Source organism: Papio anubis, chromosome X (assembly GCF_008728515.1).
Source record: "Papio anubis isolate 15944 chromosome X, Panubis1.0, whole genome shotgun sequence".
Lineage (NCBI taxonomy): Eukaryota > Metazoa > Chordata > Mammalia > Primates > Cercopithecidae > Papio > Papio anubis.
The window spans coordinates 133941821-134013909 of NC_044996.1; the positions used below are offsets into that span (position 1 = coordinate 133941821).

The 72089-nt window shown below is 40.2% G+C and overlaps 1 protein-coding gene across 4 annotated transcripts; it reads right to left on the minus strand.

Moving 5' to 3' along the window:
• Positions 1–280: 280 nt before the first annotated feature.
• MSL3 (MSL complex subunit 3) lies at positions 281–17322 on the minus strand. Of its 4 annotated transcripts, none has more exons than XM_021932861.2 (13): positions 17168–17322; positions 15659–15741; positions 15103–15198; positions 14669–14769; positions 14027–14106; positions 13356–13478; positions 12613–12773; positions 11677–11835; positions 10295–10557; positions 7332–7441; positions 3758–3857; positions 3316–3400; positions 281–1047 (listed from the first exon to the last, which is right to left on the minus strand). In XM_021932861.2, exons 1-13 carry the CDS (start codon positions 17267–17269, stop codon positions 948–950), a joined length of 1563 nt encoding a protein of 520 aa, XP_021788553.2. In that variant the 5' UTR covers positions 17270–17322; the 3' UTR covers positions 281–947. The 4 variants fall into 4 exon arrangements, with proteins under 4 accessions (XP_021788553.2, XP_031516397.1, XP_031516398.1 ...); XM_031660537.1 differs by lacking the exon at positions 17168–17322 and adding an exon at positions 16759–16919; XM_031660538.1 differs by lacking the exons at positions 15659–15741; positions 17168–17322 and adding an exon at positions 15292–15507.
• Positions 17323–72089: the final 54767 nt, after the last annotated feature.

Genomic DNA, 72089 nt, shown 5'->3' on the forward strand with positions numbered 1-72089 from the left:
GACTGCAGAGACTGTCAGTTGGTAATGAGGGAGGAGGAGGATAAACTGGGGTTGGCCCCAGATGAGCCCACAATGCAGCAACAAGACAGCACAGAACTGCAGAAACTTCTAGGAACCACTGTCTGGTCCTGCTGCCAGGTGAGGCAAAACCAAAGAGGGATTTAACAAAAAAGGCACAAAGGAAAAACAAAATGAAACCTAAAGTTATGAGTCAAAAGGTTACCCCACTGTTATCCTGCATTAAAGAGGACAAGGCCAGAGTGAAAACTCTCTCTCCTGGTTCTTTCAAACAAGACAGGCTTTATTTAGATCACCAAAAATAACATTTTACAGAAAGGGAACCATAACATTACACAACAAAGTATAGCCCTAAAATCTCAAACAAGAAAGGCAATGCTTTCTTTAGATCACCAAAAATAATGTTTCACAGAGAGGGAACCGTTAGAAGCAAATGTATAGCTGCAAATTTTCTTTTGCCATCAATATCGATTCCCTCTAAAATACTTCGAGACTACTTTGTGGTTTCCAAGTACAAACTAAACCTTGTTGGACAGAGTTGCTCAGCTTCATCAAAAAAATAAAACCAATTTGCACAAAATAAAAAATAAAACATAAAGAGACAACGTGGTTCTTGCTAACTAACTGCAATGTCTACTGAAATGGCCTAACCTATTCCACGAACCTTTCACTGTGAACATAGTTGCTTTTTCCTTGCCATCACAGATGGCCTGCACAGTAACAAGTGTCGTGTCAGAGCACTTTCAGGCACCCAGGGAATCATTCCTAACAGAATAACTGCAGTATGTGGGCAACTAAAACAACAGAGCCCCAAGGTGGGCACTGTGTTTGTGCTGTGGGTAAAGACCCACCACCTTGTTAAGTTGTTCACCTGGAATCCAGAGCGCCAAACTAGACAGAGCAGTTGCTCTTACAGAACCATCAACATTTTAATAAATTGCCCGGGGGTTCTTGGTGCTGTAATGTGCCTCACAGGCAGCGACGTAAGCCGACTCTGGGAAGAAGTCATCATGGTATTCTGCTAAAAACCTGAAAAGAAAAAATAGCCCCAATGAGCACCATACTAACTAAGGACTAAATATCATCAAGCAAAATATTGACTTTCAACCTACTAACATTTCAACTGTTTTTTTGGTATTAGGAAGAAAAAAAATGACTATAATTTTGATCTCTCTATATTGATTATTTTCACTGCACTTATCCAGCTTCTATGTGAATTACTACTTATCTGAATGCCTTCACCATCATCAAGTGTACAAATGGAAACAGAACCTACACTCCACTAGGTGGCAGTCTGGTTATATAAACACTTCTGTGGCGGGGGGAAGCCCGTGAATGTTTCTACATTTTTCTGTTGTTCAAACAAACTATTAAAAACAACAGATTATAGGCTGGGCACGGTGGCTCACACCTGTAATCCCAGCACTTTGGGAGGCCGAGGCAGGCAGTCACGAGGTCAGGAGATCAAGAACATGCTAGCTAACACAGTGAAACTCCATCTTTACTAAAAACACAAAAAAATTAGCCAGGCGTGGTGGTGGGTGCCTATAGTCCCAGCTACTTGGGAGGCTGACGCAGGAGAATCGCGTGAATCTGGGAGTCGGAGCTTGCAGTGAGCCACGATCGTGCCACTGCACTCCAGCTTGGGCGACAGAGTGAGACTCTGTCTCAAAAAAAAAAAAGAAGCAAATAAAATAAAAAATAAAAAACGATTATAAACAATAAATCTCACTTGAGAAATGTACATCATTTATATGAGCAAAGCCACACAAAAATTGAACAGAACAACTAGTAATGGCATTTGGTGTCCTAATTTGCCATGCCAAAAGATGTTACAGTTCTAGCTGACAGTAGCAAGACATAGAAAAGACTCATATGTATCAAGACGGATGTTAAAAAATGTGCTGGTCATTCAAGAGTCTGCAATACACAGATGATATCTTGACTCAAAATTCAACTGATTTTGCCATGGAGGGCTAAGACATTCTCATATGTGCATTATTCACTAATAAGCACATTAGCCTTATGCTTGCTTCCCAGTGACTCCCACCTGCCCAAATTCCTAAAAATGTACAAACCTTCTTTAGTATAAATTGAGTCAAAACTCACTGGATAGCTAACTCATTTTCTTCTATGAGTGTACTCTTTTTATGATCATTGAGTCCATTGATTCTGGTTGTTATCTTCGAATACATTTTTAAAACCTCTTACTAGGTTTATTAATAAATCCTCCTAAGTTACTTCCTAAAATTCTAATTTCTATTTTGTATTAGGTATGCATCAAAATAAGCAGGATTTCCTATGCTATCCTGCAGCTGACTCTTCATATTTTCTTGGCACTATTTGATTTCAGTTTATAAAATTTTATGCCAAACAGAGTTGTGGGTTTTGTTGAGGAAGAGGCTGGGAGGGAAGAGGGTATTTTGGAAACTTGTTTCCAAGAAAATGTTGTAAAGTCTAATTTCACTCATGGACATTTTATTCAAAATGCCTACATGAAAGGATCTCTTAAAACCACAAGACAATTTCCCTGGCTGGGATGCTGTCCACTCTGTGGTAAATCCTACTTTGATGAGTCAGGGTGGGGCCTGGATACAAGGAAGAGATGCTCCTTAAAGAGAAGGAAGAAACAAAGTCAGGTAGCCAGGATGAGCTGGGTGAGGCAGGGGAATGACTAGCCTTGAAGGCCAAGGAGAGGAAGTGGTCCACAGGCATCATCTGGAAGGGAGAGGACACAGCAGAGCCTCAGGTCAAATGATCCTATTAGATAAAAAAAATGACTGGCTTTGTCAGCTGCAGGAAACAATACCTTTGTCTGAATTCATACATGACAACACAGACGAGGGGTCTTTTCTCTTAATTCTAAACACCAAAATCCAACCTATACATGCTACTATTTACGTTAGTTTATGTACATGCAACAAAGGAAAGTCCAATGCTTGAGGTACTGTTGAATAAAAAAATGTAAAACTAAATTATCATCAATCTCAATCACTTCTACTTTAGAAAATTTATTTTCTATGTATAAGGTTTTTTAATTAAATCCTTCTAGTGAGACAAAAAGCTTCACCTCTGTACAATGAATGCCCCTAACTCAGAAACCAGAGAAATTATGGAAAAAAGAAATACCAAAAAAACCCACTCCTAATTCCCATTACGGTTAGAACCAACCATACTTAGGTAATACTTCTACTATTTAAAATACCACAGAGCTGACTTCCCTATGTGCTAAAGAGAAGTTCAGAGAAGCCACATATATGGCAACAGATGTAAGTTTTGACAAAGTAATAAAAATACCTCAAAAAGAGATCAAAGTGCTTCAATAAAGCCTTCAGATTCTTCTCAGAAAAGGACATCTTTCCAAGGATTTCCGGAAGTTTCACTGCATTAAAAATAAAGGTAAAACCATTCACAATTAGTAGAATCTGACAATGCATAGGATTCACTCAGGGAAGGTCTGGGCCCCTCCTTATCTCTATTGGAACTGAAATTAACATCCACATTATCCAACAAAACCCCAAACTCTTACTGAACAAAGACAGTGTAGCAGTACAAATATTACAAACATAATTTTTATGAAATTTAAGATTCATTCAGTGCCTTTTGATAGGTTACCTTTGATTTTTCTTAGATCTCCAAATTTCTTAGACAATTATAGCCCAAACCACAAGGTGTATAGAAAGCTAACAAGAGAATGCAAAATGAAAAATGGAAAGAAAGCAGGAATCAGGATTCTTACCAAACAATCGCAACAAATGTTGTGCCCCATAAATGTAAGAGGGTGGAGGCGGCTGGTCACCTGGCGGGTAATTGTCAGGCACAAGTTTCCAGGAAAGGACCTGGAAAAAGCACGAATTGAATTGTTTTTGTCACTCTTAATGGAGACACTTCCAACCACCTAACAATTATGATAGTAAATTGTACGTAGAGAGGAAAAAATAAGCCGTTGTATCAAAATAAACACAAGCTTACAAAAAACAAAGATGAAAGGCAAAAACACTTAAAATAGATTTAAAAAGTCTTTAATTTCTTAACTTGCAACAGTTATTCCCTATAAATAACTCTGTTTGGGTTCTTTAGCCCCTTTATTGAAAATCCTGCCGCATGGCCAGGTGCGATGGCTCACACCTGTAATCCCAGCACTTTGGGAGGCCAAGATGGGTGGATCACCTGAGGTCAGGAGTTTGAGACCAGCCTAGCCAATACATTGAAACCCCATCTCTACTAAAAATACAAAAAATTAGCCAGGTGTGGTGGTGGACACCTGTAATCCCAGCTACTTGGGAGGCTGAGGCAGGAGAATCATTGGAACTGGGGAGTCAGAGGTTACAGTGAGCCAAGGTTGTGCCACTGCACTCCAGCCTGGGTGACAAAAGTGAAACTCTGCCCCTCCTTCCCTCCCCCCACCCAGAAAAAAGAAAATCCTGTTGCACTAGAGACAGAATGAAGCATTAAAAAGTAATCCATAGATGTTCTGAATAGTATTACTGTTGTTTCAAGATTCCTTAATTTCTGGCTGTTAGATTCATTATGGAAATGAATTTGAATTTTTTAATCCTTGAATCAACTGAAATAGACTTCAAACCTGATAATTGATTTGTCTTCATTCTGAATTTCTGAACTGTGGGTGGACTTGGGGCTTTTGTTAAAGGGAGAGTTGCATTTCAAAAATCTCTGATGAATTTCCGTAAAAGTAGTTCAGTAAATTATAGAACCAGAGCCTACTCTACGCAGCTGCTACTTTGGCTTTTGGGACGTCATATTCAATATGAAAACAGTCAGACTGCAGAAAGCCCTCCAGCAGACAAAGCAGAAAGGTGCCCCCACAAACTCAGAAATGCTCATATAGTCAGTTTAACAACATGAAACTGCCAGAAGCTAATAAGCACCAAGGTGGCCCTGAAGGATCCAGGACAAAGGCCTAGCTTCACTTCGGCCCCTGCCTAGCCAGGCCTAGATTCTCGCTTAGGTCTCCACCAGCAGCGCCCACTTCTGCACTGTGGAGCACTGAGGGAAGGGATCGTTCCAGCAACTTTACAACATCTCCAGCATCTGCCCAGTGCACACAGCTGAAGCTTTGGAACCATTCTGAAAGTGACTCAAAGGAAACATACAGGACTTTGCAATCTCAGAGGCATGAACAGCACTTGGCATGTACAAAAGCAGGTCATCTGGCTCTACCTCACTCACTCAATTCTGTGTTTCAAGGCAGTTTATAACCTTCTATTTATGAAGACACATTTTCCAGGGGGAAAACAGTAGGCTTCTAGTCGGGGGAATTCCCAATGGGGTATGTATGGGAACCATCGATGGGTCTTTACTGGCATGCGCTGGCCCAGACCAGCCCCTAGTACTGTGGAGCAGTGACTAGTACTGAGAGAAAGAGCCCTGGTCAAAAAATACAGTGGCAGAGGTACGTAAGAAGGTGGGAATCCACGAAGGTCTCATGAGTCCTTGTGAGAGTCGCCTGAACCCCAACCATTTCCCAGAAAGCACTTTTAAACTGTAAGTTGCAGCTGTACCTATAACCACTAGATGGCGCATTCACACTGCAGACCAGTGTGGGAACGGCCCTTGACAACTCAGATGCCCCTTAAATTCACGATTTCCCTTCAATAATAAAATTCGCAGTGCATTCTTATCTGAAAAACGGGCGTGTCAGAGACTGCTTGAACTAGGGATTTCCTAACCTACCCTCAACAATCATCATAACACAAATTAGGCTTTCTAGATTCTCTATGGGGTCAGCCAACTGTAGCCCCTGGGCAAGTCCAGCCCAATGCTCGTATGTTCAAAATGGTTGGGGAAAAAAAATCATAATAATATTTTGTGATATGTGAAAATCATATGACATTAAATTCTCAGTGTCCATGAATGAATTGAGGGGGCAGCACACAGAGCCATACCCCTTTGTTTAAGGCAGAGCCACGTCCCTTTGTTTATGGCTTTGCTGCTGGAACAGCAGAGTTGAGCAGTCTCTGGAGAGACCTTAGGGTTCACACTACTGAAGATAGTTATCATCTGGAAGAAAGTTTTGTGACCTCTCTTCCCATCATCAAGTGCTGTTTGCCTAGGTTGGGCACAGTGGCTCATGCCTGTAATCCCAGCACTCTGGGAGGCAGAGGTGGGAGGATCACTTGAGCTCAGGAGTTGGTGACCAGCCTGGGCAACATGGCAAAACCTAGTCTGTACAAAAAATGCAAAAATTAGCCAGGCCATAGTGTCTTGAGCCTGTAGTTCCAGCTACTCGGGAGGCTGAGGCAGGAGGATCGCTTGAGCCCAGGAGGTGGAGGCTACAGTGAGCTAACATCCTGCCACTGCACTGCAGCCTGGGTGACAGCATGAGAGTGAGACCCTGTGTCAAAAAAAAATGTTCTTTGCCTAGCAAAGCCATTTTCCCCTGTGCAACTCCTACTCACTTAAAAAAAAAAAAAAAAGAAAAAAAAAAAGAAATCTCACCTCCTAGGAGACTTTCACAGAATTTGCTGATAGACTGAGATGTCTTTAGAATCCCTGACAAACTCACCACCTACAGATCACCTAATGGGCCTTAAAAATAGTTTTAAAATGAAAAGTTTTCCCATCTCTCAAGTGGAAATCTGGTGGCAAGACTGATCTCGAGAATTCAAAGTAATTGGGTTCAAGAGTCTGGCACAGTGGTGGCCTAGAGCACATCCCTGAAGGGACAGCTATTGGTATTACTGTTAATGATGGAGGGGAATCAAGTATTTAAAGTTGGAGTCAGAAAACTACAGCCTGCTGGTCACAGCCTGCCCAACTACTGCCTGCTTCTATATTGCCCACAAGCTAAGAGTGGATGTTGTATTTTTAAATGATTGAAAAACAAACAAAATTTTCAAACACATGAAAATTAAATGCTAGTCAAATTTCAGTGTCCATAAATCAAGTTTTATTGGAATATAGCACACTCATTTTATTTACATACTATCTGTGGCAACTTTTGGAGTTAAGTAACCTTGACAGACACCATATGGCCCACAAATAGCCTAAAGTATTTACCCTCTGGCCCTCTGTGGAAAAGGTGTATTGACATCTGTTCTATAAAGTAAAAATACTGGCATTTCAATAATTGCACTTATTTAAAAGATAATTGTCAGTGTAGGGCTGAAATCCTAACAATTTTCTCGCTTTAGAAACCAAAACCCACAGTGTTAAGCATAATCTTACGTACAATTTTGTTAATGTTTACAGTAATAGCAACATGATGCTTCAAGAACCTTGACTTCCACCTATAGAATCAAAGTAATCACAAATGAAGGAACCATTGGGAACAAACATCAAACATTCTTTACCTCATTTATTTCATTAGTTCTTCTCCCTTCAAAGCCAGCAAACACAGCACTCCCTTCCTTGCTAGGAGTCAGAGGAATAGGTGAAGATGATCTGCTATGCACAGGTGTTTCTTCCAAAGAAAAACATGAAATTATTCACACAGCAACTGAATTAAAGACTGCCTCAAGACTGTTAAAAACTGCAGAACATAAATCTAAACTTGGTTCTCAGAACGTACCAACCTTTAACAATAAGACTTTCCTTTTATAACACCACCTGAATTTTATTTGGTTAAAAAAATAAGGAATAAAGCACTGACACATGCTACAATGTGGATGAACCTTAAAAGACTAGACTTAGTGAATGGAGCCAATCACAAAGGGCCATATACTATGTTTCCATTTATATGAAATACCCAGGGTAGGCAAATCCAGAGAGACAGAAAGCAGCTTAGTGGTTGCCAGGAGCTTGCAGAAGGCTAAGTGGGGAGTGATTGCTACTGGGTATGGGGTTTCTTTTTGGGGGTGCTAAAAATGTTCTGGAATTGACTGTGCAGATGATCGCACAATTCTGTGAATACACTAAAAACTATTCGATTGAACTGTATATGTGAATGTGTCAATAAAGCTGCTAAGTGCCACTGAATTATTCACTTTATAATGGTTAATTTTACATGTGAATTTCACATCAATAAATACAAATAAAAAAATAAAAAATACAAAGAGAAACAGAAAAAGATAGCACTTTATTTTGTAGCACTTTTAAAAACACTGTCTTTTTAAAAATTTTCCCAGCTGACCCTTTTCAATCTTCAAGCAACCAATCCTTATTACCCACTTACATACAGATGATTCCATTTATATGAAATGCCCCAAACTGGCAAATCTATAGAGACAAATAGATTAATGGTTGTCAGGGGACATAGGGAGAGGCAAATGAGTAACTGCTAGTCGATGTGGGGTTTCTTTTTTGGAGTGGTGAAAATGTCTGAAACTGATTTCAGTGATGGTTGCCCAACTCTTTAGTTTTGCCCAACTGAAATTATTTTGTTAGTTATCTATCAGACAGTGTGGTCTCTTTGTGTCGCCCAGGCTCGACTGCAGTGGCCCAATAAGAGCTCACTGCAGTCTTGGACTCTGGGCCTCAAGCGATCCTCCAGTTTCAGCCTCAGCCATAGCCACAGCTGCAGCCTCCCAAGTAGCTGGGACTATAGGTGCACATCGTCACACCTGGCTATTTTTTTCTTTAAGAGATGGGGTTTCACTATATTGCCCAGGCTGATCTTGAACTCCTGGCCTCAAGTGATCCTCCTGCCCCAGTCTCACAGGCATGAGCCACTGTGTCTGGAGACACTAAAAACTTTAAATGTGTGAATTTTAAGGTATGTGGATTATATCTCAATCAAGCTGTTTTTAAAAAGCACGTAACTTTGTTTTAGCACTTGATTATTCAAAGGGCTTCTCTTAAAGGTATGTCTTCTTCAACTCTGCCTTTCTGAGCTTTCTCAATCTTCAAAGAATCAGCAAATACTTTCACGCACCTGGAACTATGCCCCAAAACTGAGCTGTGATGGGCTGACACAATCAACAAGTCAGTCCCTTCTCTCAGGACCTTATGATATGGCAGGGACAGGATGTACACAAGGAAACGGGCACCTGAACACAGAATGGCACTGTGATGACAGTTTTGGGAGTTCCAACAGGATGATGCTTAGAAGGACCCCTGAAGGAGTCAGCACAGCAGGAGGGGCTGAGGGAAGAACAGGGCACAGGTCATACACAAGATATGCCTACTGGGGCATGGGGATTCGACTCCAAATAGTTTTACACTGACCTTAGCTTTGGAGGTGTTTTTGATATTTATGAGGGGTGTCTTAGATTTCACAGCCTGCGAGCAGCTGAGCTCTGTGAAAGGAAGGCAACTAGGCTTCCATCTCTGCAGTTGGGTGCTTGGCACCTGCTGGTGTAGCTCTGTTTCCACCTCCACACAGTGTACCGGTGGACAGGCATGCAAGCTGCCTCCCCTACTGCTGACTTCCTAACTCACTGAGCCCGCTAGGCACCAGGTGGCATCGTCGGCCCTGCTGCCATCAACTTTCCATTTCACACGTTGTTGGCAGTCAAGGGTGGAAGCATAAAAGCACAGAGCACCCTGTATTTGATTTGTGAATGAGATCTTCAATGTAAAGTGAATATTCCTAGTAAGAGCGCTTCATTAGCACAGGCTAAACAACCAGATTTTAATTAATTTGGGAAAAAAATGCCTGGTTAGTGTATAATAGCTAATGTTAGTTTCCACAGTAATTGTATCTGATTCATGACACCTGTTTTCGCAGTTTTTGACAGTTTAAAATGATTAATTAGCAGTGGCTTACTTCTAAGTTTTATACTACAGCAAATCAACCTGTGTGTATTTTGGAAAAAAAAGAAAGTTAACTCTTGTCTAATTTATTTTGCCCATTGAAACATTCCAGCTGAAAATCAAGGTGAGCAGATCTGATGGAGTTTGAGTTGGGCTGAGAGGAGGTAAGAAGAGATTATGGAAATCTGAGCATTCTTACTTTGATATTTTAGGACAGACCTTTCCAAATTAACTTTAGAATGGAGAGACTACAGAGATAGAGTACAAAGAAAACAAAAAGCTAAACAACCCATTAGAATTGCTCATTTTGAATGCTTCGTTAGGCCTAGCTACACAATATATAGAATTCTGGTAACTCAATTTGCTCACAATCGGTAGAGTGATGGCAAAAAAAGGCTGAGGAAACAGCCCAGTCCTGCCTCCACCACAGCTGCACTGCAATCTGCGCCAGGTGCTTCAACTGTCTACAGCTCCAGGAAGCAGGCAGCATTAACAGCACTTTGGACATGGGAATCACACGCACTGTACATAAACACGTAACTTCAGCACCATGCCTGGCACTGACTAGGCACAAGGTACACGCTGGCTCTCCCCGGCCTGGAGCACCCGAGAATGAACCTACTCTTTTCCAGGTGCAGGAAGAGCTTGGGCATGCTGGCGGACGTGTCCTGCTGCCGGCGCTTGGGCTGAGGTGAAGCGCTGCTCTCGGAAAGCCTGTCACTGTTGGCACTGTGGCGCGTGGACCGCCTCAGAGACTGCAATGCTTCTGGCTCAGCTTTGCGCCTTTTAGGGGTGGCTGGTTCACCAGTGGTCGGCTGACTCTCTGTGGACTGTGGCGTGGATGGATTCAACAAAGGTGGGCTGGGAGAGAGTTCCTCCTGGCTCCTAGGGAAGATGGAGAATGTCACACACAGCTGGCTCAAAGGGCCTTTCCAGAACATGGAGTGCTTCTGAAGACACGAAATGCTCTCTCTACTCCAGGAGGGTTGTAAATATGTACATAAGTCACTTGGACCCTCTCCATAACTCTGCAAGGCACCCCCAGTGAGTCCTGCAGGCCTCTCACCTGGAGTGAAACTGACATGGGGAAAGGGAAAGGAGAGAGACACTATCAAAGGAAGGATGGCTGAGAGGAGATGGTGGCCAGGCGGAAAGAGAAGCTGGGGAGCCAATAGCCATGAAGCAGAGGGAGAAAGGGAGGGCAGGGCAAGGTGGCCAAGGCAAAGGGCAGCACGCTGCAAGTGGGAGGTTATCAGTTCACCTGCAGGCAGTTTTGCAGCACAGCAGTAGATGAAGGCAGACGATAAGTGGTTAACAGAGGAGACAGATGAATGGAAATCATGAGAACAGACCACTCTCTCAGGAAGAGAGGCAAGAGGGAGCGAGCACAATACCTTACAGAGATTAAGGGAAAGACTTTAGGTTGCAGGATCCCCCTCCCTGCCCCCTCAAAAAAGAACAGAGCATGCTTGGTAACTGAGGGAGGAGAAGTGGTGACATCGCAGAGCAAGAAGAGAAGTAACTTTTATTGAAGGCCAAAGTTTGCAGGCCCTGTGTGAACATTCCCATTTAATATTACTAGCTAGGCTTGCCTTCAGTCCATCCCACACCTGCAAAAGGAGGAGGCTCCTAAGGAACCTCTGCCACTAACACAAACAGCCAGTGAGGGGGCTCAATTCAAACTTGCCCCTTCCACTCTCCTCAGCCTGTGCTCTCTTCACCCCACCCCCTATCATCTTCCCCCAAAATGGGGTAGCTGCTCATCATCCCACCTAAGTTCTTTATGCTGGGGTCTTCACTTGGTAAAATCTGCCAGAGCCATATGAAAGTGAAATGATGACTTAGCTTACCCACGAAAAAAGAAAACCTCCAGGACACACATTTTCATTTCCTTCCCTCCTCCAAACATGTTGGTCCACACTATCAGATTGAACTCTTCAAAATAAGGATCTTATTATTGTACTGCTGACATGTGAGGGTGAAAGTGCAGGCTATATAACTTACCTGTTAGTGCTTGTGGCACTTTCCTTAATGGGAAGAAAAAACTTAGACGAAGTCACCTTTTTATACTGAGCTTGCTCATATGGATAGAGTAAAACCAACGGGAGAGTGTAATCAAAGGTTATTCTTAATCCATCCACCATCTCCTTACAAAGGTCAACACTGGCAGGATTAAAAAGAAGAGATTACAGACACAATTAAGTAAGAGGTACTTTCCAAAATTTCACAATGAAGTTGCCGATTTTTAATAGGGCAGTTTGAAATCTAATCATTATATATTACACCTACGTATACACAAAATGAAATGGATTTGTAGCTGTCAAGATTACATAGGAAAACATAAGTGCAGAAAGTACAGCAGTCACTTTACCTTACCCCACTAAACACAAATAAATACGTTCAAGGCCACAGAGGTGTCCAGCAGCCTGTGCTGCAAAAGTGGACAGGTGGACACACCCCTATCACTGCAAAATGAAACAGCCTGACCCTAGTGAACCCCTAACCCTTGCTTTAACTCCAACACTCCACCTTTCTGCCTCTTGTCCAGCTGGGTCATGCATGCCAGGCAGGATACAAGGAAGCTTTCTCTGACTGGAATGAAAATCTGTTTGTAAACAAGCTTTGAGAAATCCTTACTGTCCATTCTGGTGCTTCTCAAGGAAAGTTCTTGCCCTAAACAGTATCACCGAAAAAACTGTCTCTGTGCTGAGGCAGTGCACTTTCAATGCATCCATGTCAGATGTGTAAATAGTTATTGAAGTACTGAAGATTTCACAAAAGTGACAAGGTTTTAATATTAGATGATTCAATGAATTATCAATTATTAAACATTAAACGAATTCAAAATAACTGAGTAGAGACAAGTGTCACCTATTCTAAATGGAAGCCACCTCTCTAATACAGAGAGAACCACAAAATACCAAACATGCCAGTACTCACTTCTTTTCTGCTGGGATATAATGCACGTTCATGTTGGCATGTGGCATAACGTGATGGTGACGAGGTCTCTCATTGGCTGAAAAGGCTGCATTGATAGCAAAATGCTTCACATAGGATTCCAAAATCGTTATGATGTTGGTCTGGCATGGAAGTTTCACTAACTGTTAACAAAAACATAGACATCTGATGTATGCATCCTAATGTAACAAACCACATATTCCAAGAAACACTGGTCATGTCTGTACCATTTTTTAACTCAAAAATAAAGCAAAGCCAATTCTGTTTGAATAGAACTTCTTAAATATGTTTGCAATCTCTTTGATCTTTTTTCCTCTACTGATCATAACCTTATGTTGATTACAATATTACTTTTTTGAATAGATGTAAGCAGTGATTCTTAAGCTTAGTGATCTGTTAGAACAACCTGGGGGATTCCTTCAAGTATACCTGCAGTTGGGCTCCACCACAGATCAATTAATTCTTAACTTCTGGGCTGAAGCACAAGCAGCAGGATTCTGGAAAGCTCCCAACACAACCCTAATGGGCAGCCAGGGCTGTGTGAGTTATAATTTAATCAGCTGCACAGCACCACTGGCAGAGAACTTTAAAACCTGACTCAGACAAAGCTGAAAAATATAAATTTCATTCCTCCAAAATTCGTTATTGCTTACGTCTATGACTGCAAAATATGGCAAAATGAAAACGCCAAACAAATCAATGTTTTATGCATTCTCCCTACATACCCGTTTCCTCCTGTTAATGTAGTAACAATCATCCTCCAGCTGCTTCTTCAGAACTTCAGGGATTTCTATATTTATTGTTCTTTCTTCCATTTCCCTTTTTGTTTGAAGCTCTGGTTCTTCTTTCTGCAATATCAAAATTCCATTTTTAACTATTTAAAACAGTAGGAGAGTCAATATCCAAGGAAGGCCTGCTATGAAACAAACCCAGCTAATCCTCAACAATCATAGTATGCCAGGTGTTCTAATTAAAAGTATGTTAACGGCCAAAAGTTAACTTGTTTGGCGGCACTAAACACAATGCAAATATGTATTTCATTTCTTTCCCATTTAAGTTTACCAGTTGGATTTATACTAACTTTGGAGGCAGGCAGAAGACATCACAGTCTGTAGACTCCATTAAAAGAAATTTATCATTATAAAACAAATTATTTGACTGGAAAGAAAGATAACTATAATTTGTGGAAACATTTTAGGGGCATAAAGAGCCACTGAGAGACTCATACGGTGACTATAAGGGTTGTTTTTCTTTAAATGTCAGATAAAAATTTACATTATTGGTTTAAAAGATGTATCTTTAGAAAACAATTCACAACTGGAGTATTTCACTGTGAACTTTTACCACTAAAATATACAACAAAGAGAAAGTTTTTACAATAAAAACTTTATACCACCTCAGTCTTTTCTTCAATATCACTTTCTTCACTTATTTCTTCATCCTTGTCTTCACTACAGTCAGAGGAACTGCTTAATGCTAGGTGAAACAAAAGCACCTGGTGAACTTGCATTATATACTTCACCAACCCTTATGTCTACAGATCTTCACCTGTAGTGCAGGTGCTACTGGAAATAACAAACTGCAATTCCATGTATTTTTAAATGCCAAACACAAATGCTGTATCTTTCACAATAGAAATTTATTTTGACAACCAATTTCAACAGATGCAAAAATCACACAAGCTAATGATCGGAAAGTGTTTTCTCAGTTAGGATCCTACAGTTTCCTGTTGCAGTCATAAATGAGACTAAGGTCTGGGAGGTGCCAAAAAGAGAACAGATCCCATGAGAACACACCCGTGAGGGGTTTGTACAAAGATGCTGGCTGAGAGGGCAGCAGTCACAAGCATGACTCTGCTAAGGTGCTATTACTGACTTATCGACTTATATTGACTGCTACTTTAATTGTCAAAAATAAATGGAGCAAATATTATACATAATGAGCTTGAAGTGTTTCCCTGTCTAGAATTTCAATGAATCCTTCTCTCAGTCTAGGTGGAAGTTCTTTCAGCCAAAGAAAATGAAGTGAAGCTACTCACAGTTTTCATCATTTTCATCTTTTTCTTCAGTGGGGAGGCCTTTTAAGACAGAGTCAACACCAGGCAACCTGCAGCGCTTCTTCTTTCTTCCTGTGCTCCTCCTGAAAAAGAGTAGCAAACAACTGAAATAAATTTTGACATTGAACTCTTGAGTCCTGAGATCAAAACAAGATATAATAAACAATGAAATACATTTGAAAAATCATTAAACTTCAGAACATAAATGGTAATTTCCATTTCAGAAGATTATACAATAACCAATCTGAAAACACTAAGGTTATTTAGAATACCATAGGAACACTCTTCCTCTTACACATTTTAAATATGTAAAATTACTTAATAAATATTTGTCATTTTATTACTATCATAAAAGTCTAAAACACTAAGAGAAAACACAATGGATAACATTTATATCTTGATTTGTGTATTCTTACAGGCGAGCTACAGCTTTTCTTGCCAATTTACGCTGTAATCTACGATTTTCATCGGTATCACGAAGCACATGATCTTCGGCTGCCCATCTATCCCAGCTAATTGAACAAAAAAGGAAAATTCAGTACTTTAGTTTGATATAAAACAAAGGCTAACAGTACCTCAAAGCAATAGAAATGCCCCAGAATTACATTTTAGAAAACGATTTAAATATTTTAAAATCACAAAGAGGAGGCAAATAAACTGAAAAAGTAATTCATTCAGACAGAGAAACAACTAGGGTTTCCAGAATCACCCAGACAGAATTAAAATACAATCGACTTAAAAGTAACTATTCCTCAGAATAGGCAAGTTCTGGTAACAAAGTAAAAACAGGAAATGAATCAAACTTCTCTACAAGTTTTTCTAAAACTTAAAGAAGTTTGCAGTGTTACAAAGTAAAAACAGGAAATGAAACAAAGTTCTCTACAAGTGTTTCTAAAACTTAAAAAGAAGTCTGCAATGTTCCTGTGCTGCAAAGACAATCAATTTTCAGTCTGGTTTAACAAGTTCACTCACCTTCTGTTCCAACCATTAAAATGGATCAGATATTCTGGGATCTTTCTGCCTTTTTCGTCTTTCCCAACAATAACATCAACAATCTGAAACCAAGAAATATTGCCCACAAATGATAGGACATACAGAAAATTAGAAGTTACATCAGGAAAACTAATTCATAGACCCCTTTTTAAAGAAAAGAAAGCATTCTCTCCTCTTTTAGACCGAGAGCTGGGTTGAAATATTTTTCCTTTCAATTATCATTTTTCCCCCGAGTGGACGCCTTCAAAATAGGAAACATCCGTCCAACCACCCCGTGATTGGTCTCTGAGTGTGAGACAGTGTGAGGCTTCTGAAGCCATTGGCCGGCCGATTTGTCACTAAGGAAAGAGTCCAGGCTAGATGAAAGTTGCAGCCCTGAGACCTCTGGGAGTTGTAGTTTCCTGGGCTCCCCTATATCCAGTGCCAGGACGGCTGGCTGGAGACTCTGGAATCCCTCCCTGTTGTGTCCCTAGAGGGAAAAACTAAGACTAATGATGGGGCGTGTCGCCCCGTGAGGAGGCTCGGGGTCAAGGAGAAAGAGGGACAGCAGACGAGGTTAGAAGACAGGAGCAGCAGGGGAGGGAACTGAAGGCAGAATATGCTCATCCCTCTGGGATGTCCTTTAGCATCCCTAATTAACAGAGCTGTCCAGACATCGCCAAAGACACACGTGGGACTGCCCTTGTCTCTGCCGCCTAAGGCTTCGCCCAGGAGGCCCTAGGAAGCCAAGTCTCTTAAATGAAAGCACCTGGGTGCTTTCCTTGGGGAACTGGGAGACCTGCTGCCAACTCCTGCCCGCCACCCAATTCTGAGGAGCTGCAAGATGTGGCTCAGCTCTCGGAGACAGGTGGACCCGCCCAGGGCGCGATTCCCATCAACTATGGTCAGACCCACGTAAATCCTTCAGAGTTTGAAAACGTAAAAGCTGCAAGGCCCTGGGGTACGAAAACACTGGGCCAACCTTGCCCTCGGGGTGGGGTTCACGGCCTACAGGAAGGATGGGGCCTAAACTGGACTAGGGTCCCAGGGACACAACGTCGCAAGTCAGCGGCCAGCGCCGTGGAACTATGAATTAGAACCTGGATCGGACGGCCAGGGCCGTCCCACAGGAGCCCACCCGGCACTGGGCCGCAGAGGAGGAGAGATTTAACGCGAAGACAGAAACCGTATTCGAGAGGCCTCCTCCCTCAGCGGCCACCGTTGCAGTCCGGGGCGCAAACGGTAGCCCCGGTAACGCGACAAAGCACGGGCGAGGCTCCCAACCGCGCGTGCGCCTCCCGGCCTGACGGAAGGAAGTGGAAGCATCCCAGACCCCGCCCCGACACCCAGGCGCAGCGCCCTGTGAGCGCCCCCTGCCGGCTGCACCGCTCCTCGCAGGCCGAGGAGCCCGGCCGGTCCCTCAGCTCCGCGCGGCCGTCCGCCCCCGCCCCCGCCTTCGGTCCCGGGTCCCCCAGCCCGCGCCTCCTCCCTGTCCCTCCGCAGCGGCACCTTGGCATCGTACAGCACTCGCGCCTTGGTGGGGTCAGGCTCGAAGCACAGCACTTTCTCCCCTGAGTGGAATTTAAATTTCATGCCCTCGCTCGCGCTCATTTGCTCATCGTGGCGGAGGGCGAGGCTCCGGGGCGGGCGGAGCGCGCGCTGTGGGGGAGGGCGGGCGGGGGCGGGGAGGCGGTGCGCCGCGGCCGGGGGGGGCCGGGAATGGCGGAGGCTGCGGCCGCCCCGCCCTCGGCCCCTCCTCCGCCCGCCCCGAGCCGCTGCGGGGACCTCGGAGGCGCCTGGCGCGCGCGCTCCCGCCCGGGCGCGTCCCCGCACGTCCCCGCCGGGGCTTCGGGAGGGGTGCCGGCGGGGAGCGCGACCCCCTGGCCAAGGTCTACCGGCAGGACGTCTCCCGTCGCCCCCATGGGAGAGGGTTCCCGCGGCCTCCAGGCTGCGCCCACGTGCGCGCAGGGTCGTCCGTCGCCCCGAGCGCCCGCTCTCCGGCCCGGGCGTGGGAGGCGCCTAGGAAGAGAGCCGATCTGGAGTAGGCACCCGGCGGCCGGGAGGCTGGAGAAGGCGTCTGCCCCCAAGAGCTCCCTGGCCGTGCGCGCCGCGTCAACCCCCTTGGCAGAGCCGCGCGCCGATGAGTGTGGCCACGCTAGGAGAACGCAGCACTGGAGCTGGCCCCAGGCGGGCAGTGGCCTCGGGCGAGGGCAGAAGGGCACTCCGGGCAGTGAATAGAACACTTGCTTATCCCTTCAGAGGACAAGCCGGTGGCAGGCTTGGAGCCCCCAGTGACGGGGTGAGCAGTGGGCAGTGAGGCAGAGGGGTCCTTAAAGGGTAGTTGACATCTTCAGTGTCAGCTTCTAGCGTGACCTCACAGCCCCCAGCATCCCCGGAATGCCCCCCACGGTCTATCTGCTCCAATAGACTAAAAATTCCCTAAATGGAAGGCGCCCTTGAGGCCGCTATCAATATGGTACCTGTACAGAGTGGGTGTTAAGTAAATACTTGATGAACGAATGACAAGTGATGGGAGACTTGAAGGACAAACTTCCAGGGACAGAAAGGACGGTGCTGGGTTTTTTCTTTTGAGTTTTGGAAAGCTTTGGGCAGTGGTACTGGATTAGGACCGGGCTGGAGACCAGCTTCCAGGCTAATCTCTGCGGACCTGGTGAACTTCCACTACTCTGTTCTAGCCTCCAGAAAGTTGCATTTGCTTCCCTTCCGCACACTTCCTTCACCAGGTTCCTGGTATACATCCTTCACATTTCAGCATGGGTATTGCCAGCAGAAAAGCCCTCAGGCTTCCCAAGATGAATCATAAAGCCCTGAGGTGTTCCCTCCCAGGACTCTGCTTACCCCTTTCTTGCGTGTACCACTGTACTGTAGAATGGATTGTTCATTTGCAAAATGCCCTTATTAAGACGGTAAGCTCTTTGAAGCTGGGGATAGGGGTCTTATCCAAGTCATGGCGTATTCGTGGCCCATAATCAATATGAAATGAATGAACAGATTCATTTAGGAAATAGAACCCACAAAACTCGGTGGCCGGTTGGAGAGGAAGGAAGGCCAATTGGAAGGAGAGGGAAGGAGGAATCTTGGGAGACTTCCAGGTTTTCTGGCCCAAGGAATTGGGTGAGTAATAGCTGCATCCGCCAGAATAAGGGCAATACAGAGGAGTTAAAGGTTGGGGCAAGATGGTCAAATGGCCTTTGGGGTAATACAGTGCAGAAACTAGAACTGGAACCATGATTCCTCTCCAGGTTGTGGTTTATCAGAGATGAGAACAGTAGATGGTGGTGGTCCCCACAAATGGCAGGGGCAGCTTGGAAGCACATATAATTGCACGTTCTGTGTAAACCATAACTGAAGTATTCACCTTTTTATTTTTCCTGCCCGTGATTGGAGAGTTCTGCTCCAGGCTTTACCCTTTCAGGATTAGGATTTTAGATGCTTTCCTTTGTTTCTCCCCATTTCCACCCTTTCTTATGTCATTGAGGAATTCCTCTTTCCCTGTCCCTCTAAAAAGTCCAAGAATGCAAAAGCCTTTAGGAACCTAAAAGTTACAAAGCCTGCCAATGGCAGCACCCCTTACAGCCCTCCTCCAGATTAGGATCCATTAGAGAGGGCTACACCCTTAATGCAGGAGCATCATTTTTTCTCTCGGGTGTAAAGGTTAAGAACATGGCCGGCTCTGCAAACCACTCTCCAGGACCCAGTCCCATGCTTGTCACTTTCTAGCTTGTGACCATGGACAAGTGGTTAGTCTCTTTGTAATGCACTTTGTTCATGTTTAAAATGAAGGAAATAGTAGCTTCTACATCGTAGGGTTTTTTTAGGAGTCAATGAGTCAATTCAGTGTACGTGGCTTTGCGTAGTGCTTGACATATAAGTGCTGGGTAAATATTTGCTCTTAACATCAGGCATTTCTTATCTGTTTCTCCGTGTCCCCCATTCATTCATTCATTCATTCATTCAACAAATATTTATTGGACCTCCTGTGTGCTGGTTGCTAGACACACAAAGTAGAATACATACATTACCCCCGTCCTCCCAGAGGGCACATTTCAGGAGGGCAGAGCAGCAAGCAATCAAGTTCAGGCCTTATGTGCATACCCTAATAAAGCTGGTGTGGAATAGAGGAGACACAAGAGCTTACTTCTCTCTAGGAGGAGGGAGAGTGTCTGGAAAAGCCTCAGAGAGGAAAGCAGTCTTGAATTGCAGCTTAGGTGTTTTCCTCATTTTCCAGTTTTTGAGGTTTGGACAGTAGTTTTGTCTGTATTCGGGCATGATTAGAGTGGTCTTGTTTTTATTGGAATTAAGATAACCATTAAATCTTATAACAAATCTTTTTGATTTCTCATTATAGGTCACCTAGGGGTCACTGACCTACAGGAATTCCTTCTCTTAGCAAGGTGAGTGCAGTGCCGGATCCAGTTAGTTGCGTCCCACCCCCCGACCCCCCACCGCTGGCAGAGGCCCAATTTTGTTCAAGTGTTTGCCATCCCACATTGTCAGAGCAGACCTTCCACCAGGGCTCAGGCTGGAGTGAAACTTGATCGGGTTAATACAGTAGGACTCACTTCTGGGTATACATTTGGAACAGCTGGGGAACTTTGAAAACTTTTAAAAATACTGTTGCCAGGAGTTGGAATTTTGTTTCCAAAGTTCCCAGGTGATTCCACTGTGCAGGCGGGGCTGAGAACTACTGATCTGAACCAATCCGGGAATCCCCTTCCTCTTACAGTGATTGGTTTAAGTATGGTCATGTGATACACTCCTGGCCAATGAGAAATTCTCATAGCGAGTTAAAATGGGGAACTGTGAGTGCTTCTGGAAAATATTTTCCACCTGCCTCCCTCCAAAAGAAATACATTTGGCATAAAGTCTCCTTTTCCTCACTGCGTTTTATCGTCTGCGTCAGAATGCGGGGTTAGGGAAGATGTCAGTGCTGTAGCCACCTTGGCATCACGGAGCTGGCCATCATCACCGAGGCTCTGAGAATGAGAGCCCAAGGCTAGCACTCCCTCACCTCGGTCACTGGGGAGCTGTTGAGCCCCTGACGCACTGAATTAACTAATCCTGCTGCCTAACGCCAGACTTCTTGCTCTGTAACATAATAAACCTCCATGCAGCAAAAGCATCCTGGTCACGCCCCTCCTGCAGTTGTAGAGTTAGGTTATTGGCATCTGGCATGATGTTTTTTGCTAATTTTGGTGACACTGATGAGATAGACTTCTGATGGTGAGAATGCATTTTGCCATGGACATGTAGACGTAATTGATGTTGCATTTGAAATATCGTTTCACAGGTATTCAGTATTCAGTAGGCTTTGGGAATGAAGGGTAAACCTAGTTACCATTTATGATATGGTTTCAACTAGAATGTCTGTTTTAGCATAGAAACAAACTTTAAATGAATTTCTGGAATAACCCATTTATAGAGTTAAGAACAATCTATGACCTTACAACTTTGACCTTAGAACTGGATGACCTTACAATTAGATTTTTTTTTTCTTCTTTTGGTCTTAGGTAATATACAGACCTACATCCTAAAAAGGTATCTTGTGGTTAACGAATATTCTGATAAAAGTTATAGTGATCCTTTTACAAAACTTGCAATGCTTCTTAATCCTTAATCTCTGTTGGTGCTTCTCAGGTCAAGTGGAGTTGACTTGCATTGCTTCTTGGCTTCCACCCCTAATTCTTCAGAAGTTATAGGGATGTAATTCCAAGGGAAAAATCAAGCTACCTAGATTGTGGTTATATTATGAAGAAAGTGTTCCAGAATACTGCCGTCAGTGCCCTCCAACCGAAGACCACTAGGAACACACTTGTTGAACTTGAGTTGAACAAGTTGTGTATTGTTTATTTCAGCCAGGGAGACGGCGCGCCATGGGAAGTTGTGGGGAGCCTCAGTGAGGGATTTAGAAAAGGCTTAATGGAAGACTTGAGCTTGTGTTAGGTGATTTGGTGGCTTGAAGCCGTTCTCCTTGGAAGGAGTAAAGGAAGTAAGGTTTTCCTCTGCGTTTGTTAGTGTCATGAAGAGGGGATTTTAGGATTCGATATTTGATTACATCTTACTTAGGAGGAGGAAAGAGCAGATTGCAACTGAAGCTGTGATTGGTAAAGAAGTGGCTGTCACTCATATTAGCCAGGGACTGTTTTGGATTTTGTGGTTTGGACAGTAGTTGTGTTTTGCCTGTGTTCAGGCATGATTAGAGTGGTCTTGTTCTTGTCATGCTCCATCATGGTCCCTAAGTGGTTTCACCTGATACTCTATGACATTGTTTATGATCAGTAGAATAGCCAGGCCCAGCTGTGCATGCCTGGCCAGCTCCCGGATGTCAGAGGTTGCCTAGTTTTTCCTCAATCATTAAGGTTTATTGAGTGTTTGCTATGTGGTAGGCATTGTGCTAAGCGTTTGACATATTCAGATTCAGTCATTCTCGAAACCTTAGGAGGTGGTATTATGATCATCCTCACTTAACAGAGGTAGAAACAGGGACCTGCATTGCTAACTGACTTGTCCAAAGATGGGGCATGAATTCAGGCTGACACCAAAGCCAGTGATGCTGGTAATCACTCCTCTCCGCAAAATGTTGTGACTGGGCTTGGGCTGTAAGATTCAAGACTCAAGTCACTGTCACTTTATAAATAGCAAGAGTATTAACATACATGATGTCTATCTTGCACTGGAAGGTAATCACAAGTTTGAAACAAAGTCCAGCAGCATGCCTATATTATGAAGCCATTTAAAGTTATGTTGTAGAAAGATATTTACTAACATAGAAAAACTGTGAACAGTATGGTAACAGACAAACACATTAAAAAACAGAATTTGTGTGATCTGAGGAGCTTTTTACAGCTGCAGCTTAGACTCATTGAATTGAAATATCAGAGTGGAATTCCAGCATCTGTGAATTCAAAAATTGAAATTCTTACTGTACAGATGAAGCCCAGTATTCTGTTTCAGGTGTAAACTGAGGAAGGTACTTGTCAGGCTTTCCTGTTGTATGATCAACAACCTTAATGGGTAACATTCAGGATATAATTGGGTTCTGATGAATTCAGAGCTGTAGAATGTGGTCAGTTTGCACTTTTGTGACACTGTACTTAGGTTCAGTGGATACTTTTGAAGATGGAGAGAATGATTATTTACATCTATTGGCAAGTTTGAGTAAAGCCACCTTGGGCATAAGATTTGGCCCAGGTGATAAGCTTTAAAAATAACTTTAGGTCCTCAAGCTTCTTATTCAAGATTAAATATTCAAAGTTGAGGTTTATTCCATTTAACAGAACCAAATAATAACTGCAACTATTTATTGAGTGGCTACATGCCAGCTTTTCCACTTGTCATATTTTTTAGCCCATAAACAATCCTCTGAACTAGATAATTATTATCTGCACTTAAAAACAAGAAAACTAAGGCTCAGAAATGTTAAGGGGCTTGCCCAAGGTAGCGCATGAATAAACGTCAGAATGGCAAGGTGTTTTCCAATCTGGTTCTATCTAATATTCATGTCCCACTTTCTCCATTTGTTAACATCCCAAGTTTTACAAGCTTTTAAAACTCTTGTAAAACTCTAAGGAGGTTTCAAATATCTCTGTCTTTGTACAGCTACGTAATCAATGCTTTCTGCACCTGTGACATATCAAATTAACACAAACACAGAGAATATTATTTGCATTAAAAAGGGTACTGAACTTGCAGTCATATAATCATTTTAGTCTTCATGAGATTGAACCATATCACCTACAAAAGCCAGATTAGAAGAGTACCCTTACAGCTGAAATTCCAGGGAAATTTACACAAAATCATTTTCAAAAAGGTTCAAAATATGAAGTCGGGTTTAAAAAATGTTAACTACATGACAACTTTCAAATGCCAAGACCTCTAAAGCATGAAAGCCTATTTGAAATTTGGCAGAAGAATTTTAAAAGGAAGATCGAATGTCTTATTCACCTGAAATTTGCTTTACTTAAGACTCACATGATGTTTCTGAGTAAAACAACCGTCCTTGACTAATTTCATATAAAAACGACGATGTATTATGAACAATAAAACTACTATTAATTGTACATTATGAACTGTTGGTGAACCATGACAGGGAACAAAATACACATAAATTTCAAATTTTGCTGTTGAAACATATTCTGGAAATTATTAGTTTCTTGGTCATTTAAGTGTTCACATTTCAGTGAGTGACTCTTAAAAACAGTATTCTCTGTTTTTATCATATTTGAAAAGTGGCTTTGTCATCCTTGTAATTAATTTTTTTTTAAAGTTTTTGAAGAAAGAGCGGTACAAAGAATCAGGCTACATTGAGTATTTATTATTAGCTTTCAGTTCTGCCAGGAACCATGGCTAGATACAGCTTCCTTTTTACTCAAATCTATAACTAATGTTCGTAAGATATCATATTGACATTGTTTTTTGTTTTGTTTGGGGGGACAGTTTTTGTTTGTTTGCTCTTTTAGAGACAAGTGTTGCTATGTTGCCTAGGCTGGAGTGCGGTGGCTATTCACAGACACAATCATAGTGCACTACAGCCTCGAACTCCTGGCCTCAAGCCATCCTCCCACTTCAGCCTCCTGAGTAGCAGGGACTACAGGCACTTGCCACCTTACCTGGCTGACATTGTTTTTTAATACAGAATCTCATGAGGAAATTACCATATGAGTCTATGACTAATGGATCATGAAAATATTAGCTCAATTATCAGATTAAAAATTATTGACCTAAATTATCCTTCATTATACTTGGATTATATGTAGTAAAACCTAAACTAAAAATGGTAATTTTTAGATCAAAAAGTAACTGAAAATGATTTTCATATTTTAGTTTCCAGAGATTAATAATTTACTACAAAGATGACTTTAAAACCTTAAAAATTCTAAGAATGTACAGTGACTTTTTTTTATCTCACCCCTAATCTTACTCTGATGATTGTCTCCAATGACAATCATTATTCACAGTGATGACTCTGAGGTATTGTCACTTCTTTTTTCATGCCAACCAAAGTACTGGATTCTCATCGTCATCGTGTGAATTGTGTTGTAGTGACTATATTATTCTGTCTTGTTAATTTGCCATCTTCTTTATTCTGGTAGCAGAACTTTCCTTCTGACCACAAGTTGGGTAGATGGCCCAGGCATGATCCAAGGCAATATCTCATCTCTTCACCAAGGTGATTGGGCAAAAAGGCACCTTGGTGCGATACAAGCCCAATGAGAATTATTCCATGTTCTTGCTACTTAGACACAGGGAGAAAGCAACTCAAGTGGAAAGAAAGCAGCTTATTGTTCAGGTAGGTTTCTGTCACTTGCAACCGAGAGTTCTAATGAATAGAACCTTCTGAATACCTTGAGGTGTAGCCAATATTTTATGTAGTGGTTTTCTGGAAAGCAGGAAAGTGAACCAAATTATTTTAGACATGTTTTTAACAAGGCTTGAAATAAAAGTTTATTTCTCAAGATTTGTACCAAATCTAATTTTTCATTTTGTTGATACCCAATAAAGGTTAATAATGAAAAAAATAAATGTTAGCTATAATGAGTGTTCTAATCCCATCTCGGGTTTGCAAATAGTTTCCTGAAAGTGGTAAACAATGAGCCTGGCTTGGGTGTACTGTTCCATAAACGTTGGTATGTCGCAGTAGTAGAAAGAATGGTGAAAGACCAGTTCTCAGACAGGAACAGTAAGATTGCAAAAAAGGCTGAAATTTGAAAATAATTCTGCTTTTCTTCACTCAATGCACGATCTCACTATATTAGAGTAAAATGGTGACTAGTGGATCTGATTCTCAGTCACTTTGCTTTCCTGGAGGCAAGCCAGCAGTTAGACCTAGGGAGATTGCATGGACAAGGTATAAATTATTGGGAGCTGTATAAACATTTTACTGAAAAGAGGTTGCACTCTTTTGTTAATTTGGACTTTCATTAATTGGACTCTGCATTAATTAATGCAAGAGGTGATCAGACCTGCAACCCTATTTTCTTAACAGTTGTGCTTCCTCACAGTCCCATCTCAACCCCACTGATGGGGCATGTGTAACCTGCAAAATGATGATTCCCCATATCTACATCTCTTCTCCAGTCTTCAAGTATCAGAGTGCTATCCTGTAATCATATGCTAGCCTCATATCTCGATACCCAATGTATCTAAATGCAACAAGTCCAAAACGGAACTCATCACCTTTATTCCTAAGCCTCCTGCTGTGTCTTAGTTGATGTTAGTGGCTATATCACCATACATCCTATTGTTCAAGCTGTATATCTATCTGGATACTGCCCATTCATTTTTCTCCTTCACCCCCAACATTCAATCAGTTCTACTTCCTAAGTAGCCCTGAAAATGTGTAGTCATTCTTTCTCTCAACCCTCTCAGTAATCCCTAACCAGGTCCTATCACATAAGTAGCTTTCTAGCTCATTAATCTTTTATTACATCTCTACTACTGCCACTCTGGTGTGAGCCACTGTCACCTCTCCTTCATCAGTGCAGAAACCTTCTAACTGGATGCCTTGCATCCAACTGGACTCTGTAGCATCTTTTTTTTCACATGGATTCTGTAGCATATTTTTTCACAGTGTAGGTAGGATGAACTATTTTAATATGTAAATCTATCATGATACTAACTGTACTGTTTTTAGTCTCCCAGGGACTTCTTTTTGCTATTAGAAAGAAATGGTATGGCTCACTAGGCAAAGTATAGTCTGGACATGGCCTTTCTCATGCCACTGTCCTCCTCTCTTGCCCTACACCACCCACACTGACCTTGTCCCAGTTCCTTTAATACCTTTTCCAGAATGTTCTTCCTCTACTCCTTTGCCTGGATGCCACATTGGTCTTTCCAGACCCAAGGTGTAGGCTGTGGTGTTTCGTTATGTCTCCACTGGTCCATTCATTTTATAGCCATCATCTCAGATCATCATCATACATTCATTTGTGTGGTTGTTTAGTTATTTGTCTCTTCTACTAAATTGTAACTTCTATGAGACCGAGGGCTGTGTCATCTTTTACAAACATGTATCCCTAAAGCCTAGCATTTTTTCATAGATATTGCATAATAAGTGATTCAGTGTATTTGAAATAGAACTATTAATACTTTATGTATATTATGGGTTAAATAGGCTTTGAGTGCTGGAGGGTAAACCTAACCATCACTTATAAAACAGTTTCATTTAGAAACTGTAGTCTAAGTTGCCAGGCACAGTGGTTCATGCCTGTAATCCCAGAACTTTGAGTGACAGAGGTTTGAGGATCACGAGAGGCCAGGAGTTCAGGACCAGCCCAGGCAACATAGTGAGACCTTCATCTCTAACAACAACAACAAAAAAAAAATTTAAAAATTAGCCAGGTGTGGTGGCACATGCCTCTAGTCCAAGCTACTCTGTAGGCTGAGGTGGGAGGATCACTTGAGTCCAGGAGTTCACGGCTGCAGTGAGCTATGATCATACCACTGCACCTAAGCCTCGGCGACAGAGTGAGACCTCGTCTCAAAAAAACAGAAACTGTAGTCCAAGATGGAAAAATCAAACTGTAAATGAATTTCTGAGACTTCCCACTAAAAGTATTGGAAAACTGCCTCTGAAATTATAGCTACTTATTAGACACTGATTTTTGTTTTAGTAATGTAATAATATTCAGACTATAAGAATATGTTTGGAGGTTAATGAATACTTGGACAAAAAGTCTCAAATAGGATTTTATAAATATCTCTTACCCTACTTCTGAAAATTACTCAGAAGAGCAGGGACTATGTCTATTTTTATTTATCAGAAACTTATGCCAAATGCTATGTCTGTGACATAGGAACCACTCAATAAATATTTGTTGAATGAACAAATGCTGTTTTGCTTGTTTACTTTTGGCCATTTGCTTTGATGCAATATTTCTACCTCTATTCCTCTTTGCCCAGTTAGTTCATATTTATCTTTTATGCTTCAACTCAGGCATCGTCTCCTGTACAAACTCTTCACAGATGCCAACTGCCCCTGGCCAAGAGTGAGCTGGGGACCCCTATGTGTATCTCCACATGCATCCTTCTATTATTGTGTTTATCATACTGTGGGATATATCTGTTTATGTCTCATTTTCTCCCTGTGCAATAGGAACTCCTTGAGATCTCCTCCATATCTCCAGGACCTTGTACAGTTCAAGATACATAATAATTTCTTGAGGGAAAAAAAAAGCTTGTTAAATAAAATAATTAGCAAATACTCAGCCTTCAAAGTCCCCAGAGACTGGTTCTTGGTGCATCCTAATTGCTGCAAATTTGCTTGTCGAATGAAAAAAATAAATCAGTGGATCTTCAGGCTTCAAATATCATCCCAATCTCATTTTAGTTTAAATTTAAAATATTTCCTTACTCCTTATACGAAAATTAATTCAAGATGGATTAGAGACTTAAATGTTAGACCTAAAACCATAAAAACCCTAGAAGAAAACCTAGGTAATACCATTCAGGACATAGGCATGGACAAGGACTTCATGTCTAAAACACCAAAAGCAATGGCAACAAAAGCCAAAATTGACAAATGGGATCTAATTAAACTAAAGAGCTTCTGCACAGCAAAAGAAACTACCATCAGAGTGAACAGGCAACCTACAGAATGGGAGAACATTTTTGCAATCTACTCATCTGACAAAGGGCTAATATCCAGAACCTATAAAGAACTCAATCAAATTTACAAGAAAAAAACAACCCCATCAAAAAGTGGGCAAAGGATATGAACAGATACTTCTCAAAAGAAGACATTCATGCAGCCAACAGACACATGAAAAAATGCTCATCTTCACTCACCATCAGAGAAATGCAAATCAAAACCACAGTGAGATACCATCTCACACCAGTTAGAATGGCAATCATTAAAAAAATCAGGAAACAACAGGTGCTGGAGAGGATGTGGAGAAATAGGAACACTTTTACACTGTTGGTGGGACTGTAAACTAGTTCAACCATTGTGGAAAACAGTGTGGCGATTCCTCAAGGATCTAGAATTAGAAATACCATTTGACCCAGCCATCCCATTACTGGGGATATACCCAAAGGATTATAAGTCATGCTGCTATAAAGAGACATGCACACGTATGTTTATTGCGGCACTATTCACAATAGCAAAGACTTGGAATCAACCCAAATGTCCATCAGTGACAGGCTGGATTAAGAAAATGTGGCACATATACACCATGGAATACTATGCAGCCATAAAAAAGGATGAGTTCGTGTCCTTTGTAGGGACATGGATGCAGCTGGAAACCATCATTCTCAGCAAACTATCACAAGAACAGAAAACCAAATACTGCATGTTCTCACTCATAGGTGGGAATTGAACAATGAGATCACTTGGACACAGGAAGGGGAACATCACACACCGGGTCGTATTGTGGGGAGGGGGTAAGGGGGAGGGATAGCATTAGTAGATATACCTAATGTAAATGATGAGTTAATGGGTGCAGCACACCAACATGGCTCATGTATACATATGTAACAAACCTACACGTTGTGCACATGTACCCTAGAACTTAAAGTATAATAAAAACAAAAAAATGTGGGCTGGGCACCATGGTTCATGCCTGTAATCCTAGCACTTTGGGAGACCAAGGCGGATGGATCACCTGAGGTTGGGAGTTCAAGACTAGCCTGGCCAACATGGTGAAACCCCATCTCTACTAAAAAAAAATATGAAAATTTGCCAGGCCTGGGTGGCATGCACCTGTAATCCCAGCTACTCGGGAGGCTGAGGCACAAGAATCGCTTGAACTCGGGAGGCAGATGTTGCAGTGAGCCGAGGTCACACCACTGCACTCCAGCCTGGGTGCTAGAGTGAGCCTCTAAATAAATAAATAAATAAATAAATGCATAAGTGACCTGAATAGCTTTAGTATGAACCCCAGTCTATATATTCTTATTTCCTTTTATTTAAAGACACACACACACACACACACAAATAGGTGAGATCCAAGCAGCAAAGCAGAGGTAGACTCCTTAAAAAATACTGGTATACATTACATTAATATTCAAGGTGAAAATCATATGTCAGAAATTTATCAAGTACTACTGAATGTTGTTAAATTAAATAATTTAAAGGAACTCAAGGTTACTTTTTCGATAAGAAAGAGATGGATTCTCAAATGAAGCAAACTACTCATGTAATGAATATTTTAAATCTAGGGATAAAAAAAAATCATTGCAGAACATTGCACTTAGTGTGAATTATGGTAAGTTTTTCCCCTGAGATGGGGACTAAGACAGGATGCTCATTTTACCTCAATTCTATTCAATATTGAGGTCTTAGTCAAAACAATAAAGCAAATAAAAGGAATTAAAGGCATGGAGATTGAAAACAAAGAAATAAAGCTGTCATTATTCTCAGATGACACAATTGTCTATGTCACAAAAAAGTCCTGAGACTCTATCTGTAGATAAGCTATAAAGATACTTTGTAAGGTCGCTGTATACAAAGTCAATTGTATTTCTGTATGCTAGCAATAAGCAAGTAGAAAGTGAAATTTAGAATAGCATTTACAACAGCATCAAAAAGGTCAAATACCTAGAATAAATCTAATAGAAGAAGTGAAAAACACATAATTATTAAGAGAAATTAAAAAGACCTAAGTAAATGGAGGAATACATCATGTTTATAGATCGAGAAGCTTAATGTTATAAAGATGCCAGTTCTCTCTAAATTGATCTATAGATTCATAAATACAATGCAATCCTAGAAGTTTTTTGAAAATTGAAAAGCAGATTCTAAAATTTGTATGGAAATGAAAAGGGCCGTAAATAACCACCAAAATTTTGAAAAAGCAGAACAAACCTAGAGGGCTTTTATCATCAGATATTGTGGCTTCTTATAAAACTGCAGTATTTCAGATGCTGTGGTACGGATGTAAGAAAAGACAAATAGACAAACTGAACAGAACAGAGCAGGGCTCCCCAAGCCCCAACCAGTCTTTACAGCAGGAGATGAGCCACGGGCGAGCCAGCATTACCACCTGAGCCCCTCCTCCTGTCAGACCAGCATTGGCATTAGATTCTCATAGGAGCGCAAACCATATTGTGAACTGCATATGCGAGGGATCTAGGTTGTGCACCCCTTATGAGACTCTAACCAATGCCTGATGATGTGAGGTGGAACTGTTTCATTCCAAAACCATGCCCCCCTTGACTTCCACGAAACCAGTCCCAGGTACCAAAAAGATTGGGGACCACTGGAATAGAGTCCGGTAACAGACTCACACAAGCCACTTGAATTTTGAGAAGGGGATTGCTTCAGTGCAGTGAGGCAAGGATTATCTCTTTAATAAATGGTGCTGGATCAATTGCATGTCCATATAAAAAAAGGAATCTTGATCTCCTACTTCAACTATATGTAAAAATCAATTTCAGATGGATTGTAGATCTATGTGTGCAAGGTTAAAACAATAAAACATCTAAATGAAAGCATAAAATAATGTCTTCATGACTTTTGAGATAGCAAATTTTTAAACACAAAAAGCACTCATTAAAAAGAAAAAGGGGACTGCATGAAACTAATAACTTGTGTTCATCAAAGAGCACCATAAAATTAATAATGAAGCAAGTCACAGTGTGGGAGAGGATATTTGAAAAGGTGATGAACTTCAGTAGAAAATGCAAATTACCAAGATTTCACTATATTTTCTCCAGAATGTCTTAAATGAGCAAGACAAATAATACCAAGTCTTGATGAGGCTATGAGCAGCTGCAAGCCCCAAACACTGTAGATGGGAGTGTAAGTTGAAAAAACTACCTTTGAAACTTGTTTGGAAGTATTTATGAAAGCTGAACATATAATACCCTATCACCCAACTGTTGTATTCCTAGATATATACCCTGCAGGAATGCAGATATGAATTTCCAAAAGACATGTACAAAAGAATGTTCATAGTGGCACTCTTTGGAAGAGCCCTGAAGCTGTCATCCATATCTACTGACTGTAGCTCCGCTAAATAAATTGTAATACATTTATACAATGAAATACAATGTATCAGAAAGAGCAAACAACATAGGTGAATCTTTCAGAAATATTGTTGAATGGAAGAAGCCATACACTAAGCAGTACATAGTGTGTAGTAATTCTATTTATATAAAGTTCAAAAATAGGCAAAAATGATGCATAGTGTTAGGAGTTGGTATTGTGTTACCCTTTGGAGGAGGGACAAAAGGGGATATTCTGGGTGCTAGTAGGCTTCTATTTGGTGATGTGGCCACTAGTAACCTTTGTGAAGACTTGTCAAACTATACACTTATAATCTTTGTACTTTTCTGTCTGTATGTTATATGTTAATTAAAAATTTACTTAAAGAATCTGCTTGCAGTATGGAGGAAGATGTCTGAGAAAAGGTTTTAGAGAATGCTTAGAAATCAATAAGGAAAAGATGAATGACCTAAAAGAAAAATAGGCAAAGCAAAGATATAGGCAAGTAACATGGGAGAAAATTATGGTGGCAGAAGCATTTCAAAATTGGTATGAACTGTTAGTGTTTAGGGAAATGTTTCCTCTAAAACAATGTAAGTTTCACATTTTCAAATTGGCAAAAATGTGAAGCTATATAAAGATACCAAGAGGTGGGAATTCTCATCTGCTGCTAGCGGGAGTGTGAATGGGGACAACTGATTTGGAGAACAATTTGGCCACATGTAAAAAAGTTGGAGACACACCTGTCTTTTGATTCTCCAATTCCATTTTTAAATATGTATCTGGAAAAATACTTTGTAACAGGAGATGAGTATCATAATTTTCTTTCTAGTATTGCTTGTTATTACAAAGATTATGAAAATGATCTAAATATAAGTAGAAATAGATAAGTGTAATATTCATACAATAGAATACAGCAGCACATAAAAGAAATAACATAGAGCCATTGTATCAAAACTGTAGCAGTTAGTAAAAAACTCTTAAAGACACACGATAGTGTATAATGTGTGCATAAGAATGCACAAAAACAATAAATCCAGAATGGTGGTTGCCTCCAAGATAGGAGAGAAATAGGATGAGGGAAGGGGTACATATTGAGGAGGGAGTGTTCCAATTGCATAATTAATTTTTACTTAACTGAAACAAATAGGACAAAATATAAAGATTTGACAAGGCTGTATAGTGAGTACACAGGTATCTGTTATATTATTCTAATTTTCTGTGTGTTTGTAATATTTCATAATAAAAAATGTTAACAGGAATAAATGGTAAAACATTTGACTGTTTTCCACAAAAGTAATCCCCTCAGTAAAAGAGCTAGTTGTGTGTATGTATGTGCAGATGACACTTCTTGGGATATATATTACTGATCAATACCTTGTTTCTATATTCAAAAATGTACCTAAAAGCCTAGAAAATTGTTTTTAGCTAATAATAGCTAATGGTTATAAAATGCTAAATTTATGCTAGGCTTCTTCTTTCCTGTCCCCGCCTTGCCCCTCTCCTTCTCCCTCTCTTCTCACCTTCCTTTCTCCCCTCGCACTCTTCCCTCCACCCTTCTTCTCTTCCTCCTCTCCTCCTTTCTCCTTCTTTTTTTTCCTCTTCCAACCTTTTTGTTGTTGTTGTTCTTGTTCTTGTTAAGACAGGGTTTCACTCTACCACCCAAGCTGGAGTGCAGTGGTACAATCTCGGCTCACTGCAACCTCCACCTCTAGGGCTCAGACGATCCTGCCACCTCAGCCTCCCCAGTAGCTAGGACTGCAGGCACATGCCTCTATCCCTGGCTAACTTTTGTATTTTTCGTAGAGACAAGGTTTCACCATGTTGTCCAAGCTGGTCTCAAACTCCTGGGCTCAAGTGATCCTCCTGCCTTGGCCTCCCAAAGTGCCGGGATTATGGGCATGAGCCACCACGCACAGCCTCAACCTTTTTTTATTATAAAATATTACACTCATATAAAAATTGTATAAAATGTAAACCCATGACTTAACAAATTATTGTAAAATGAATACTTCTGTAACCACAACTGAGGTCAAGAAACAGCATGGTCAGCACCTGGAAAGCCTCCCTTGTATGGCGGGTTCAGTTCTAAGAGGCACACAGAAATAGCTCATGGTGGAACCTGTATTCCAACCCAGGTCATTTGGTTCCATACTCCACGTAATGTGTGGTGGGTGTGTGTGCATGCATGCTCATACATGTGAAAATGCACATCTCGATTTTTTTCTGTCAATTGATTAATGTATCCATATCTAACTCAGGATTGTTGGAAAGATTAAATGATAATATACTGTAAGGTACTTAGCACAGTGCTCAGTACGTATAATTGTTTCCTATCATCATTGTTGTCATCATCCACCACTACTTTATTCTGCTCCTCAGGTCCCTTCTGAACTTGGTAAAATGTAAACCCCAAAAGTAGAAATGAACACTCCTTTCAGAACTTTCCTTTTCTGCAGCAGTGTCTGGGCAGGCAGACCAATGAAAATGCATAAAGTAAGATACAGGTAAACTTTTGTAGTCTATTACTAAAATGAACACATAAAAGTTTGTGGCAGTAAAACCGATCCAATAGTCCCAGAGATAATTTTTTGGATAAACAGAAATTGACCGTTCTGGGACCCAGGTGTGGTGGCTTACACCTGTAATCCCAGCACTGTGGGAGGCTGAGGCAGGTGGATCACTTGAGGCCAGGAGTTCAAGACCACCCTGGCCAACATGGTGAAACCCTGTCTCTACCAAAAATACAAAATTTATCTGGGTGTGGTGGCATGCCTATAATTCCAGCTACTCGGGTGGCTGAGGCAGGAGAATCGCTTGAACTTGGAAGGCGGAGGCTTCAGTGAGCTGAGATTGCACCACTGCACTCCAGCCTGGGTGACAGAGTGAGACTCATTCTCTGAAGAAAAAAAAAAATTGACCCTTCTGGTCTTAAAACTTGAAACTTAAATTTGTGTTATGGGAGCTCCTTCCTCAGGAAGCAAAGACCTGCAGGCCTCTCAAAAAAAAAAAAAAAAAAAAAAAGTATGACAGAACTAAAACTCACAAGATCTAAGTACATCCATATAATTAGAGGTTGGCCCCCTCATTCATGATGATTGCTTTCTTGCCCCTCCAAACTCCTGTTTTCCCACACATTGTTACATTTCTTCACTGCTATATAAACGCCTAGTTTTAGCTGGTCAGGGAGATGGATTTGAGACTCAGGGAGACAGATATGAGACTGAGTTTTCATCTCCTTGGCTGCAGCACCCAATTAAAGCCTTCTTCCCTGGCAATAGTCATTGTGGCTTTCTGTGTGACAAGGAGCAGGACCTAGTCCAAACCCCTGGTGCTTCAGTAACAGTGGGTGCAATTCAGAACTTGAAAGTCCTAAAGAGACCTACACCTTTTCTATCCAGCAGTACTTTTACACCAAGGAGATAAGTTTACAAAAGTTTATGTAAAATATTACAAGTTTATATAAAACTTATATAAGTTGCAGTTAATCTTTAATGTAAATTCTGCATTTTGAAAGATGTATGTGCACCAGGAAGAGAAACACAGTGACTAAGCAACACCAAGAATAGGAATGAGAATTATGCAGTATGGTCATTTAGAGTATTCATTTATCCAGAAGGTATTTATTAGACACTAGACACTGGAAGAGATATGAAATGGCAGCACGTTAGTACAGTCCCTAGCCCTATGAAGCCAAGACTAGTTGAATTGACAGATGAATTTATAAACTTAATGAAGAAAAAAAATGTAATGAGAAAGGAAGTACAGAGTGCTATAGGAGGACATAACAGGGGTGAGCAACTTCATGTCTGAAAGTCAGGGAATATCTGGAGCACAGATATTCCTCCTCCAGAGAAATTGTGCTGAAAGATAAGAAGGGATTGGAGAGGGACAGTTGATTGTGGAGCAAATGGAAAAAACATGTGCAAAGGTTTAGAAGATGAAAACAAAGCCTACTTAGTCTAGACATGGAAGGGAAGTTCAAAAGTTGCTTAATGCCCAGCATGACATTTTTGACCACAGCTGACAATGAGAAAATATGGTCAAACATTTCACATCAGTTCACTGTGTTTGCTAAATCCTTGGATCGTGGCTAACCTAAGTCTCTTGTCTTATAAACATACCTAACCTCCTTTGGACCTGCTCATTGAGATTAATAGATTAGGTGTGATAACTTTATAGTTCCCTGTATTGAATCTCGTGCCATTTTTTTCCTTGTTTATATCCCAAAGGAAAAAATACAAATAATACTGGATTAATTTTATAAACAGAAAGCTACTAGATTCCCTATAAAGACAATGTCTCTGACCAGATGGATCTGTGCTATCAAACTTACTTTTTAAAAAAAAAAAAAACTTTTGAAATTTTCATCCAATATTGTTTAAAAAACAATTTTAGGCCAGGTGTGGTGGCTTACGCCTATAATCCCAACATTTTGGGAGGCCAAGGCAGGCGGATCACAAGGTCAGGAGATCAAGACGATCCTGGCTAATATGGTGAAACCCCGTCACTACTAAAAATACGAAAAATTAGCCAGGTGTGGTGGTGGGCGCCTGTAGTCCCAGCTACTGGGGAGGCTGAGGCAGGAGAATGGTGAGAACCCAGGAGGCGGAGCTTGCAGTGACCCAAGACACTGCACTCCAGCCTGGGTGAGAGTGAGACTCTGCCTCAAAAAAATAAAAAAGCTTTTAAAGGATTATAATAAACTGATGTGGTAAAATAGCGCTTGGGCCAAGCCAGGCATTCTTTTCTCACTGTTTAAACTGTATCATTTCAACTAGACCCAAATATTAATTCACTTTTATTAGCTTAATAACATTTTCCAGACAATTTTTAAATGAGTACTGGTTATTTTGCAAATAGGTCTCCTACAGACTTGAGACCAAAAGACATCCCCAAAAGAGCATGAAAGCAGCAAAATGTATATTCTGTTTTTCATGTTTTTATAAGTGCAGATGATAAAGCTTTTAGAATAAAATACATATATCTGCAACTTGTATACTAATTTAAATTATATGCTGTTTACATTCAGTTTATATACATATCAATGTTGTTTATACTAGATTTTAAGTTCAAGGAGGCAGAAAATGTGGCTAATAAGTTACTGAATTATTTAATAAATTGTTCTAGAAGATAAATGAACATAGTGGAATTTCTCATGGATTTAGGGATAAGAATTAAAATAAAATAAATCTAAAACCCATGGCATGGCTTTGTCCTCCTAATGACCCTTCCTCCAGCCTTGAGCACTTCACTGCTTTGACTCTCATTTTCCATATGAAAACTAAAGACAGCCATGCATGTCACCCTCCAAACTACTAGTACTCACCAGTCTTTTAAGGACTTTACATCCTGTTGCTTCCATACTATTTTTATAATTTAGAGACAAAAGCCCAGATCCTGCTGGATAATGAAACTATTTCCCAGAAAGTTATGTTAGTAGGTATATTCCAAATTTCACCTAGTACTTTATTTCACTCGGTAGGCAATAGAGAGACTTTTAAAAAAAATCACAACAGCTTATTAGGATAACCCACTAGAATGTAGGGGTCTCTAAACTGATTTGAATCTTTAAGGCCATCTGAATTGACTGCACCTTTGAGCAAGCAATACAACCTTTTTAAAAAAAGGGATGCTGTCTCTCCTTTTTCAACCCAATAACCTCCTCATATTCTTCAGAGGAGTGAAGCATGCATTCCCTTAAAACTTCTTTCACCAAGACCTTGGATGACCATGGTGCTAACCCAAGTAACAATTGGGTTTTCTATCTTGCTTTACTTGGCTTTCTGGCAGCACTTACTCAGGCACTAACTCTTGCCCTTCTGGAAACACTCCACTACCTTTGCCTCTGTTTCCCTATCTTTCCCATTGTTACTACAAGCTCTTAAGCCACTCTCTGTTTCCTTTGTACATGCTCTTCCTTTATCTGCCGATAATAGTTAGGGCTTTCTTCTAGGCCTTCTTTTCTCTCACCCTGGATCAGAAGTTCTTTTTAATTTGTTTCATAAACATTTTTTGTTGGTATAATATACTCAGTTGATGAAACTTCCAAAGATACAAAGGGTGTCAAGTGAAGAGTCTCCTTTGTATTTTGTTGACTCTCAGACACCCCATTTCTCTTTTTAGGGGACTCTCTGTTATGGATTTCTTGTGTATCCTTGCAGAGATATTTTATGTATACACAGACATAGACACATACAAGATACTGTATAATACTATATACATATTGTGTCTTGCTTTTACTGTTTAATAATGTATCACAGATTGTTGTATATATGTATATCTAGAGCTACATCTTTCATATGCATGTAGATGTAGAGTGTGTCTACATATGAATGTATTATAATTTATTTAACCAGCCCTCTTAGTCAGAGTTTAATGCAGGAAGTAGAAATTCACTTGCTTTCTGGTATATAAATAAAAGGAATTAGGTGAGATGAAGTAATCGAAAGGGAAGAAAAAGTGGAAATAATGGGGTTGCCACCGAATTGCTGGTTTCAAAGTTATACAACCATAGCTGTCATCCAGAGATTCAGAAGTTGCTATCACCATGACCATAAATGGTGCTGTCTCATACCATGAAGCTGGTGAGTAGACCCTGGAAGATGGAAACCAACAGCCACATACATTCATACCTGTCTGACTTTGTATGCAGCCTGCATAATATCACAGAGGTGGCCCTTGTCTTACTGTTAGTCTGAATGCTTTTCAGCTTGGAGTCACTTTCTTGTTGTATAAGAGAAACTCATGGAAGAACCTAAATAAAACAGAAAGAAGAGTGGAAAAGGATACCAAAAGCTGATTGAAGGACACTGTCTACCCCTTTGAATTATTCACCATAAATACGTATCCTTCCACCTGTCCTTAAATTGCAACAATATGGTCACACCTTATATTATATACTACCTTCTACAGTGAAAATACATTCACCCTCTCCCCATAAAGGAGAACCAATTCTATTAGTTGCAGAATCAAACTCTGAGTGATTTTAATTACTATTTTAAATTAGTCACATTGAAATGTTATGTCTTGTAACACAATGACTAAATTATAACTAAACACTAAATTATAACTAAACACTATACTAATTTAGTATAAACTAAATTATACTTTTAACACCTTTATATAAAATAATAGTGAAGGAGAAAATGGAGAAATGAAGTTTGGTTACTATATAAAGGTATATACACAAAATGGCAAGGAAACAATGTATGTAGCTACTATATTCCTTGATTTCACAACTACTCATGAGGTTTTTCTTGGTGAAGTTTCTTTCTTCATTTAGCATTCTGTTTTTCCTTTGCCCTTGAATAGTATTTCATCTGGATAGGGTTATTTATATGGTAGGACAATACAAACTAGTATGGTGTTGTTATCACTGTCATCAAACACAAACAGGTTAGATAACTAATTTTAGTTTTCCATCTTGGTGCCAAATACTGTTTTATTCAGGATTATGTGCAGTAAACATCTAGGCATTTTAAGTAGAAAGAGTTTTAACACAGAAAATTAGGTGCTTGGAAACTCATTGGAAGCAATTCAGGTGATTGCCAATGGACTAATGGTTTAAAAGTCACACGATTCTCATGCTGTGTGGTATATTTTTAAAAAGACAAAAGTCATACCATAATTGCTGTGATTACAAAGTCAGAGAACTGTGATGCTGTCACGACACTCCCACAGCTGAATCTCATGCTCATGAAGCTAGTAAGTACATGCTGGAATGTGGAGTCCAGCTGTTGCAAATGCTCATGTCTGCCTCATTTTCCTTTTTGGACTTCAAAGCATCAGGAAAATGTCTCATCACTACATTACATTTCATGAAAATGCAGTTCATCGATGAAATCTAAGTCATGTCACAAATCCTAGCTGCATGAGTCTGATAAATGTAGTTTTTAGTCTTCTAAAATATCGAAACCCTTGTAGATAAAGAGTAGGAACAAAGCAGGGGGAAAGAAAATGCTAGCACACTTATGATGACAGATATTCACGTAGCTTGCTATCTTTTGTTTTTACACCCAATTTCATGAGGAATATTTTAGAACACACACCATTTCCCACATATGTGAGAATAAAAGTAGGATAAATTCCAAGAAATGGTATTGATGGTTTAGGAGAGACTTTTGTTTAAAATTTTATTAAACATTTACAAATTACCAGAGCTTATAACACAGAGTGTGGTCTGGGCTGTGGACCAGCAGTACTGGCCTCACCTGGGAGTTTGTTAGAAATGCAAAATCTCGGGACAGGCATGGTGACTTGTGCTTGTTATCCCAGCACTTTGGGAAGCTGAGGTGGGCAGATCATTTGAGCCCAGGAGTTTGAGACCAGCTTGGGAAACATGGCAAAACCCCATCTCTACAAGAAATATAAAACTTAACCTGGTGTGGTGGCATGCACCTGTGGTTCCAGCTACTAGGGAGGCTGAGGTGGGAGGATCAGTTGAGCTCAGGAGGTCAAAGCTGCAATGAACTGTGATCATGCTACTGCACTCCAAACTGGACAACACAGTGAGACTCTATCTCAAAAACAAATGCAAAATCTCAGGCCCCTCCCCCGACCAGCTGAACCAGAATTTGCATTTTAACAAGATTCCCAGATATTCTGTGTGCATGTTTCAGTTTGATGAACACTGGTCTAGAGGTGGTACATACTGCATTTCCCAATAGCAGTATCTGTATGGAATTCTTCCTCTACTATCACTAAGACTGTGCTCAGTTGTCTTCATATTTTTCAAATTAATATTTGAAAATGGCATTTCTCTTGGCCAAGAATGGTGGCTCACGCCTGTAATCCCAGCATTTTGGGAGGCAGAGGTGGATGGATTGCATGAGGCGAGGAGTTCAATACCAGTATGGCCAACATGGCAAAATCCTGTCTCTACTAAAAATACAAAAAAAAAAAAAAAAATTAGCTGGGCATGGTGGCGTGCACCTGTAATCCCAGCTACCAGGGTGGCCAAGGCATGAGAATCTTGAATCCTGGAGGCAGAAGTTGCAGCGTGTCATAATGGTGCCACTGCACTTCAGCCTGGGTGACACAGCAAGACCCTGTCTCAAAAAGGAAAAAGAAATGGCATTTTATGAAATTGAGCATCTTTTCAAGATTCAGAAAAGTTTTTGTATCAATTTCTGTGAACTTGCTCTTCGCATTTATTCAGTTAGTCTTTTGGTCTTTTTCTTATCAATTTAAGAATGTTTTACTGTTAAGAAATTAGCCCTTTGACTTTGGTATGAGTTGCAAAATGTTTCTCATTTTGTTATTTCCCTTCTGATTTTGTTTATGATTTTATGTCCATGCAGAATACACACACACACACACACACACACACACACACACACACATTCCTGTGTGGTTGAATTTGTTAATCTTTCCTTTCATGTGTTAGAGATTTTTGTCTTATACTTAGAAATGCCTCTGTCATACCCAATATTTTTTAAACTCTTCCATGTTTTCTTTGGTAATGATCCAATCCTTGAGCCATTGGAATGTATTTTGGTGACAGGTATGAAGTAAGGATCCAACTGAATAGTTATGCTAGATAGCTATACATCAGGAGTTCTTAACCTTGCATTCATGTATGCCTAGAGAGTTCTTAAGCCCCTAAAATTGCATGTGAAATTGTGTCTGAATTTGCATTTTTCTGAAGCAAAGATCATTAGGGTTCATTCAGTTGTCCTCAAAGATTAAGAAACATTGCTCTATGTAGTGTCCCATCATCCAATATGACTTCAGTTGTTTTCTGTATCTTTATTACTCCCAAATGTCCAGTCAGAGCCTTCTCTTGACTTCCTGACTTGGGCATACCAAAGTGGATGAGTCCAATGTAATCACAAGGGCCCTTATAAAAGTGAGGCAAGAAAGTCAATAAACAAAGGAGATGGGATGATAGCTGCAGAAATTGGAGTGATGCACTTTGAAGATGGAAGAAGGAACCAGAGCCAAAAACTGCCTTGATTTTAGCCCATTAAAACTCATTTTAGACTTTTGAGCTCCACAACTGCAAGAGAATAAACATGTATTATTTTAAGCCACTAAACTTTTGGTAGTTTGTTATAGCAAATAAGAAATGAATATATGATATAACATAGAGAAGGCAGCAACAGTCTAACCTCAGGAATTTAATAAATTTACTGGTCTCATTATAACTGCTGGCATCATGAGTCCAGACAATACAATATCCAAGCCCATCTCAATGGGATATGTTTATATAAAGTTTTATAAAGTAAACAAATAGACACAATCTACTTACAGACAAGCCCACTGCTATTACCTTACAACTGCATCTCATTGCAAGTGACCAGAACATCATTGAAATAGGTGGAAGGAACAAGCCTGCCATATTGGCCCTTGGGTCCCATCTGGCAATTTTACCATCTTCATCTTTTAGACATCCAGCATCTTTTGACATACACCACCTTTCTGCAAACACTGAAAAAGTTCTAGAAGTGTCCTAGTTCTCAAATAAGGAGAAAAAGAAAGGAAATATTCTAAGACAAAAGGGAAAAGGGGCAGCTAGGCATGCCCAAGGGTAAGGAAACATAAGGCATTAGAGAACCATAACTGAGTTTCACTTGGGCGGGGGTGGGGAGATTAAGAAGGGAGAGAAACACTAGTCAAAGCAGGGTTGAATTTAGTCAACCATCTCCTGAAATTGGGCACCTAGTAAAGCTTAGCTCCATGTCATCTGACTGTCATCCTTCTAAAGCCTACCCTAAAATAGCGTGGCTTTGACAATATGGTCAAACAACCCAACTGCAGCAAGGCAGAACTCTGTAACCAGGGTAAGCTTATAACTCCAGCCTATAGTTGCTCAGGGGAATCTGCAGAGGTGAAAATGATAGGCTCACTAAAGGCTACAGGAAAGGAGAATCTTTGAGGGAATGCTTAGTACTGGAGATAGTGCCCCTTGTCCCCAGTTCTCTGCTCTTTCATGCCAGAGAGCACTATCATTCTCTAACCACAGTCAGGGAAAGCATTTTGTAGAAGGTATTGATGGATAGATAAAATTAGCCAAGCCAGGTGTTTGGTGAGTTGCAAATATGAACAGACATTGTTAGAGGGATGCTGAACAGTTCAGGATAACTGAGAATAGTCATCACCTATGTGGAGAAGCCTCAGACTGGGTTTAGGAGGCGAGGATATCAAAGGTGAATTAATGAAGCTGTATGGGCGACTCTCTTACAAATGAGAATGCATTCATGCAGTCATCATGTAATTAAAACTAAATTTGCAAAGAAAGCACTTGTACTTTAGAAACAGAATGTTAATGAGCTAAAGGACAAGAAACAGAACTCTAGCATTCATGAATCAAACAAAATAAAGCAAATGTCTTTACATGGACTTTCATAATCAGCCTGGATGTGGATTAGCAAGGAAAAGAGGTGAAAGAAGACATTGCCCAGATAACGAAAGAAGACAATCTGGAGCTGAATAAAGGCATATGGTGAATTTCTAAGGGAAGAAATTGTGTTAGTCATCTATGTTCCTCTGGTCTAGTGCAGTGCTGTTTCTTTGTAGCAGTACATGTCCCCAGGTGTCTGTTGACTGCCTAACTAAATGGGCAAATGGGCAGATGGCACAATCCCATCCATGTTTAGCTACATTCTCACACATTCCTGATGGAAAGGGCTGTGTAAACACTACTTGGCCTTTTATAGTCATCGTGAACCTTGTATGCCTACTACTATTTGGACATAGTTTACCCATTCACTTCCTAGACCAGACTCAGGATTCTCAATAAATCTTTTTGTTTCTTTCATAAAAACCCACCTTCCAAGAATCACATTCAGTGACCCTGCCCCCAACCCCAGCGAAAGCATATAGGGAATCTAAAAAACATTGATTACAAGTAACGCTTGGCCAAATAACTCAGAGGATCAATCAATACAGAAAAATGAGAAAGCATCTTGTACGTGGTAACACTCTAAGCAAATGTGGTCAGTAATTATAATCATTCAGTCTCCTGTGGTTTGTCAGTGCCCTGTGTGGCTGGGTCTGAGTTGCTGAACTGCTCCTGGTAGGGCCAGTCTCTGTAACTGGCTCAGTTGTTCCCCAAAATCCTCCATTTCTGGTGTCCTTAAGCAGGTCTTGCTCCTTTCTCTTTGGTGATGTCAATGGACACAGACTGGTCCAGTGTATTTTTTACAAGATGCCTTTCCTCACCAATGTTGCCAATATACAAGAAGATAGGGGAACTGAGGTCCCAACCAGCATATTGTGATCCTAAGTTTATTGAAATGGATGGAATTGAAAAAAGACAAAATACCCAATGAGTAAAAGTTCTACCATTAATTTTGCTTTTGCGAAGAATTAAAGTGCCCTATCAAAATGCACATAGTTACTTGAGAATTATAAATAAGTAATAATCACTGATCAACCATTAGCTGGAATTGGCTCATCACATTTTCTGTGCAGTTACTTAGCATGGCATTGAGACAGTGAGGTAATAAATACATAAGCATTGATAGTGAGAAGTAGAAAAGGAGTGTCCAGAACAAGAATGGCAAATCCATGGCATACATGCTTTTTTCGTTCACTTCCTACACCCATGGCAAACATCATACTTTTTCCAGCCTCTGCCAGACAGAACCTCAGAATCCTGTTCAACACAATGCTCTAGGAAACCATTGTGAATTCAACTTTGTGTCGGCAAAGGAGGTAAAAACCTATTGGTCTTTTCTGACCTAAAATGTAAGGTAGAATGTTAGAAGAATACCATAGGAGGATATAAGAATACCATAGTAGAGGAAGGCAGTCAGGGGCATCATGAAGAGGCTAAGCTGTTGGGGAACCCAGTGTTACAAAGGAACACAGCATTGTGACACAACTGGGTCATTATATTTCCATATTCATGGAGTTGAACAGCAGTACTTCTCAAAATTTAGTACATAGGAATCATCTGGGGTTCTTGTTGAAGTGCCAATTCTGATATAGTAGATCTTAGGTGGGGATCAGGATTCTGCAATTCCAACAAGTACATAGATGTTGTTGAAGTTGCTGGTCCAAAGATTACATCTTGAGTAGTGAAGATGTGGTTACTTAATGTGGATTAAAACTCATGTCTTGGGCACAGGACCCTGGGTTCTTTCCCTATGTCGTAGAGGAGGGAGACTGGAGTAGGAGACAGAACTCTGACGTTTAAATTGAAGTCTGCCACTTATCTTGTGACTGCAGTCTTCAAGACCCATTTATTTTATCTGTAAAATGGGGACAAAAACATATACCTTATGTGATGGTCATGAAGATCAAATAGATATTGTAAAGGACTCAATAAATATTAATTAACTCTGAATAAGCCACAGCCAATAGTATTAAATGAAGACACAGAAGCTCTGGCTACACACTCCCAAATAATCCAGAAGAAAAATTTTATCAGCCTTCCAAATGGCTGTCAACATGAAGTCGAACATACAAATATTTGGAATGCATTCAAAACATATTCAACAAGCATCTTTCTCCCTTTCAGACGGGTGTTTTGGCTTCAAGAAGACAAAGAGTGAGGGGCTTTATATAGAAAGATGCCTGTATCTAACTTCATTGGCCTCCTTGTATACTTTGGAGCTGCTTACAGATGCATTGGAAAATGATAATTCTTACAACATGGATAATCTCAATTTTCAGAAAGCCTTTGATACTCTTCCATACAATGGGCTGCTTAAACCCAAGACAGCAGGGATTTTTGATGGAACTCTGGGAAAAAGGAGAAATTGGCTAGGGAACAAAACAAAAAGTTGAGACTGAAACAGAATGGAAAATAGAAGATGAGGTTACATTCAAAGAGCAGGGTAGGAAGTCTGGATGTTGCAATTGCGACTGTCACATAGGTTGGTATACAGGGTGAGCAACGAGAGAAACAGCGATTACAGCCGTGGCTCAACCATGCATGAGCATCAAGCTTGACAGTGACATGCACTTTATATGACAATATCTTAACATTATAAGGGCTACATATTAATTAGGCTAGAAAGACTGTTAAGGCACTTGAAATGATGTGAAAATAGTTCCCACTTAAGAATCAAAATATCCAGCTATAGCATGAGACTTTTAGTAGAAATTTTATATTTTTCATTAATTATACTAATTGTAACCCTGGGGAAATAAGAGACCCACATTCTTCTAAATCAGTGGTTCTCAACTGACGGTGGTTTTGTGCCCCTGCCCCCAGGACATTTGGCAATATCTGGAGACATTTTTGTTTGTCACAATGGAGCTAGGGATGCTCCTGGCATCTAGTAGGGAATGCTTAACATTCTACAGTACACAGGACAATCCTCCACCCACGAGAGTTATCCATTCCCAAATGTCACCAGTGCCAAGATTAAGAAACCCTAGTTTAAACTATTGTACCCTAATGTGTGCACAGGAGAGGCAAATTCATAAGGTAAGAATTTTGTACAAAAAACATTTTAAAAATAACCGCCATTTGTGGAATAAAGTATTCATTATCACCGAACTATATTATGATGTTCTAAAACTAGAAACAGGAGCAAAGAGGAGGGGCCAAAGAGAATAGAGAAATCTGTGGAGAAAAAGAGATAACAGTAGAGAACAGAAAACAAAGACATCTAACCTCTGCGGAGATTTCCATGCCCTGCACAACCCACTTTCTTTGTGACTCTTCTGCCCAATTCACTTCAAATGATTGGTCTGGAGTTTGCTACAGATGGCACACAGATGTTTGACTCTACACATGCCAGCTAGTCTTCCAGACATCATTTTGTTTTAGAGAAAAAAGCAGGTCTAGTGAGAGAATATGGAAAGTAGTTAGAAAAAAGAATTTTACAACTTTAAAAAATATATGAAGTTGCTTCGATTTCTGACTCATAAATTATAGAAGAAGGTAATTCTTCTAATTGGTACATTAAAAATTAAAACAGTCCAGATTTCCATAACTGCTTTCTAGGCCTAAGTGAAGATGCAGCCCTGATGGAGGGGATGAAACGGTTTCAGTGGACCTGCAGAGGAACCCACACCCTGCTACTAACCCTACCTCTTGTGATGTCACAGTTACAGTCACTACCTTCAGAAGTTTTGTCTTCTATTGTGGTATGAGTATTCTCTGCAAGTTTCCTCAAGTAACTTATTCAGTTAACCCTTTCAGTTACTTCATGTGGACAATGAACCAGAATGGAACACAGCTAGGGGGTTCAGAGGTGGGAACAAAGAAATCTCTCTGAGTATGCTTCCTTAATTTACATTTTCTTCAAAAGTCAAAACTATTTGTAGGAAGGCAGGGCCCTGAATCATTCAAAATTTCCTCTAATTTAATTCAATGGAAAATAAAACACACCTGTGACATGTTCCTGGCTATCAATGGCATTGATTGACCTTTGGCTGAGTCCATTTAGGAGATGGTAACATACATCCCAGGAACATACCCTGGTATCCTAAAATGAAAGGGTTCCTCAGGACAAAGTTGAATTATAAATAATTACATGATTGGACATCAGCACCCTGCAAAACAGCCAGAGCTGAGGACCACTGAAGCAACGGGAATATAACTCTACCATCAAGCCTATTTATCTACAAAGATACACAGATGGTATTGCCTTGAGTTTCAACACCATTGGCATAATTTTTGGGTGGATTCTTTACCATCATTAATTGATAGAACTCCATGGATTAATTGATTTTTTCTTTTTAAATTAAGTTTAATTTTTAAAATTAACAAAAATTGTATATATTTTTGTGTACCACATGATGTTTTGAAGTAGGTATACTTTGTGAAATGGCTCAATAGGACTAATTCACATATGTATTGCCTCACATACTTATCACCTGTTGTGCTGAGAACACTGGAAATCTACTCTTCTAATGATTTTCAAAATACAGTATATTCTTTTTAACCATAGTCACCATGCTGTACCATAGATCTCTTGAACTTATTCTTCCTATCTAACTGAAATTTTGTATCCTTTGACCAACAACTTCCCAAACCCTCCATCTCCCCAGCCCCTGGTAACTACCATTTTACTCTCTACTTTTATGAGTTCAACTCTTTTAGATTCCACATATGATTGAGACCAGACAGTGTTTGTTTTTCTGTGCCTGGCTTATTTCACTTAACATAATGTCCTCCAGATTCATCTATGTTGTTTTGAATAACAGGATTTCTCTTTTTTAAGGCTAAGTAGTGTTCCATCCTGCACATGAACCACATTTTCGTCTTTCTTTCTTTCTTTCTTTCTTTCTTTCTTTCTTTCTTTCTTTCTTTCTTTCTTTCTTTCTTTCAGACAGAGTCTTGCTCTGTCACCCAGGCTGGAGTGCACTGGTGCAATCTCGACTCACTGCAACCTCTGCCTCCTGGGTTCAAGCGATCCTCCTGCCTCAGCCTCCCAAGTAGCTGGGACTACAGGTGCACACCACCATGCCTGGCTAATTTTTGTATTTTTGTAGAGATGGGGTTATACCATGTTGGCCAGGCTGACCTCAAGTGATCCACCTGCTTCAGCGTCCCAAAGTACTGGTATTACACGTGTGAGCCACCATGCCTGGCCTGGACCATATTTTCTTTTTTCTTTTTATTTATTTATTTATTTATTTATTTATTTATTTATTTATTATACTTTAAGTTTTAGGGTACATGTGCACAACGTGCAGGTTTGCTACATATATATATATACATGTGTCATGTTGGTGTGCTGCACCCATTAACTCGTCATTTACATTAGGTATATCTCCTAATGCTATCCCTCCCCCTTACCCCCTCCCCACAATACGACCCGGTATGTGATGTTCCCCTTCCTGTGTCCAAGTGATCTCATTGTTCAATTCCCACCTATGAGTGAGAACATGCAGTATTTGGTTTTCTGTTCTTGTGATAGTTTGCTGAGAATGGTGGTTTCCAGCTGCATCCATGTCCCTACAAAAGACACGAACTCATCCTTTTTTATGGCTGCATAGTATTCCATGGTGTATATGTGCCACATTTTCTTAATCCAGCCTGTCACTGATGGACATTTGGGTTGATTCCAAGTCTTTGCTATTGTGAATAGTGCCGCAATAAACATACGTGTGCATGTGTCTTTATAGCAGCATGACTTATAATCCTTTGGGTATATCCCCAGTAATGGGATGGCTGGGTCAAATGGTATTTCTAATTCTAGATCCTTGAGGAATCGCCACACTGTTTTCCACAATGGTTGAACTAGTTTACAGTCCCACCAACAGTGTAAAAGTGTTCCTATTTCTCCACATCCTCTCCAGCACCTGTTGTTTCCTGATTTTTTAATGATTGCCATTCTAACTGGTGTGAGATGGTATCTCACTGTGGTTTTGATTTGCATTTCTCTGATGGTGAGTGAAGATGAGCATTTTTTCATGTGTCTGTTGGCTGCATGAATGTCTTCTTTTGAGAAGTGTCTGTTCATATCCTTTGCCCACTTTTTGATGGGGTTGTTTTTTTCTTGTAAATTTGATTGAGTTCTTTATAGGTTCTGGATATTAGCCCTTTGTCAGATGAGTAGATTGCAAAAATGTTCTCCCATTCTGTAGGTTGCCTGTTCACTCTGATGGTAGTTTCTTTTGCTGTGCAGAAGCTCTTTAGTTTAATTAGATCCCATTTGTCAATTTTGGCTTTTGTTGCCATTGCTTTTGGTGTTTTAGACATGAAGTCCTTGTCCATGCCTATGTCCTGAATGGTATTACCTAGGTTTTCTTCTAGGGTTTTTATGGTTTTAGGTCTAACATTTAAGTCTCTAATCCATCTTGAATTAATTTTTGTATAAGGAGTAAGGAAAGGATCCAGTTTCAGCTTTCTACTTATGGCTAGCCAATTTTCCCAGCACCATTTATTAAATAGGGAATCCTTTCCCCATTTCTTGTTTTTGTCAGGTTTGTCAAAGATCAGATGGCTGTAGATGTGTGGTATTATTTCTGAGGGCTCTGTTCTGTTCCATTGGTCTATATCTCTGTTTTGGTACCAGTACCATGCTGTTTTGGTTACTGTAGCCTTGTAGTATAGTTTGAAGTCAGGTAGCATGATGCCTCCAGCTTTGTTCTTTTGGCTTAGGATTTTCTTGGCAATGCGGGGTCTGTTTTGGTTCCATATGAACTTTAAAGCAGTTTTTTCCAATTCTGTGAAGAAAGTCATTGGTAGCTTAATGGGGATGGCATTGAATCTATAAGTTACCTTGGGCAGTATGGCCATTTTCATAATATTGATTCTTCCTATCCATGAGCATGGTATGTTCTTCCATTTGTTTGTGTCCTCTTTTACTTAACTGAGCAGTGGTTTGTAGTTCTCCTTGAAGAGGTCCTTTACATCCCTTGTAAGTTGGATTCCTAGGTGTTTTATTCTCTTTGAAACTATTGTGAATGGGATTTCATTCATGATTTGGTTCTCTGTCTGTTACTGGTGTATAAGAATGTTTGTGATTTTTGCACATTGACTTTGTATCCTGAGACTGCTGAAGTTGCTTATCAGCTTAAGGAGATTTGGGACTGAGACAATGGGGTTTTCTAAATATATAATCATGTTATCTGCAAACAGGAACAATTTAACTTCTTCTTTTCCTAACTGAATACCATTGATTTCTTTCTCTTGCCTGATTGCCCTAGCCAGAACTTCCACCACTATGTTGAATAGGAGTGGTGAGAGAGGGTAAACCTGTTTTGTGCCAGTTTTCAAAGGGAATGCTTCTAGTTTTTGCCCATTCAGTGTGATATTGGCTGTAGGTTTGTCATAAATAGCTCTTATTATTTTGAGATACATTCCATCAATACCGAATTTATTGAGAGTTTTTAGCATGAAGCGCTGTTCAATTTTGTCAAAGGCCTTTTCTGCATCTATTGAGATAATCATGTGGTTTTTGTCTTTGGTTCTGTTTATATGCTGGATTACGTTTATTGATTTGCATATGTTGAACCAGCCATGCATCCCAGGGATGAAGCCCACTTGATCATGGTGGATAAGCTTTTTGATGTGCTGCTGGATTCAGTTTGCCAGTATTTTATTGAGGATTTTTGCATTGATGTTCATCAGGGATATTGGTCTAAAATTCTCTTTTTTTGTTGTATCTCTGTCAGGCTTTGGTATCGGAATGATGTTGGCCTCATAAAATGAGTTAGGGAGGATTCCCTCTTTTTCTATTGATTGGAATAGTTTCAGAAGGAATGGTACCAACTCCTCCTTGTACCTCTGGTAGAATTCAGCTGTGAATCCGCTGGACCATATTTTCTTTATCAGTTCATCCACTGATGGATACTTAGGTTAGTTCCATATAAGCTACTGTGAATAATGCTGAAATAAATATGAGAGTGTAGATATCTCTTGGACATAGTAATTTTGTTTCCTTTGGATGTATACCCCAAAGTGGGATTGCTGGATCATGTGGTAGTTCTATTTTTAATTTTTAAAGAAACTTTCATACTATTTTCTGTAATAACTACGCCAATTACATTACCACCAAAAGTGTGCAAGGGTTTCCTTTAAAGTCTCCATATCCTTTCCAACTTGATATCTTTTTTGTTGTTGTTGTTAATAGTCATTCTAACATGTGAAGTGATGTCCCATTGTGGTTTAAATTTATGCAATGATTAGTGGTGTTGATCATTTTTTCATACACCTGTTCGTCATTTGTGTGTCTTCTTTTGAGAAACGTCTATTCCGGTACTTTGTCCATGTTTTAATCAGGTTATTTGTTGTCTTGCTGTTGAGTTGTATTGAGTTCCTTACCTTTTTTAATATCAACCCCTTATCAGATGTATAGTTTGCAAATATTTTCTCCCAATCTGTAGATTGTCTTTTCATTCTGTTGATTGTTTCCTTTGTTGTAGAGAAGTTTTTAGTTTGATGAAAAGTTTGCTTTTTGCTTTGATTTATGATATGTATATGTACACATAAATATACACATCTGCATACACACTGACATACCTTAACAGCTGAATTTGAGCATTGTTTCATTCCCTTGTACATATTTTATTTTACAGTTTGTTATGGTGTTAGTGAATTTAAAGGTTCGTATTTGACATGTCAGGGCCAGGCATACTTCTCTTTATTCTTTACCTATGGATCCTAGCTCATCATTGAAAAAATCATATATTTAGTCACAATGAGGAAGGAGCAGGAAGACAATGATGAATCAGTACCACCACTTATCCTCCAATGACCCCTTGGTGAAAGGGGTCAGTGAAAGTATCTCTACACAAACAGGAGTGTCTTAAATATCTTTAATATAGCAAAAATAGTTCTCAAAGGAAATATAAGCTTAGTACAAGTTTATGCCATCCACTTAGCAGCTAAGAATCTATTTAGGTGCTCATTTGTTTTTCAAATATTTTATGTAGTTCATTCAAAATGATAGAAATGAGTAATTGTGGTGCTTTAAGTATAAAGATGGTCCCTCACTGGTGCTCCAAATATTGGTGGTCTGCTCAGAAATTCATTTTGCATATGCACAAACTTTGGGGCCATTTTCAATCACTTCTAAGACTCAGTTTTTCCCCATTTACTTCAGAATGATTAAAGGGGTAATGAGTAGCATTGATGACATGGAAACTTCACAAATTGAATCCACTCAGTTTGCATATGTTGATTATCATATTACATTTTAGCCATACCTCATCATCATCATAAAACATAATTTAAGTTTTAGGATGTGGAGACAGAAGTTAACTTTCTACATGTAAGAGACTGACTCATGACTTAGCATCAACCGGCCAAAATACATGGAGAATAACATGGAGAAAACACATAAAAATAAAGAATGACTGATTTCAAGCAGCTTAATAAGAAATATTAAATATTTATCTTATACATTGTTCTTTGTCCACAATAGGCATTTTAAAAATATGCTGTTGGCACTATCCCTTATACATTCTTTTGAAGTTTCTATGCATGTTCTATGAAGAAAAAATATCAGGTGTCTACACCTGGATAATCCTCTATGTCATGTGATCTTAGAGAAAATCTAATTGAGTCCAAATTACCAAGCACCTACCATGTGTGAAGTTCTGACCTTGGAGGGGACAAAAGACTTCTAAGGAATAGTCTTTACCCTAAAGAAACTGCATTGATAATGGTGGGGAGAGGACATAAACTTGAAAAAGTTAAATGGCAATAAAATGTTCTACTTACATACCAGGACATCGATAGAAGGCATGTCATCAGCGACAAGTACAGCTAATACTTCTGTGCTAGACAGAATAATGGCCGCCCAAAATGTCCACATCCTAATCACCAGAAACTCTGATTATGTTACCCTGCATATAAAAGGGAGTTCACAAGCATGATTAATTTAAGGATCATGAAATGAGGGGGTTATCCTGGATTGTCTTGGTACCAAGGCCTAATGTAATCTTAAAGGTTTTAATAAAATGGAAGCAGCACAGTCTGAGGCAAAGGGGATGTAAGGATGAAAGTAGATTAGAGGAAGGCAAGGCCATGAACCAAGGAACTCAGGCAGTCTCTAGAATCTGGAAGGGACAAGAAAATAAGTTATCCTCTAGAGCTTCCAGAAGGAACAAAGTCCTGCTGACCTATTTTGGACTTCCGACCTCTGAAACTAAAATAATAGATTTGTGTTGCGTTAAGCCACTGAGTTTGTGGTAATTTGTTACAGCTGCCAAAGGAAGCAAATACACTTGCTATTATAATCCACTTCGTTTCAGTGGGCCCCAAAGTCCACAGATGTCAAAGGGGAGTCATGAGACTAAATCGATATTCCAACATCCCAAATTGTACACTTGACTCATGCAACAGCTAAGTACACTGTCTTTGGAGATGAGGGTAGGAGAGGAAAAGCAGCAGAAGTGCAAAGGAGAGGAGATGGAAGGTGCTAGAGAGTTTCTCTCTCTGGGCTTATACTGGTTGATTTGCAAAGCACAGAGCAAAGACAGTACGTTTTTCAGGTCTCACCCTCCTGTATAGGGTGGAGTATAATAGAAACCAGACCAATACTCCCCAAAGCAATCTACACATTCAATGCTATCCCTATCAAACTACCAATGTCATTTTTCACAGAATTAGGAAAAAAAATTTCTAAAATTCATATGGAACCAAAAAAGAGCCTGAATAGCCAAAACAATCCTAAGCAAAAAGAACAAAGCTGGAGGCATCACATTACCCGACTTCAAGCCATACTACAAGGCTACAGTAACCAAAACAGCCTGGTACTGGTACAAAAACAGACACATAGACCAATGGAACAGAATAGAGAACCCAGAAATAAAGTCACACACCTACAACCATCTGATCTTCAGCAAACTTGACAAAAATAAGCAATGGGGCAAGGACTCCATATTCAATAAATGGTGCTAGGATAGCTAACTAACCATATGTGAAAGAATAAAACTGGACCCGTACCTTTCTCCGTATACAAAAATTAAGTCAAGATGGATTAAAGACTTAAATGTAAGACCTCAAATGATAAGAATCCTAGAAGAAAACCTAGGAAATACCGTTCTGGACATCCACCTTGGGAAATAATTTGTAACTATCCTCAGAAGCAATTTCAACAAAAACAGAAATTAACAAGTGGAATCTAATTAAAGTAAAGAGCTTCTGCACAGGAAAAGAAACTATCAACAGGGTAACCAGACAACCTACGGAATGGGAGAAAATATTTGTTAACTATGCATCCGACAAAGATCTAATATTCAGAATCTATAAGGAACTTAAATAATTCAATAGGCAGAAAACAAATAACCCCTCCAAAAGGTGGGCAACAGACGTGAACAGACACTTCTCAAAAGAAGATATGCAAGTGGCCAATAAACATATGAAAAAATGCTCAACGTCACTAATCATCAGGAAAATGCAAATGAAAACCACAATGGGATACCACTTCACACCAGTCAGAATGGCTATTATTAAAAAGTCAAAAAACAACAGATGCTGGTGAGATTGTAGAGAAAAGAGAACATTTATACACTGTTCGTAGGAATGTAAATTAGTTCAGCCACTGTGGAAAACAGTCAGGAGATTTCTCAAAGAACTTAAAACAGAACTACCATTTGACACAGCAATCCCATTACTAGGTAGCTACCCCAAAAAAAACAAATGGTTCTACTAAAAGACACATGCCCTCATATATTCATCACAGCACTGTTCACAATAGCAAACACATGGAATCAACCTAGATGCCCATCAACAATGGACTGGATAAAGAAAATGTACATATGCACCATGGAATACTACATAGCCGTAAAAAAGAATGAAATCATGTCCTTTGCAGCAACATGGATACACCTGTAGGCCATCATCCTAAGTGAATTAACACAGGAATGGACAACCAAATACTGCATGTTCTCACTTATAAGTGGAAGCTAAACATTGGGTACTCATGGACATAAAGATGGCAACAATAGACACTGAGAACTACTAGAGGGGGGATGGAGGGAGGGTGTCAGGTGTTGAAAAACTACCTATTGGGTGTTATGTGCAGTACCTGGTTGACAGGATCATTCATACCCTAAACCTCAGCATCATCCAATATACCCATGTAATAAACCTGCACGTGTACTCTCTGTCTCTAAAATAAAAGTTGTAATTTTTTTTATTAAAAAAAGACCAGGTCAAGGAGAATTGCAGCCCAGGGCTACCAAAGCCATTAATTACTAGTTTGATTCTCAATGATAAACAAAGGATTTTACTGGTTTCAATTTTACCCAAACTCATGTCCCCATTATCAGCTAATATTAAGATGTTATGGCATGAACTTGTTTTTTCTAATTTTTATTCTACAACACTTTAGTTGATTATTTTTGCAAAGGAATGATCTCAATTTATAGAAGACTGTGGGTAGGATGTAGGCAGTCAGGGAAGACAGGATCAAAGTAGAGATGCTAATCCAGGAACAACGGCAGTGAGGGCAGCCAATTTCTCCCTGTGAGTCAAGTGCTTTTCCTACTGAAATCCTCAAGGACAAGACAGAGTGTCATTATCCTGGGCTCCATAAAAACAAAAAATAAGAAAGTCACTTAAGAGTGAGAAACCACTTGGTGTTCAAAGAAATTTAATTTGTTTTTATTGCTCTTTATTTTTATTTTTAATTGCTCTCCCAGGAATGGCTAAGTGACATGGGGTTTTCATTTCTTAAAGATCCCAGGGGACTCTAACTTCAAGACAAGATGATAAATAAAAAAACTCTATGTACATATGAAAAGCCAGATATCGAAGTAGCAATGGAGGATCCAAATATAGCCTGATGACTACATTGGGATACCTCAAATATTCCTTGATACAGTGACACTTCTCACTAGGGAAACTGGTCATGATGGGAACTCAGTGCAAGATGTCAGGGAACATACAAAGAAAACAAATCAAACCCAAAAGATAGAAAGAGAGAGGAGTTAAGACAAATAAAAATGATGTATTCAAGAACATTTTGTGAGAGGAACACTTTAAGAATTGAAGTGAGAAGTTCTTAGGTATCATCCTTAGTTCCAAGATCAGTGCCACACTCAGGTCTCTTTTGTTCCTCTCAGTTACAGTAATTGTAGTGGCTAACAAGAGTCAGCCCCTGTGCTAAGTCTTTCCTACATTTGTTGTCACAATCTCCTTGTGTAAGTTTGGTTGACAGATGAGAAAACCAACTCTTCAGTTATTTACTTGGGGTCCCATGTTTTAAGTGACGTAATCATGATAAAACCAAAATCTCTTTGATTCCAAAGTCCACGTTTTCATGCACTCTACTAATGCTAAAATCGAGTTTACACATGCCTAGAAGAAAATTTCCTGGACATATCTTAGGCATTAGCCTTTCGATTATTATCCCTCTCCATCCCTTTAGCTGTAATTCCTACTAATTGTATGTTGCAGCTTACTGTTTATCTGTCTTGTTTTTTAACTTCTCTTTAGCAACTTCTATGTCTTTTGCCTTCTGCACTATAGTTTGGCCTATTCTTTAGAGCCCTCTCTAAATTCATAGCTTTCTGCTGAGCTGTGTTTACCCTACTGTTTAATTCATTTATTGGCTCCTTCCTTTCAATCGTCAAATCAGACTCTATTATCCATAGTTCCTTATTATTGCTCATGGCATTTGATTTCCTCAAATGCTTTGTAAATTTTGTCTGCAGCCCTATATTTAGAACAAAATGTATTCTATAGGGCTCCTTTACTCAGCCTATTAGCTTTTATGGTTGTTTGCCAAGGCTCTACAGGGTTCAAAGTTCCCAGACCAGAAGGTACACTAGTCCCACAGCCCCACACTTCTTGAGTATATGGAAATGCAAACAAAGAGATACTCAGCACAAATACACACTATGTATCCTTCACAATATTCCTGAAGGAAAGCGGTTTATATAGGCTAGGCCAGGTGTCTGCACACTATGGACTGCGAAACACCTTCCACCTGCTGCCTGTTTTTGCAAGGCCTGCAAAGATGAGAATGGTTTTTGAATTTTTAAAAGAATGAAAAATACGAATAATATTTTGTGACATGTGAAAAAGATGTGAAATTCGAATTTCAGTGTTAATAAACAAATATTTATAGGGACACACCATGCCCATTTGTGTACATATTGTCTGTGGCTACCCTGATCCTACAACAGCAGAGTTGAGCAACTGCAGCAGAGACCATATGGCCCACAAAGTCTAAAATATTTACTATCTGGCCCTTTGCAGAAAGCGCTTGCTGGGCTAGGTCATCTAATTGAAATCATCTCTGTTTGAAAGTGAAAGTACAGTCCATAGCTGTGTGTCAAAATGTTCTGCCTATATAAAGAAAAACTTAGAGCATACAAAATAAAAAAGAAAGACTGTGATTGCCAGTCCCTTAAGATACCAAGGAAACTTTTTTAAAAATTTCCCCAGTTTTACACTTGCCCATAATTTATTCAGTAAAACATGCCATTCTCTACTGTGGCCACCAGATGGCGACTCCAATAATGGCCTAATAGTACATCAAAATTTACGAAGATACCCTATGCATAATTTTAAAACAACACTTTGCGAACAGTGTGAATACAGAGATCAACTAAATCACGTCAAACTAACAATAGCCTTGGTAAGGAAACAGTCTGGAGCCCAATAGCTTTTGGGGAGGTGGGAGCACCCCTCGAGTTAGTCTATGCTTGATCTTATCAGTGGTCTCAAACTGTAATGTACAAAGAATCACCTAGAATACTTGCTAAAAAGGCAGACTCTCAAGCCACACTGTTAGAGAGTCTGAGTCAGCAAAATGAACAATGCATTTTTTAAAAAATAACCCTACATTTGATTCTGAGGTAGGTGATCTAATGACCACAGATATAAAGGTACTGATTTCAGGAGATTTCTTCTCTGTAGGCCTGAATAAACAGGTGGCTGATTGTGCAAATTACAAGGTCCAATTAGTGCAAGGGCATTTGGCACCACTTCATGGGCAGGGGTTCAAACTTGTGGTCAGGGGTGGAGAAAGCTCTCTCTCCAATTTCAGCACCCAGGGAGAAAGTCAGAAAGGATTGTCAAGGCCCCATTCAAATGGAATGGCTCTCAGGCAGAGCTCCTAATGGGGTGCTATGACTAGAACATAACTTGAGGAGATGCTGGAGGGACTGAGGATCTCTATGTGAAGAGGTCCAAGTGTAGAGGCAGCAAGAGCCAAGCTAGACCCACTTGATGCCAGACTTAGGTCTGCTTAGGTGAGGTGGGCGAGGCTGACCTGGCAGCCTGAATGTTGAAGTTTCTGTAGCTCTTTAAGAAGAGGAAGTCAGGGAAGACATGTCCTAGTGGTCTTTTTTCTTTTATGATCTTCTTGTGGACCCCTTGTCTTAATTCACTGATTTAAAGCATTACATCATCTGGCAGTCACACTTGTAGTCCCAGCGCTTTGGGAGGCCGAGGTGGGCAGATTGCTTGTGCCTAGGGGTTCAAGACCAGGCTGGGCAACATGGCGAAATTCCATATCTACAAAAATAAAAATAAATAAGTAAATAATAAAGCAATACATCCATTCTGAAAACTAACCTCTCGTTATAAAGTGAAGGATAAGTACAAAAACTTCTATATCTCACACATACTGATTCCTTTAAATGCCTTCTCCTTTCTTTTCCAAGTGTAATATTCAAAGCAGCTTCCACAACATAGGAAAACCCTATAACAGCCTGGTCTGAGGCATTTTTATGTGATTTTTGTTTACAGGACCCTAGATTTTCTATCTTATAACCACTATGATGAACTTATACACGTGCTCAATAAGTGGTCATTAAATGAAAGAATCAAATGAAGAATAAAGTTTTCTCTTAAAAGGAACAAAATCCAGTTTTTAATGGCTCCATGCACTTTCTGCATCATTTCCTTCAGGAGCATGGAGAATGGAGAAGTGTACATAACCTCACTTGGTTAAAAACTCCTATGTCTTTATTTCCAGTCTTGTCCTCTCTTTAAGTCTTCAATTGCCTGCTAGATGTTTCTACATACATGCCAAAGACTACAGCAAAACTAAGCTCACCATCTTCTTCCAACATCTCCTAGAATCATCACCATTTTTCTAGTCAAGCATGCACAAAAACTTGGAGTCATCTTAACTTGTCTGCTTTTTCTCATCCACTATCTTGCTGGCTTTGTGCTGTATTAACTTAGCTCAGCTAAGCCTAGGTTTCACAGCATCCCCTTTGCCATTTGATTCTAGGCAATATTGGCCACCCAGTACATTTTGTGTGCAACTTGGAAATTGGAATTGAAGCAGAAGTCACATCTTGTACACTCTGAAGGTTTGAGCAGGGCTTCTGCACATTGTCACTGATCTGCTGACATGAGATCTGCTGACATGAGGCCAGCACCTGTACCACAGCTCCGCCAGTTCCTTCTGATGTCCCCCTCGGCTTCCTCAAGGCCTGGGCCAAGTGTGCAGACAGCTGGCTCTGTTGCAGTGGGCACCAGTCTCATGAACAGTGTCAAGCTTTCCTTTCAGATTGCTCATCTTTGTAGATTGCTTCACCAACTCCCACAATTGCATAAGCCTTATCCACTATAAATGCATCCATTATCCATTCCTCTCTCTTAGTCTACTTCTGCTGCCATAGCAAGATACCTCAAATTGGGTAGCTTAAACAACGGAAATTTATTTCTCACGGTTCTGGAGGCTGGAAATCCAAGATCAGAGTGCCAGCAGGGTCGGATTCTGGTGAGGGCCCTCTTCCTGGCTTTCAGACAGCCACCTTCTCACTGTGTCCACACGTGGTAGAGAGCAGAGAGTGCAAGTTCTCTGGTGCCCCTTCTTATAAGGGCAGTCATCCTGTCTTGAGGAGCACACCCTCATGACCTCATCTAAACCTACTCGCCTCCCAAAGACCCCCCACCCAATACCACCACATTGGGGGTTGGGGCTTCAACATATGAATTTTGGGGGTAACAATTCAATCCATCATACTCTCCTAGCAGTTTTCTTTCTCTCATTGAACCCTGATGGTTACAGCTCTTGTCATTACTCAAAGTCCTACAAGATGTTGCAATTTTGTCTACCTGCTTCTTTTTATTTATTATAATAATAATAATAATTATTATTATTATTTCTGAGACAGAGTCTTGCTCTGTTGCCCAGGCTGGAGTGCAGTGGCGCGATCTCCGCTCACTGCAAGCTCCACCTCCTGGGTTCCCGCCGTTCTCCCACCTCAGCCTCCCGAGTAGCTGGGACTACAGGCACCCGCCACCACGCCCAGATAATTTTTTTTTGTATTTTTAGTAGAGACGGGGTTTCACCGTGTTAGCCAGGATCGTCTCGATCTCCTGACCTCGTGATCCTCCTGCCTCGGCCTCCCAAAGTACCTGCTTCTTGTTTCAACTGTCTTTGCCACAACTCCAGTTCAGAGCTTCCCCCTGAATGTGGATCTCTGCAGGAGCTTTCTGAATCAGCCACTACCCCTAGTTTCAGGGGCCCCTAATCCATCTCGCTCCTGCTGAATCATTCTGGACTCAAAAATCTCAGTGTCTCTCTGTCTCACCAAATTCAGTTCAAATGTCTTTGTTCTTCAAGGAATTTCATTTTTTTTAAACCTATACCGTCTTATTCATTTATTAATACACACATGTAGCAAGTTCCTTGGACTCTCTGTGCCTCAGTTTCTTTATCCACAAAATGGGACATATTAATGGTGTCCACCCCAGAGGGCTGTTGTGAGTATTAAATGAGTTAACTTATGTGAAGCGTCTAGAAGATTGCCTGTCTGCCTCTTAAAAAGTTATCTGCAAGAGTTAGCTATTAGTACGAACCATTATTATTCCCATGGCATAGCCTCTGAACTAGCCCATGGATGCTCCAGGCTGTGCTTTTGTGTCTTTTTTGTTTGTTTGTTTGAAACAGAGTATCGCTCTATCGCCCAGGCTGGAGTGCAGTGGCATGGTGTCAGCTTACTGCACCTCCCAGTTTCAAGCAATTCTCCTGCCTCAGCCTTCCAAGTAGCTGGGACTACAGGCATGTGCCACCATGCCCGGCTAATTTTTGTATTTTTAGTAGAGATGAGGTTTTGCTACGTTAGCCAGTCTGGTCTGGAACTCCTGACCTCAGGTGATCCACCCGCCTCGGCCTCCCAAAATCCTCCCTGGGATTACAGGTGTGAGCCACCACACCCAGCCTTTGTGTCTATACTTATGTTGAGCAACCTTGCCACCTCAAAAGATAAAATGACATATATCAAGAATAAGCAATTAAGATAGAAGAAAGACTACTAGAACATATGTTGGGTCTGTGCTGGACTTGTCAGACACACTAACCTGGAAAGTGCAAAGTTCCCTCCTAGCGGGCCACACCCCATCCACAGTGCCTTGAAGGAGAATCTGTGATAGCCTGTTCTTAGCATGGGGTAGCCACCTGGGTGGGGGTAGGGTGGACCAAGAACAAAGAGTGGAGTTTCCATAGCTTGGGGAGACTCCTGAGGTGGCCTGGTATAAAGATTTTGCCTAATGCGGTCGTGGAAACTCACAAGGCTGATGAGACTAGCTCCCAGTGGAATCTGGGCAGAAGAATACAGTGTGCGTTGGCCAGTCAGAAGATGGAGAATCATGGAACACAAGGAAGGAAGCAGAGGTGTCCATGAGGGAGATGTCAGAAGAGCCACGGAAGACGAGAGGGAAGTGTCCTGAAAGCAGCCTGGGCGCCTAGGGGCCTTCTTAGAACCCGAAGAGGCTAAATCCAGAGGGCTATTTTTGAGAAGTTCAAGGAACAGAGGATGGAGAAAGATATACACTGAGAGGTAACTGTCTCTCTGAGGGAGTTTGAATGAGGCTGATGGAGTCATGACTAAAGGGCTGTATTTATCCAACCAGCCCTGCTCCCCATTGCCCCACCATCAGCCAGGCTTCCTTTGGCAAATATAAAGTAGAGATATGTAGGAGTCAAAGGTAGGCAGGACACAGGGCTTGGGAAGCGTTGGTGTGACGGTTTTGTCCTCCATGTTGGTACTGGATTGCTGTATTGGTTTCTAAGGGCAGCTGTAACAAGACACTACAGACTCGGTGGCTGTAAAGCAACAGATATTTTATTTATTGTCTCACAGTTTTAGAGGCCAGAAGTTTGAGATGAAGGTGTTGGCAGGGCCATGCTCCTTCCGAAGCCCCTAGGGGAGACCCCTTCCTTGGCTCTTTCAGCCTCTGGTGTTGCTGGTAGTTCTTGGCATTCCTTGGCTTGTAGGGCATCACTCCAATCTCTGCCTCTGTCATCACATGGCTATCTTCTCACTGTGTCTCTCCCTTTTTTATAGGGACAACAGTCATATTGGATTAAGAGCCCTCCCTACTCCAGTAGACTTCATCTTAACTAGTGACACCTGCAACCATCCTGTTTCCAAATAAGGTCACATTCTGAGGTACTGCAGCTTATCAATTCAGTATATTTTGTTGGGGGACAAAATCCAATCCATAACAATAGCTAAGTTTCTTTCTTTCAAATTATTTTGAGTTATAAAGGTTCATTCATGATGGCAGGATGCAGGATGCCATCTGTCCACTGATAATTGTCTGCCCCTTCCATCATGTGCTGTGGTCACGGTGAGGCAGCTGCCCCACCCAGCATTGCCTTTTCCAGCTGCCTTTGCTTCTAGTTGTAACCATATGACTAGTTCTCACCACTGATGTGTGGATAGAGTTGAGGTTTGTCAGTTCAGTTTAAGTCTTCAAAGACACTGATACCTTTTCTATTCTCTTTTCCTGAGGCAGAGGACTTGAGGCATTAGGGGATAGCAGAACTCCATGGAGGACAACTGCATGCTCAGTGACCGAAAATATTCAAATTGATTTTTTATGGAAGTGAGAACTAAGCTTCTGTCCTGTTTAATTTAGACATTGAACTTAAGCAGTTTACTTGTTATAGCCACCCGCAGCAACCTAACTGTTGCATTCAAAAGACCCAATTGTTTTTCCTTTCATCATTTTCTCACAGAAGTTGATATTCTGCTAAATGCTCCTTTAAATTCCAATATGATTTTAAACTAATCATGAAGGAAAGCAAAAAAATATTATATCATCACAACTTTGGACGTTATATGGATAGATAGATACTAATTTCCTACGAAGTAAAAAGTGCTTACATATTACAGATATATCAGTTATATTAGTAACTTCGTTTTTAAAAACTAATTTTTTCTTAATTTTCTATTACTATTAGTAATGCCATAACCCATGGTCTTTATACTACACAAATAAGGAGAAGCTAAGGATGATAGAGGAGGCAAGGTGTTCTTCTCATGTCACTTTTTCATTTGTCATTCCAATGTCATGCAGTCCTACCCAGTTTGGGGATGAGAATAGAAGGATATTTTAATTTCCAAATGCACAGACTTTTAGGCAAATACTTGTTTGTGTGTCTGTTTGTTAAATCCTTTTGGCTCAGACATCTCTGGTGACTTGTTCTGGCACCATTCACATTGTAGTATCTCAAGAATAACAGGAAGAAGCTTAAGAGACTTCTCAGGAGAAAAGGCAACTTCATGTCATACAGAGATTTAATAATAAAACACTCATGCTGAAGGCTCAGAGATGGCAGGTGGTCTTTATAAAGGAACATTCTGTGGGTTCTGACAGATTTACCTATTGCAGAGGTTCTCCACGTGGAGCAATTCTGCCCCCCTGGGGATCAGTTGGCAATGTCCGGAGATAAGTTTCGTTGTGACAACTGTTTTGGGGATCGGGGGTTGCTACTGGACGCTAATGAGTAGAGATCAGTGACATTGATCAACATCCTATCATGTACAGGTCAGTCCCCCAATAAAGAATTGTCCAGTTCCAAATTTCAGTCATGCAAAGGTTGAGAAACCCTGACCGGGAGTAACACGTGAAAATTAACTATGTCTACATACTCCTTTGATGAAGTTTGCTTTATTCTCAAAGCTGAAGTTTCAAGCAGAATAATTGTGAAAATCCTAAGAATGATATTGACTAGCTTTCATTGAAATCTATGTGCCCAAGCACTGCGATAACTGCTTTACACAGCAAGGAGTGCTTTACAAATTGATAAATCTCAGCTTTGCTGCTTTTTTTTTTTTTTTTTTTAATGGAGTCTCACTCTGTCACCCAGGCTGGAGTGCAGTGGTGAGATCTCAGCTCACTGCAACATCTACCTCCTGCGTTCAAGCAATTTTCCTGCCTGAACCTCCTGAATAACTGGGATTACTGGCACATGCCACCATGCCCAGCTAATTTTTGTATTTTTAGTAGAGATGAGGTTTCGCCATGTTGGCTAGACTGGTCTCAAACTCCTGACCTCAGGTGATCTGCCCCCTGCAGCCTCCCAAAGTGCTGGGATTACAGGCATGAGCCACCATGCCTGGCCCTCAGCTTTTCTTGTAATGTAGAAAATAAAGACAAGAATCTAGGAAACAGAAAATTAGAGACTTTTTTTAGAGTAAATGTAGATTTAATTGAAAATCACAGAAACACTGAATTAAACCATCAAAGAAGCCCAACTTTGTGAATGCTAATACTTTTAGAGGAAAAATTATCATAAAAACACTTAGTCAAGCAAAATATTACTCAAACATAAATGAGTTAAGAATAGTATATCTTTCTGAAGAATATTTAGCCCTGTGAGAAAACATACACAACATAATGTTCAGTAAAAAATATTGAGCTGGGCACAGAGGCTCATGCCTATAATCCCAGCACTTTGGGAGGCTGAGGCAAGTGGATGATTTGAGGCCAGGAGTTCGAGACCAGCTTGGTCAGCATGGTAAAACCCTGTCTCTACTAAATACACAAAAATTAGCCGGGCATGGTAGTGTGTGCCTGTAATCCTAGCTACTTGGGAGGCTGAGGCGGGAGAATTGCTTGAACCCAGGAGGCAGAGGTTGTAGTGAGCAGAGATTGCACCGCTGCACTCCAGCCTGGGTGACAGTGAGACTCCATCTCAAAAAAAAAAAGTAAAAAATTCAGCTACAAAACTTAAAAGTATGATCCCAATTCACAGCTATGCTTTTTTGATGAATGAATACATTGATAAAAATATTGGAGAGAAAATATACTGTAATGAAATACACTGAAATGTTGTCTCTAGGTAATGAGATTTGTTATTTCTTTGCTATTTCAATTATTGTGTAAATTTTCCAAATTGAGCGTGTATTATGCACTACAAGGGAGGTAGATAAAGGAACTAGGGGAGAGAGACCAAATCTCCTTGGACAGAAACTATTTTGACAACATCAGTGATAAAAGATATGCTCTTGATTGAACTATTTATGACTGTTTATATTGGCTGTATTCATGAATTGTATGGAATAGCTCTGGTGGAATAAATGACTTTCTTAAGCAAATATAAGCCAAACATGACTAATTAGTGCTTTGAAAGCATTCGTTTTCATTATGCTTTATTTATTTTTGTTGGGTTTTCTCTGGAAAGCATATGAAAAAAAGGGGGAAAGAAACATTCAAACATTAGATCAACTATTTCAAATATTCATAGGCTAAATAGAGGGAAAAAGTGGGAAAAAATGTCTTACCTATTTAGTACTTGTGTTTAATAGTTCCTTTACTGAGTGTAAGAACTGACTGTTAAGAAAAATTTTCTTTCCCCTACCATTTTCTAAATTCCAATTTGAGGGCTTTCACAATTCAGACATCTTAGAACTCTGGCTTTTGACCACAAAAGCCTAAGATAAATAGTATGAAACAAAAAACAAAACAAAACAAAAACTCGGTAGTCTGAGCTTTGATGTTGGGAATGCAGCACAACACACTCAGATTCAGGAATCCTTTCTGTTCAGTTGCAAGCACAGATTAAAAGACTCCAGTCCAAATATAGGAATGGTCTCCCCAAAGATGAGAAATCTTCTTTTCCAAAATGAAGCCAACAGAATTGTGAAAACTAGTTAGAAATTTTACATCGAGTTTGCAGAGAGGCCATTCCAATTAGGGATGCTAAGAATAAGAGACCCATTTCTCATTATTCTTTATCATTATTAAAAAAAACATTGATTCAACATTTGTGCTCAAGTGCTGGTAGCCAGTGTTTCTCAGCCAGGGTTACTTTTAACCCCAGGTTACATTTGGCAATGTCTGGAGATATTTTTCAGTTGTCACAACTGGGGGATGGGAGTGCTGCTGGCATCTCTTGGAATAAGAACGCAACTTTAAAGTATGCATTCAGTAAATACAGATCTCATTGATGTTGATTGTAATCCCAAAGTGGATTTATAATTTTTTCTTTTTTTTGAGACAGAGTCTCCCTCTCTTGCCCAGGTTGGAGTGCAGTGGCGCGATCTCGGCTCACTGTAGCCTCCACCTCCTGGGTTCAAGTGATTCTCCTGCCTCAGCCTCCCAAGTAGCTGGGATTACAGGTGCCTGCCACCATGCCTGGCTGATTTTTGCATTTTCAGTAGAGACAGGGTTTCACCATGTTAGCCAGGCTGGTTTCAATCTCCTGACCTCAAGCAATCCACCCACCTAGGCCTTTCAAAGTGCTGGGATTACAGGTGTGAGCTACTGTACCAGCCCAAATTTAGAATTTTTGAGGCATCTGTTACTGAGAATTAATTGATAGAAGCCCTGAAATCATGAATCTAGGATAGTCAGACATAAACTGTGTAACTTCTCATTGTAAAAGTGGATAGGTTTTTATTATTTAAATTCACATAATTTGTTCCTATGTGGGGATTTTTCTTATACTGAAGCAAAGACTTAAATAGATTATTATTAAATTAGGAAGTATGCCAAAAAGCTATTGTATCTCAGCTTAATCCCAGTCTTCCACACTCCTCTTGGATGTTGGAGCTGAGAGTCTTTTGCCAGTTGGCTCCCTGGTTGGTTCAACCAAAACCAGGGATACACAGAGACTTTGAGGCTGGAGGAAGCAGAAGGGGCCTGCTCTTTACTGCCTGCTTGTTCCTGTCCGTGTCATCCCAGCGATGGTTCTATGCCTGGCAGTGGCAGTTCATTCGTTTCCAGGATTTGTTTTTCATATCTCTAGAACCAGTTTCATTGTACCTCCTCAAAGACACTAGCATCAGCCAACCAGTGTCCCCTCTTCAGAAGTCTGGAGCCTATTCCTATGTGGCCTCTCCTCTGATCTCCTAGGCTCTGATAAGCCCAAACTCTTCCCTTTGTTCCCTCAGCCCAAGAGTGGTAGCTGCTTCTTGAAGTTACTATTTCTACCTTATCTCAGTGGCCCTTTATGTCCCTTCAGTACTCCCATACCCGTTCAACCAATTTCTTAGATTAAATTCTTTCTGTTCACATACTTGATTTGATTTTCATTTTCCTGACTGGACCCTGATTGAAAATTTAAACCTTGCACAAAAGTTTATCACAGTATAGTTGTTTATCCTGATCTGAAATATTAAGATGCATAAAAAACGTAACTTTCAATTGTTTGATTGATTTATTACACAACAAAACCACCAGAAAAATCAATGAGACAACAGACACAGCCCCCGGTATTGTTGCTTGTAGTCTGATATTTTATACCTGACATCTTCAGGCTGACTGAAAATAATAGCACATATTGAAACTTGCATTCCATTTCACCACTGAAAGTCTTTGGACAGTCTCCCTTGGTCATTCAGGGTTTTGGTGAGTTTTTCTAGTTCCCTTTCAAACTTACCAAGTACTCTTTTAGGTTCATAAAGAGTTGGCAGCCATAATTATTGTATCTTACATCACTGATGCTCAACTACTCTTCCTATTATTGAAAGCAACCAGACACAAAATAAAAACTTGCTATGCTCAGAGGAGAGCCCAACTTTACTCCTGAACAACAGGACTTTGGAAGGAGGTACTTAAGAAAGCCCGTTTGAATCTTGAGTCTTTTAAAAACAGGACCAATGGCACTGTGTTGTAAATATTGATGGAGCCTCCAAGTAGAGCCCATGCTCTGTGTTTTGCTTTCCACATATATAAAATATATAAAAATGAGCCAACTGACCAGATGACCTTGAAGTGACTTCCAACACTGACTCCTCTTAAAAGCTGTGATAGTTACTGAAAACTTTCTGGTAGCTATAAGGTTTGCTGGAGTGACTGGAGGGTAATATGGAGCCTAATGTCTGGCTGGCTCATATAGAAAGAAAGATGGACAAAGATAAATCTCCACATGGAATTGAGTAAACTAAGAGAGGAGGGCATAGAATGGAAGGGTTTGATAGAAAGACATGATGCAAGAACCAGGGAGTGCCCCAGAAAATTCATTTGGACAGCTGTTCACTGCTCCAGAGTCTTCTGGGAAAGCTCAAAAGTTGGCCCCTGCAGTCACACCTACACTGCCCTTAACAGTTTTCTTTCCCTAACCCAACTTCTTGGAGATAGGGTTCCTGCCCTCAAAGACCTCATAACATGCATGGAAAAGATTGAGCTATAATTCAATGTCTTAGTCCATTTTATGCTGCTACAGCAAAACACCTGAAACTGGATAATTTTAAAACAACAGAAATTTATTTCCTCACTCTTCTGGGGGCTGAGAAATCTAAGATCAAGGTGCTAGCATCTAATCTGGTGATGACCTTATTGTTATATCCTCACGTGGCAGAAGGTAACAGGGCATGCTGGTCAAACCCTGCATGAAGCCTCTTTCATAAGCGCCTTAATCCCATTAATGAGGGAGGAGCCCTCATAGCCTAATCATCTCTTAAAGACCCTACCTCTTGATTCTATCACATTGACAACACTGAATATTGGAGAGGACACATTCAAACCATAGCACTCAATAACTGCATGATGATAATAAGCATAAATGAATGAACAACTCATCATATCTGCATTGGTAGTGCATTTTAACTAAAAAAGGCATCAAAGATACCATTTGAATTGAATTTTGGGGAAGTGTTCTAGGTCAGTGGAGGTAGGGAGGGACTGTTGAGATAGGGAACAGCATGAACAAGAGTTCACGTTCTTGTGGTTCATGGTTGAATGTGGGGAAACGTCTGACCTGTCTGGGGGAATGCTCTGTGGGGAATTAGTTGAATTGGCAGCCCTGGAAGGAGAAGGTATATGTGATTGTTTATGCTAGAAATGTGGCCTATGGCTAGATCTGGAGACCTTATATGTTATGCTAGGAGCAGAATTTATTCTGCAGCCAAAGAGAAGTTATTGGATGATTTTAATGAGGGAATTGACATGAACAGCTCTGTGCTTTAGAAAAATGCCTCTGTATCAATGAGAAGGACAGATTGCAGAGGAGAATTTGAGAGACCCAAGGGAGGAGACATCTTTTTATCCAGGTGGGAGAAGGTAAAGCCATGAGCCAAAGTGATAGCTGTGGAGGCAGAGAAAAGGAGATTCAAGTGGACCAGCAAAACAATACAATGTTGAAAATGGAAACTGGGAGAAATGGGGAATAACAACTGAATGAAAGATCCTTGACAAAATGATAAATATAAGAATAGTGGGTGAAGACAGTTTTACCTTCTCTCTTTCCTCCAATGACCCTCTTCTCATCACTTTCCACCACGCTTTGCGCATTAGAGGCACTCAAATATTTGCTGAATTATTTCATTAATTAAGCTAACCTTTTATGCTATTCTCACACCCTTATTCTACAGATAAATTGTTTTAACTTCAGTTTTATTTGTAGCATTTGAATTTCTGTAGTAGATAAGGATTATTCGTGACACATTAAAATATTGACATGTCAGGAAGAGGAAGCCTTCTTTTTCTTTTCTTTCCCTTCTCTTCCAATGTTTTTTTTGGAAATTCACTTTGATATTTTAATCAAAATGTAAAAACCAAAAAATGAATAGACAGCAGAGTTGTTAGGTGTTTATTATAATAAATGTGCAAATTGCCAAGTTTCCCTTCAGTAGAAAAGAAGATGACTTTGGGAGGCCGAGGCAGGTGGATCACCTGAGGTCAGGAGTTCAAGACCAGCCTGGCCAACATGGTGAAACCCCATCTCTATTAAAAATATAAAAACTATCCGGACGTGGTGGTGGATGCCTGTAATCCCAGCTATTTTGGAGACTGAGATAGGAGAATTGCTTGAACCCAGGAGATGGAGGTTGCAGTGAGCCAACACAGTGCCACTGCACTCCAGCGTTGGCGACAGAGTGAAACTCTGTCTTATTAAAAAAAAAAAAAAAAAAAAAAAAAAACAAAACAAAACAAAAAAAACAAACCAAAACAAAACAAAAAACAAGGTGAAACCCTAGTGGTGACAACTGAATTTGGTGTGGGAAGGTTGGCGACACAGTGGGAATGTCAGCATTGTGCTTCTGTGGGGCCCAAATTGTCCTCAGAATAGTAATAATAAGGAGTAGATACTGAACTAAATAGTAGACATTAACCTGCTAGAAATCATGTTGTGGATATTGGTCACAGGTGCTACTATAATGAGTGCTGTTTAGAAACCAGTTTTAAGTTTTGCTTGGAATTTATGTTGTGCTTGAGTGTTTTATAACTTGTTTTTCAAAAAGTTAAATAGTGGATTGGGGGAAAGGGGAATGGAGAGTGATTGCTAATGAGCACAGGGCTTCTTTTGGAGGTGATGAAAAAGTTCTGGAATTTGTGTGATGGTTGTACAACTTTGTGAGCATAATAAAAATCCCTGAATTTGAATATGAATCATACTTTTAGCTAATGTTTTAATTATCATTTTATGTTCTATTAACCAGATCAAAATCTTGTTTCACTTGATTTTTAGTAGATTTTTTTTTCATTTTATTGTTATTTTTGAATAATTCTTTGATTTACTTGGTTCAAAAGGCAAAATACATGAAACATTATTCCTCAAGAAGTTTTACTCCTATGAATATTTATTCTTATTTTCCACCTTTTCTTTCCAAAAGGTAGTGTTCTCTCTATATATGCAAACATTGTTCAGTGCCTTAGATTTTTCACTCAACAATATGACCTGGACATCTTCCCACATTGGAACTTAGAGAACTTCCTAGTCCTTGGATTTGCAGTTGCATGGTATTCCACTAGTGGAAGTAAGACAACTTATTGAATCAGTCCCCTGAATCATCTGATTTTTAAAATATGAAGATATAATTAAATAGAATTTTGAAATGTCAGTGGATAAAGAATACTCACTCAACTTACATGTACATCTGGTTTGAAATATTTTGGCTTATGGAATGATCAGAGAAAAGGAATTTGTTACTTATAGGCTCCAAAATAATAATTTATAAAAGAAATCCTATAAAAACTAATTTTGAACCAAAGTGCATAGCAATTATAGAAAAGAAAAAATCAATGTGCATAGAGCAATTATGTTCTAATATTTTAAATGAGGATATGTTTCTTATTAAAGTTTATTAAAGCTCAAATTATGTAATTGTGGCTATTCTGTAACTTTACATTTAAAAGTAAAATAACTAAAGCCTTTCGTGATAGCAAATTAATTTTTTGAAATTTTATTCATTTATCCTTGGTTAATGTTAAGATTTCAAAAACAAAAGCAACATACTTTCATTGATTGTAGCAAAGCAGAAACATAATTAAATATCAGATTAAAACTCAAACCATGAAAAATGATCTAATGTTTTCCTTTCACATTTATTAGGAAAACAATCAAAAGCCTTTTCTGATATTAAATTTATTTTTTGAAGTCTTACTCAAAGGAATCCTAGATTAATCATAGATTTTAAAATCCGCCCATTCGTGCCTGGGGCTGAGGTCCTCCCTTGCCTAGGCAGAGGTGGGAGCTTAGTGGGGCTGCTGCAGCCCTGCTTCCTCCTCCCCATTTCTATGCTCCTGGGACCAGGTCTGCACTGGTAGGTGCTAGAGCCAGGAGAGACTTTTGAGATAATGTACAATCTCCTCATTTTATGTATGAGGAAACTGGGGCTTAGGGAAGAAAATGAAGTTGTCCAGGGTCACTCAACTAGTGGTAATGCCAGAACCAAGGTGAAGATGTTTGGAGGTGTCGGGGCTGTGGGGACCACATTGCTCCAAGTCAACGATGGTACAGGACTGTCAATGAAGCCTGGCACAGCTGTTGCTTCCGGTGTTCAGAATGCCAGGATTCCCTCACCAGGTGGTTCTACGAGAAGGATGGGAAGCTCTACTGTCACAGGACTACTGGGAGATGTTTGGGGAGTTCTGTCATGGGTGCTCCCTGCTGATGACAGGGCCTATTATAGTAGCTGGAGATGTTACAGTAGGTGGTTAATCAGACATGAGCAGGGCAGGAGAGGGCTCCTCCA

Excerpts from the sequence above, each read along its gene's own strand:
- MSL3 (XM_021932861.2), bottom strand. The coding sequence starts at position 17,269 with ATGAGCGCGAGCGAGGGCATGAAATTTAAATTCCACTCAGGGGAGAAA. Across the intron at positions 15,742-17,167 it reads GAGTGCTGTACGATGCCAAG|ATTGTTGATGTTATTGTTGG; the intron begins GTGCCGCTGCGG and ends TCTTGGTTTCAG. Across the intron at positions 11,836-12,612 it reads TATATCCCAGCAGAAAAGAA|TGTTGACCTTTGTAAGGAGA; the intron begins GTGAGTACTGGC and ends TAATCCTGCCAG.